The 70,937-nt window shown below is 46.5% G+C and overlaps 4 protein-coding genes, 1 long non-coding RNA gene and 1 pseudogene across 36 annotated transcripts; 3 read left to right on the top strand and 3 right to left on the bottom strand.

Moving 5' to 3' along the window:
* Nucleotides 1–639: 639 nt before the first annotated feature.
* Nucleotides 640–1,310, top strand: LOC147992182 (uncharacterized). The gene is made up of 2 exons (XM_087538957.1): nt 640–953; nt 1,040–1,310. The coding sequence occupies exons 1-2, from the start codon at nt 640–642 to the stop codon at nt 1,308–1,310; spliced, it is 585 nt and encodes a 194-aa protein (XP_087395083.1).
* An 87-nt stretch (nt 1,311–1,397) lies between these two features.
* On the top strand, nt 1,398–3,007 carry LOC147992181 (uncharacterized). The gene is made up of 5 exons (XM_087538956.1): nt 1,398–1,430; nt 1,544–1,759; nt 1,933–2,017; nt 2,149–2,415; nt 2,505–3,007. Exons 1-5 carry the CDS (start codon nt 1,398–1,400, stop codon nt 3,005–3,007), a joined length of 1,104 nt encoding a protein of 367 aa, XP_087395082.1.
* A 1,741-nt stretch (nt 3,008–4,748) lies between these two features.
* On the bottom strand, nt 4,749–7,066 carry LOC147992180 (uncharacterized; annotated as a pseudogene).
* A 27,478-nt stretch (nt 7,067–34,544) lies between these two features.
* LOC147992179 (uncharacterized) lies at nt 34,545–34,946 on the bottom strand. Its single transcript, XM_087538955.1, has one exon. It carries the CDS (start codon nt 34,944–34,946, stop codon nt 34,545–34,547), a length of 402 nt encoding a protein of 133 aa, XP_087395081.1.
* An 11,049-nt stretch (nt 34,947–45,995) lies between these two features.
* On the bottom strand, nt 45,996–50,632 carry LOC147992178 (uncharacterized). 32 transcript variants are annotated; one of them, XR_015608529.1, is made up of 9 exons: nt 50,512–50,632; nt 50,211–50,320; nt 49,844–49,926; nt 49,626–49,645; nt 48,943–49,039; nt 48,208–48,746; nt 47,986–48,122; nt 47,515–47,720; nt 46,618–47,211 (listed from the first exon to the last, which is right to left on the bottom strand). XR_015608529.1 is itself a non-coding variant. In XM_087528337.1 (9 exons), exons 2-7 carry the CDS (start codon nt 50,232–50,234, stop codon nt 48,104–48,106), a joined length of 432 nt encoding a protein of 143 aa, XP_087384463.1. In that variant the 5' UTR covers nt 50,235–50,320; nt 50,512–50,632; the 3' UTR covers nt 46,618–47,211; nt 47,515–47,720; nt 47,986–48,103. The 32 variants fall into 32 exon arrangements, 3 of the variants coding, with proteins under 3 accessions (XP_087384463.1, XP_087384460.1, XP_087384458.1); XM_087528337.1 differs by lacking the exon at nt 48,943–49,039 and having other exon boundaries at nt 48,208–48,371; nt 48,625–48,746; XM_087528334.1 differs by lacking the exon at nt 48,943–49,039 and having other exon boundaries at nt 46,619–47,211; nt 48,208–48,377; nt 48,625–48,746; nt 50,211–50,324.
* A 693-nt stretch (nt 50,633–51,325) lies between these two features.
* On the top strand, nt 51,326–62,704 carry LOC147992177 (uncharacterized). Its single transcript, XR_015608497.1, has 4 exons — nt 51,326–53,805; nt 54,058–54,124; nt 55,667–61,325; nt 61,579–62,704. It is a non-coding gene; the product is annotated as an uncharacterized LOC147992177 (long non-coding RNA).
* The last annotated feature ends 8,233 nt before the right edge of the window (nt 62,705–70,937 follow it).

The raw sequence follows: 70,937 nt of genomic DNA, 5'->3' as shown, positions 1-70,937 counted from the left end.
ACCCATTTCCGCTCATCCTGCTGATCTAGTCGGTGAAGCTCTAGCAGAAGTCCTACTTCTACGTGAAGAATATTGCTCCGCAAGGCGACTTCGTCAACCTGCCGGCTTACATAGCCGGCCCGCCGGCTAGGAGGCAGCCTTCATGGTCCTTCCGGTCCAGGTCGCTGTCTTCGGGCGGGTCCGCCTCCGTTGCCCGGCTCCGGGTGATGATCCAGTCGGAGGGTCTGTCCGGGGCCGACCTGTTGGCCGCCTTCATGGAGCGCCGGGTGCTTCCGCTCCAGGGCCGACCTCATATGATCTGTCAGATGAGCGGCCGCTTTGACCCGTGCCGGCTAAGCACCAACGAGATGCCTCACGCCGAGGTGTCTTACATGGTGAACTACATTTCCAACTGCAAGCTCACCGAGTAGTGGCAGTATGGCAAGGTGCCATACTCTCGCGCCAATCCTCCACCGGTGGTATGTTTCTCTTCCTCTTTGCTCGTTGCCGAGTTCATGGTGGCCGACTCCTGACCAGCCGGCCATTCTTTGGCAGAACCCCATGCTTCTGCCAGCAGCCGGGGCCGCAGGGGTGGAACACCAGTTCCTCCCCGACCGTACGATGGACGATGTAGACGACCCAGACCTGGGGGCGGCCGCCATGGAGGACGACGTCGCGGGGGAAGGCGGCAACACAGGCGGGTCCGGGCTCGGGGCCGGCTTCGAGGATTGGCTAGATGACGACGAGGCCGAAGTCATCGCGCGTCGCCGACCGGCGCCCGAGCACCATGGTGTGGGCCCATCCGCCGGGCCGACTGCCCAGGGCGGCGCGCAGAAGCGTCGGGCCACGTCGACCCACTTCGGCAGTCGGCCGAAGAAGCCCAAGAGTACCGCGGCGGTGACCAAGCGGGACGAGGCGGCCGCGAAGGCAGCCCGCTTCCGCAAGGTGGTGAAGCAGCCGCAGGCGGTCTCAGCGTAAGTGTCGCTGCTCTTATGCCTTTCTTTTTTCTTCTTCTCCGGTTTATGTTTTTCCAAACCCTTTTTCTCAATTTATCAAACAGGGCCCCTCTTTCCCTTAGGCGAGTCCCGGCCGCCTCCATAATCGGAGCCGTAGGAGGGTATTCAACCTCGCGCCGGGTAGATCCCCGCGCCGACCTCCTAGAGGCGACGGAGCGGAACGCGCAGGAAGCGCGAGAAGAGCGGGAGGCAGAGGAGCGGAGGGTTGATCGAGAGGCGGAGCAAAAGTCGGCGGAGGCGCGAGCCGTCGCAGCCGTCAAGGCCCAGGCGGAGGCCGCAGACGCGGAGAGGGAGGCGGAGGCCCTGCAGAACTAGCCTCCGCATTTCATCCTTCCCCTCCGTGCCGCAGCTCCTGACACCCCTGTGCCCCCATTGGAGGAAGCCGGCCGCGGCCAGCCGGAGATGGAGAGGGAGACGGCGCCATCGCCGCCGACTGTAGCGGGCCGAGGAGGCTGTCCTAAGTGCTGCCAGCGCGGCCGGCTGGGGGCGAGCCGACCGTGGGAGGGGATCTTGCGATCTCGTCATCGCTTCACCGGTGCGCGGGGAAGGCGACTTCAGCGCTCGGCGCACAGAAGACCGTGGACGCTGGCTCGACTGCCCAGGACCTAGAAGCGGCCAGCGACAGCTCGTCCGGGTGGACGCCGGGCGGCGGGACAGCCGTGCTGAATGTGGCGGCGCAGGACGTCCGGAGCCGGCTTCAGGCCCAAGCCACCGCACTGAAGCAGTACACCCAGGAGTTTCTCACGACGCGATCGGTTATTCAGGTGAGTCCTCCTGCTCCTTTGATTGCTTTTAATTTCTTCCGTGGGGGCGCGTCAGCGCACCCACTGGGTGTAGTCCCCGAGTTCCGAGCCGGCTGCTGAGCAGGTGGCTTGGAACTTATTGGAAAGCTTGATTACCATCTTCTTCTTACTCATGTCCCTTGTCTTCTCTGCAGGAGTACCACAACCTCCACGCGGCCGCCTTCAACTCCCAGGCCCAGGAGTTGAATCAGAAAGCCACTGATCTGACCGAGAGCCGGAGTAAGTGCTCCGTTTTTCTTTTAAGTGGGGGTGCGTCAGGGCACCCACTGGGTGTAGTCCCCGAGATTCGGGCCGACTACCGAGTAGTCGAGTCGGATCTTTTCCTGACGACTTCTTTCTTTATATTGGAGGGGCCAATGCCGACTTGAGGAGCCAGCTGAGCGGAGCCCAGACCGCCCTTCGTGCCAAGGAGGCCGAGTGCATCGCCCTGACTCAAGAGCGTGACCGCCTGGCCAAGAGGTTCGCCGACCACGAGGAGAGCTACAAGGCGGCCCTGAAGGCGGTGCAGGACAGCGAGGCTGCCCTCAAAGCTGAGTATGAGACCGAGGCAGCAAACTGGGCCGAGATGAGGCAGGCGCTGAGCCAAGGCTACAGCCGGGTGGAAGACTTGATTGACGGTAGGCCGCCTTCTTCTTTGCTTCCATGCCTGCCTTCTACTATCTAATTCATTTTTTGATTCTGTGTCGCTGCTTTCCTCTTTGCGCAGATTACTTCCCCGGCTACTCAGCCCCCGCCACCCAAGCCATCGAGGCCTACCGCGACACGCGATGGCAGGCGGGGGCTGAGATTGCGCCGAATGCCAGCCGGTCACTTGAGGAGCAGCTTCTGGGGCTTCAAGCCCGCCTGCAGCCGGCCCATCGCATGCTCTGCCGTCTTCAGCGTGCCGGAGCGCAAGTGCTGGCCGCCCTCTGGCCTGGCGAGGTGATTCCGCGCACCCCAAGTCAGACCGCCGACTGGCTGGAGGTCGCAGTCGGCCGCTTCGAGGCTTGGAAGGCGTCAGCGGCCCACCCCGGCGCTGGCCGGGCTCTGGAGTTCGTCCGGGCTTGGTATCCTGGGCTGAACTTGGACCAACTGAGCACCTGGCGGCAGGAGGCTGACGAGGAGCTGGAGGCGGTGCAGCCAGCTATCATCCAGCGCGCCTCGGCGATCGCCGAGTATACCGATACCAGCGCCTTTGCTCCTGAGGTGGATGACGCCGGCGTCGCCTAGACGGAGGAGTGGTTCGGGCTGAACCCGGCCGAAGGTGAGGACTCGACGGAGGAGATTGCCTCCAGTGATGAGGGCGAAGAGGAAGAGGGAGAGGATGACGAAGACGCTGCGCCGGATGGTGAAGCGACCAGCCCGCCTCAGCCCGATCGTGCTTCTAGCAACGATGCCAAGACTCGCCAGCCGGTCACTCCTCCAGCTGGCACCGCCGACTCTGCCAACCTGCCCCACTCGCCTGTTGCTCCCCTGGCTTGATCCGCCGTCCTAGCTTTCCTGCTTGTTACTTCTTTGAACAATCTTTAAATTTGCGCAGTTCCACCCACTGGGGGTGTATTCATACAATGTTGAATGCTAGCCTTTCGAAGGTCTTTTGTGTAAATATTATGCATGTGTTTGGCTTCCGTTTATGTTTGCTTTTTATCCTTTGGCTTTTTCCTTTACCGCCGCCTTCCCAACCGGATAGCTGCTCTGCAGTCTGTGGCCGGAGAAGGACTTGGTCATTTTTGGGAAGGCAAGTACTTGAGCTTTCTTAGATTGCAGCAAGGTGAGCGGGAAGCCGGCCAGCCGACTCTCTAGTAGTCGGCTGGCGGGGTGGGAGGCCGGCTCGTGTTATATAAGTTCGTTAGTCCTTAGCCGTTTTTTCGCGTGGGCATCCTTTCCTGCCCTTGGCTCTTGCCAGTCGGACAGTCGTTTCTTCGAGCTGCGACTTTTGGCAAGAGGGGGCTTGGGTGCTGACACACTACTTGTCTGGCTGCAGGTGGAACTTCAGATATAACTTGAGGCGGCGAGTCCCTGGGCCGACTGGTCGAACCCGGTGCCGAACGAAGAAAGCAAGTGTGGCAACATAATTGTATGCGTGATACTCGTCTTTCATAGATAAAAGAGGGTAGTCCCCGAGTACTCCTTGGGGCACCCCTTGTCTCGTACTTAGTACAAAAGGTAGCGTGCTACATACTGCTTTTTAACTGTAAAATCTTCGGAGGAGATTGGTGTTCCATGGTCGGTCCGACTCCTTGCCGGAATCGTCTCTCTTGCGTGCCTTCGGCTTCTGTACGTCGATTAGGTAGTAGGAGTCGTTGCCTAAAGCTTTGCTGATGATGAAGGAGCCCTCCCAAGGGGCCGAGAGCTTGTGCTGGCCGGCTGTTCGCTGGATCAGCCGGAGCACAAGGTCGCCCTCTTGGAAAGATCTTGGCTTGACCTTCCGGTTGTGGTAGCGACGCAGACCCTGCTGATAGATGGCAGACCGACTGAGGGCTAACAGCCGGCCCTCTTCCAGCAGGTCGACGTTGTCCTCTCATTCTTCCTTGGCCTCCGCCTTCGTGTACATGGTGACCTGAGGCGAGTCGAACTCGATGTCAGTTGGGATGACGGCCTCGGCACCATATACAAGGAAAAAAGGGGTGAAGCCGGTCGATCTGTTTGGGGTAGTGCGCAAACTCTAGAGGACGGCCGGCAGCTCGTCGAGCCAGCAGCTGGCCGAACGCTCCAGTGGCACGACCAGTTGGGGCTTTATGCCGGAGAGGATGAGGCCGTTTGCTCGCTCGACCTGGCCGTTTGACTGCGGGTGGGCAACGGACACTAGGTCCAGCTGGATGTCGCGTGTTGCGCAGAAATGTGCCAATGCTCCCTTTGCAAACTTTGTGCCGTTGTCGGTGATGATGCTATGCGGTAGGCCATACCGGGTTATAATATCTGCGATGAATGTGACGGCAGTCGGCCCATTTACTTTTTGATCGGCTTCGCCTCAATCCACTTGGTAAATTTGTCCACGGCGACGAGCAGATGTGTCATGCCGCCGCGTGCCGTCTTGAACGGGCCCACCATGTCCAGCCCCCAGACGGCAAAGGGCCAGGTGAGGGGGATGGTCTTGAGTGCAGAAGCCGGCAGGTGTTGCTTGGAGTTGAAAACTTGGCACCCTTTGCAGTTTTTGACTAGTTCCTTGGCGTCTTCCAAGGCAGTCGGCCAGAAAAATCCGTGGCAAAAAGCCTTGGTGACGAGTGATCTTGAGGCTGCGTGGTGGCCGCATTCGCCTTGGTGGATGTCCCTAAGGATTGATGTGCCCTTCTCTGGTTCGACGCAGCGCTGGAAGACTCCAGTGACGCTGTGCCTAACAAGCTCTCAGTTGACGATTGTGTAGGCCTCGGCTCGGCGTTGAACTTGTCTTGACGAAATCTCGTCGGTTGGCAGCTCTCTATTTACTAAGAAGTTGAGGATGGGCTGGGCCCAGGATGGAGCTGTGACTTCTTCTATTGTCAAGACTGCCACTGTGATAGGGGCGGGTGGACTGGGTAGTGAAAAGTTGGCGTCGGAGTCGGCCATCGCCTGTTGTGTTGATGTAGTCCCCAGACCGGGTGCGACTATGGCAGTCCCCGGGCCACCTGTTGGAGTCCCCGCGCCGCCTGCTTGGTTTCCCAAGTCGGATCCGACTGCGTTGGGGTCAGGCGGCACGAAGATGGAATCAGATTCTGGAGACGGCTTGATAGACGGCTTGAGGAGTCGGTGGAGAGAAACGCCGGTTGGTATGGCTTGTCGGGTGGATCCTACTCGTGCCAGGGCATCCGCTTGCATGTTATCGGCACGTGGTACATGAAGGAACTCACATCCTTAAAAATATCCATTGATTTTCTGGACGAGGAAACGATAGCTCGCCATGTTTGCATCTTTGGCGTCCCAGTCACCGGATGACTGTTGGACCACCAAATCCGAGTCGCCATAGCACAAGATCTGGCGGATGCCGAGTTCTTTGGCTAGCCGGAGCCCGTGTATGAGCGCCTCATACTCGGCCACATTGTTGGAGGCGGCAAAATGAATTTGCAATGTATACTTGAGCTTGTCGCCCTTGGGAGAGGTGAGGACGATGCCGGCTCCCAAGCCGGTGTGCATCTTGGACCCATCGAAGTGCATCCGCCAGTGAGTGGAGTCGGGAGCCGGTGGCAGGTATTGGGTTTCGGCCCAATCGACGAGGAAGTCGACCAGTGCATGGGACTTAATGGCGGTGCGGGGCTGGTAGAAGATCACATAGGGGGCCAGCTCAATGGCCCATTTGGCCACTCGGCTGGATGCGTCCCGGCTGCCTATGATCTCAGCAAGCGGGGCAGTACATACGACCGTAATGGGGTGCTCTTGAAAATAGGGCTTGAGCTTCTTGGCAGCGAAGTACACACCATAGCACATCTTCTGGTAGTGTGGGTAGTTCTGCTTCGAGGTAGATAAGACTTCGCTTAAATAATACACCGGCCTCTGAACTGGCTGAGCCCGGCCTTCTTCTGGGCGTTGGACTACGATGAAAGTGCTGACCACCCGGCTAGTAGTGGCAATGTAAAGGAGCATGGGCTCCTTTTCAGCCGGTGCCGCCAAGACAGGTGGCGTGGTCAGCATCTTCTTTAGCTCGTGGAAGGCTTGGTCCGCCTGGCTATTCCACTCGAAATGAGTGGACTTCTTCATGAGTCAGTAGAGGGGGAGGGCCTTCTCTCCGAGCCGGCTGATGAAGCGGTTCAGGGAAGCCAAGCATCCGGTGAACTTCTGGACATCCCGCAGCTTGGTGGGAATCTCCATTCTCTCTATGGCCTTGATCTTTATTGGGTTGCACTCGATGCCGCGTTCGGAGACCAGGAAGCCTAGGAGCTGGCCGGCTGGTACTCCGAACACGCATTTCTCGGGGTTGAGCTTGATTTGGAATCAGCGCAAGTTTTCAAATGTCTCTCTGAGGTCTTCCAGCAAGGTGCTGCGCTTCTCCGTCTTCACCACAATATCGTCTACATAGACGTGAGCATTTCTGCCGAGCTGCTTGAGGAGGCATTTCTGCATGCAACGCTGAAAAGTGGCACCGGCATTTCTCAAGCCGAATGTCATAGTCAGGTAGCAGAAGGCTCCGAATGGTGTGATGAAGGCGGTTTTCAGGCGGTCAGCTGGATCCAGCTTTATCTGGTGGTAGCCTGAGTAAGCATCCAAGAAGCTCAACAGCTCGCATCCGGCTGTGGAGTCTATTACTTGATCAATCCTTGGCAAGGCAAAGGGATCTTTGGGGCAAGCCTTGTTGAGGCTAGTGTAGTCTATACACATGCGCTACTTGTTGTTTTTCTTCAGCACGAGGACCGGATTGTCGAGCCATTCTGGGAAGAAAACTTCCATAATGAAGCCGGCTGCCAGAAGCCGGGCTATCTGTTCTCCCACAATCCTTCTCTTCTCCTCTGATAGTCGGCGGAGAGGCTGTTTAACTGGTTTCGCACCTTCTCGGACATGTAGCTTGTGCTCGGCGAATTCCTTCGACACACCCGGCATGTCCTTGGGGGACCATGAGAAAATGTCCTGATTCTCACGAAGGAAATCGGCGAGCTCACCTTCCTATTTGCTGTCCAGGTTTACCCCGATGGAGGCAAACCTTTCTGGGTGATCTGGGTCCAGAGTTACCCTCTTTGTTTCTTTGGCCGGCTGAAAGGAACCTTGGGCACCACACTCCTTGGGGTCGGGGGACAAGGTAGGCTGCTTGCCGGTCATGGCCAAGACTCGGTCCAGTATCTTCTTCTCTTCAGCAATTACAAGGGACTCGGCCAGTCGGCTGCTGGCAGCCACACACTCGGAGGATTTCTTGTAATCTTCGGCTATGGTGATGATGCCCTTGGAACTTGGTATCTTCATCTTGAGGTAGGCGTAATGGGGTACAGCCAAGAACTTGGCCAGGGCAGGTCGTCCAAGCAATGCGTGGTAAGGGCTCTCTAGATCCACCACTTCAAACCACACCGCCTCTCGGCGGAAATGATCCTTGTCCCCGAAGAGGACATCTATCTTGATCTTGCCGATTAGGGAGCAGGACAAGCCGGGTACGATGCCATGGAACACAGTCCGACTGGGCATGAGCTGCTTTGTTTTGATGCTCAGCTTCTCCATGGTGTCGCGGTATAGGATATTGATGCTGCTCCCACCATCTATCAGCACACGGGAGAAATGGGCGTCTCGCCTTTCCATAGCGAGGGTGGCGTCCAGAACCAATGCATAAGAGCCGGGAGACGGCATCACCTCTGGGTGATCTGTGCGGCTCCAACTAATAGGCCTTTCTGACCAGTGCATGAATTCTGGGTTGTTGGAGGCGACTGCGTTGACTTCTTGGTGTTGTCGGCACCGGCTACGCCGATCTTCTGGCTGGCTGGTGAAGACGACATAGGCGGCATGCTCGTCGGGGTACTCGTCTTGAACTGCCCCGATCGTTGGTCGAGCGGCCGGCTGCGGAGGAGCCGGAGGCGACTGACCAGCAGGCGGAGGCGGCGCCATCCCCTCACCCTTGGAGATCCGAGTGAGCCAATGGCATTTTCTGGTCGTGTGGTTTGAAGGCTTTGCGCCGCTGTGAAACTTGCAGGGGGCATCAAGTGCTTGCTCGTAGGAGAAAGTCGGCTGCCAAGCCGGCCTGCCGCCCTTTTGCTTCTTGGGTGCGGGCCGTCCTTCGGGTTGTTCGTCCTCGATTGTGGCCACCTGCCAACTGGTGGAAGGTGGCAGGGGAGCCTTGCGCTTGTGGTCGTTCTGGTGCGGGCGTCGGCTGGATTCTCCAGCCGGCGTCTTGGGACTCGGAGCGAGCACCTTCTCGGAGGCGTCTACTCGGAGCTCGTCCTTCATCAAGGAATCGGCCATGGCGTATTTGTCATCTATGACCAGTAGCTCGTCAAGCGTAGTTGGCTCGTCGCAGAGGAGTCGGTGCTTGAGGAGGGTGCCTTCTCGGCACCCGGCGGTGAATTACTCTATAGCTTGGACCTCGTGCACTCCCTTGCAGGAATTGCGAAGCTCGGCCCACCGCGTGAGGTAGTCGCGAGTCGATTCGTTGGGCCCTTGGACGCACAAGGAGAGCTGTCGGGGCTTAGGAGCCCACTTGTAGGTGCTGGTGAAGTTGCGTATGAAGGCTTCAGTGAAGTCTAGCCAGCTGTTGACACTGTAAGGCTTGAGGCTGTTAAGCCAGGTGCGCGCCGTGCCTTGGAGCATGAGGGGCACATATTTTACGGCAACACGCCTATTGCCGTTTGCGATTCTAACCGCGGTGGAGTAGTCGATCAACCAATCTTCCGGCTTCACGGAGCCGTTGTACTTGGGCGTGTCTCTTGGGAGCGAGAACCCTTTGGGGAAGGGCTCGTCGCGGATGCGGGGGCCGAAGCAAGATGGGCCGACAACATCTTCTTCTTCCAGGGCCAAGGATCGTGCAAGGCGGTCGATCCGGTGGCGGGCATCATTCTCGCCGACTCCTTCGCGGCGACCCAGCCGATCGCTGAGAGTCGGGTGCGTGACAGGCGGCGGGGTAGGGTATCTCTCCCCACGAGGCGGAGGAGGAGGAGGGTTGCCCCGCCACTCCATGGCTCGAGGGCGGCCCTCGGCGTCACGCTCGATGGAGATTCGAGTCCGGCTGCGGCTGGCAGCCGGCTCTTTTTCTTTTCTTGCGCGGGTGTTGCCCGCGGTCAGTGTTCGGGACGTCGCGCCGTGCTCTCGGCGCGGGGGAGGACTCTCGGCGCGGATGGCGGCTTCATGCCGCTCTGTGGCCGCGTTGATAAGTTACTGGATGCGTTTGGTCATGTAGGGGAGCTCATCAGGCCCCGGCCCATTCAACTCGTCTACGGCCGCCTAGGCGGCGCGCAAGTTCTCGAGAGGTGTGGCATAGACTGGACGGTCTGCTCCCAGCATGTCGGCGATAGCCGCGCCGTGTTTCTTGACGATACCGACGCGGCTCGGCCCGTCGGGAGGCGGCGTGCCGAAGGCGGCTCAGTCGACCTCGCGCTGGTGAGCCTCGGTGAGGCGTCTCATGGTGGCGAGCCTCTGGCCCTCCGCAACGAGGGCGAGGCGGCGCGCCTCCAATGTCTTTGCGTCCGCGTCGGCCGGGACGGGGACGGACAAGTCCTGCAGCGCCGCCTGCAGAGCGTCGTGGGCGTTTTCGCCTGAGGAGGCGCCGTGGCTGATAACCAGTACCTCGGTAGTGGAATTGCCGCTGCTGTCGGCTTGAGGAAGAGGGTCATTGATGACCACCACGTTGGTGGGGAAGGCGTCAAGGGATGCCGTGTCTGAGTCGACAAGCATCGGGTCGGTGGTGCCAACCGACTCCAAGTCCACGGCAAGCTCGATGGAGACGAGGAGTTGATCGAGGAGGCTGACGAGGTGGCTCTCGGGGCAGTCTGTGCCCGCGTCGGATGCGGGCTCATCAAGGATGCGAGCCTCGCCAAGAAGATCGGCGAGGCAGCTCGCCGCGCAGACGTCGGCGACGTCTTGCAGCGCGTCGGGGCAAGCGCCATCAGGCGAGCCAGGCTGGCTACGCATGTTGGGAAGGAAGAGGGTTCCTGTCCAGAGCAGGTCTCCGGACGACGGTGCACCTGGCCCCATGGTGGGCGCCAAATGTCGGGTGGTTGGTCCAACATATGCCAATGGATGGCTTATCATTGGGGAGCCAATAACACATCGCCGGTGCCTGGAAACAGGATAAGGCGAAGACATGCACGCCGGCGAATCTTACCCAGCTTCAGGGCTCTCCATGGAGATAACACCCCTAATGCTGCTCTGCGGGGTCTCCGCATGATCACTAGCTCGGTGGGTTGCTACAGAATGCTCCTTGAGTTGTTCGGTGAAAAGATGAGGGAGGGCCAGGCTAGCCCGCTCCTCTTCTCCTTGTGGCGTCTAAAATCTACCCAAAGAGTGATCTCCCCTGCATGGGAACCCTGGGGGGTTTATATAGGCCTACCCCCCAAGGGTACAATGGTAATCCGGTTGGGCGTAGGCCCCAGCCGTCTGTGTCTACGCCCGTCGGCTTCTCCGCCAACTGGTGGGGCCCGCCGACTGGTAGGCCCGCCGGATGCCGACCCTTTGGCCGACAGGCCGGCCCCACCGCTCGGGGGTCTTGTCAGGGGCTGGTTACTGTTACCTTGCCCCTGGTGACGATGGGACGATGGCTTTGTCGTGGTAAGCATGGCTACAGTGCCGCCGCGAGGCGGCTCATCACTGTAGCCTTACCTTCTCTTGTCTCCTTAATGAGGCACCTCCTTGGAGGGAGAGAGCTGGCCGGCTGTTGGAAGCCGGCCATACCCTTAGCCGACTGTGGGAAGCCTGGCCGCCTTTGGGATCTCCCTGACCGAGGGGGCCTGCCACCCACGAGTCGTACTGACCCCTCGCCGTGGGTGATGTCACGATCATCATGGCAATAGTGCCGCGCCGGACGGGGATGGCCACCCCGTACGATGCACTGTGGCCATGCGTGCGCCGGGATTCGGGGGTGGCAGGTTTTACTGTAGCCACGCCCCGTCTTGTCGCCGTTATGTGGGTGCAGACTCTGTGGGCAAGATCTTAGCCGCCTGCTGAGGGGCCGGCTCCTGGGAGTCGGCCCTTTTATGGCCGGCTTCTGGAAGTCGGCCTTCTCGTGGTCTTGTTTCTCAAGGATTTCAGGGCTGTGCTGCCTTTGCACAGCCGGCTTGAGAGGTAGCCGGCTGGGGGAAGACGGCCCCATGTCTTGGAAGCTTTGAGGCTTGTTCGGCCTGTAATTTTTTGAAGTGCCAGGGGAAGCCGGCTAGGCTACCCGTGGTCTTTTACTCCGACAAGGACTTCGTTGGCTACTAATGTGTGCGCCTCTTCTCAAACTGGACGATTTTTTACCACGACATATATGTGCCATGTCATGAAACCATGCCAAGTTTCATGTTTTTTGGGTGACTTTTTTGATTTAGTCAGATTTAAAAACCGAGATTCTCATTGTTTAAAGACGACGACAAGTTTGTAATTCATTCTCATTCCTTCAACGAGACCTACACATGCACCCAATGACACATGTACGATTTCCCACCCATTTTGCTTCACTGGAGCATGTGGTTGTAGTTCAAATTTGAATTATGGACTACATTAAATGCATATAAAACTTAGTAATTAGTAATATATATATATACAATGGCCAAACGAACACTGGACAGTTACAAATTTCAGCTCGACACTCCTGTTATTCTATGTTGCCTGTAGAAACCAAAGTTCCAGGCGAGAAGAGGCGTCGATTATCGTTTCGCCCACAAGAGGGGCATGTTTCCCTACCGGAGCCACGAGGGTTGCGACATGCTCTGGTTTGTAAAAGGCTTGTAATATAGCTTCGCCCAAATTGGACAATTATATGTACCATGTAGTGACACCATGCCAAGTTTCATGATTTCCTGGTGAGTTATGGATTTACAGACATTTAAAAACCGAGATTCGCAATTTTTGTGGCCTAGCCAGGACAGCGAGACGGTTTAATTCGTTCCCATTCATTCCATGGTACCTAAACATGCACCCCAAGGAAACATGTATGTTTTTTCTAGCCATTTTGGTGCACTGGAGCATGTGTTTGTAGTTAGGATTTGAATGATGGACATTAAATGCCTAGAAAACTCAATTAATGAATAAAAAAGGTCAAACGAACCCTGAATAATTTCAAAGTTCAGCGCGAATCTCCAGTTGATCTGTGTCGCATGTAGAAGCAAATACGAGGCTAGAAGAGGGAGTGATTATCATTTGGCCCACAAGGGGACACGTTTCCCTATTGAAACCACGAGGGTTCTTGTGACAGACTCCGGTTTGTAAGAGCTTTGTAATAAAGCTTGGACCAAATTTGCAATGTTTTTACCACGGCATATATGTGCCATGACGTGACACCATGCCACCTTTGATGATTTTCTGGTGAGTTCAGGATTTATGGGGACTTAAAAACCGAGATTCGAAATGTTTGAGGACGAGCCAGGACACCGGTATAGTTGTAATTCATTCCCATTCTTGGCATGAGACCTAAACATGCACCCAAGGACACATGTATATTTTTATAGCCATTTTGGTGAACTGGAGCATGTATTGTAGTTCAGATTTCAATTATGGACATTAAATGCCTAGGAAACTCAATTAGTGTATAAAAATGCCAAACGAACCCTGAATAAGTTTAAATTTCAGCATGGATATCCTGTCATTCCATGTTGCCCGTGGAAGAAAATACAAGGTGAAAATAGGCAGTGATTACGTTTCGCCCACAAGGGGGACACATTTCCCTATCGGAACCATGAGGCTTCTTTGAGAGAAGCTCCGGTTTGTAAGAGGCTTGTAATAAAACTTGCGCCACAATGGACGAAAAAAATTCCTCGACATATAAGTGTGATGTCGTGACACCATGGCAGGTTTCACGATTTTCAGCTTAGTTTTGGATTTACGGGGATTTAAAAACCGAGATTCTTCTCACGGAATGTTTTCAAATAGCACACGATTCACTCACCAAAGCCGATATTAAATGAAAACTTTGTGGAAACCATATTTTAAAGTTTCATAAAAATCTGAAAAATGTGGGATGTTAAGAAGGTGATGTTTTATTGCAACACAAAATTTCATAGCTCACATCTCGTAATGTGTTTCAACTTGAAATTTTGTGTGGCAATAAAACATCATCCTCTTAACATCCCGCATTTTTTTAAAACTTCAAAACATCTTTTTCTCGTGGTTTTCACCGGTTTCCAACGAATATTGGTTTTCGTATGATATCCCCCTGCTGCGCGGGCGATCTGAGTCCTGCGTTCTGACTGGCCAGAACCCAAACCCCACGGATCGTATGTGTGCACCGTTGGATGCTCCCAGATCGAACGACAACCCTGAGCCCTTTCGACAGCACATGCAGTACATGGGTAAGCACTATGCGCATGCGTCATGTAGCTCACGCTTCCTTCTCTACTAGGTTTTCATTCAAAACAGGCTACCGTTTCTCACCACTCCTCTCATCGGTTTCCCGCCTCTTCTCCCAGATATGCATGATGTAGATGTTCATTTAATTCTTATAGTTCATCTCATCAAAAATCAATTAGTTTTATAAAAACTATTTTAATATTCATGGAATTGTGCATTGCAAAGGTAAAAACAAAAAGTGACAATTCATTTAGACAAAAAGGTTTGGGCAATTAAGATATGGAAGATTCTAGAGAACAAAGGAGAAGTGCTTTTGTTTTGAGGTTTGTGCATTATGCTTAAGTTAAACCATGGAGTCTTCTAGATTGTACATGTGGCCGAATCTGGTGGAATGTAGATGATATCCAACGGCCAGTAGTGCTCGGATTTGCCATCTATCTACCATCGGATTGGCTTCATCCAACGAGCAACTTTCATAGTTATTCGCACACTATATAGGTGTATAGATGTATAGATATATATATATGTGTGTGTCCCATGATAGACAAAATAAAGCTTGAGTGCATGCATGGGACGACCCCCCCCCCCCCCCCCCCGCTGCCACCTCGAAGTTGGGAAACTAACATCATAGGTATTGAACCAGGCTTGGAGTCGGGTATAGTGTTCGATTTGTAATGTAGTTGGAGTGGCCCATCGAAGTTGTGCATTTGGGATTTAAACACATCATACACCATCGTACCCATACATATTTTCGGGCCGCATGCAGTGTATACGGGGTCTTCTGATCGACCACGTCTCCCTTGTGCGGTTTTTGGTGATGACATGCATATCTGTGGGCTCCCCGAGTGTATATATATCATCCATTTGATCGATAATGAGGGGTATGTGTTGGCCATGAATAGATTCCTCCTAGTTCGTGTTAGGGCCAGTCACCGCCAAATGTCGGTCAACCAAATCTCGAGCTCATGCGTTGTCAGGATTCCCTCCCAGATGCTCGGATTGCTGGGTTCGACCTACATCAAACCCTACGTATGTATCTCGTCCTTAACTACCTTGCCTTCATGGTTGTTGTCTGTATCGAGAGGTAGGCACCACATCTAAATTGTACATTATTCTATATTGAAAACACGCATCACCCCTTCCCAATGTACATCATTTTGGGCCGCATGCAAGAGGTGCTGGTTTTGTGGTCCCTCTCGTGCGATTTTTATGATGGTTCAATCTATTGGCCCAAGTGGTTTATCGACAACAACATTGTCATTTGACCAAACGAAAGATTCATTGGTCTGTCTTATGGTAGGTCATGGCAACATGCATGTATGACCAAAGTATCGATCATTACGTGCATCCGCCCCGCTGACACGAAGTGGAGGTGGTGGGCCAAGCATCCTAGCTAGGTACGACATTATGTCATTATATATATCCTAGCTAGGTGGTTGTTAGGGTGCTTTCAGGTTTGCGAGGCAGGTGCCACCAAAGTTATGCATTGTGTATTTAAAGTTTTAAAAATCCCCAATATTCGTACATATATTTGGCCACTTCCAGGTGGTTCTTGATTTCTGGCCCCTCTCATCGATCTTCAATGACGCGCCCAACCGTGGGCCCGCCGGGTCAAAGTTGTGCATTGGAATTTTGAACATCACAGACCATCCTTTTTACTCATATATATTTGGGCCACATGCTGGTGTGGCTGTCTTTTGACCCTCTCTAACGTTATTTTTTGCTGCAAAGACTCTCATGACACTCAATGGACACGGGGTATAATATCTTAACCGTGTGCGATACAAGTGCGATGTGAATCACCACAACCGCGCAAGCGCGAGCAAATTAAGGTGGAGGTACTGGCTCAACCGTGTGCGATGCAAGTGCGCTGAAATCACCACGACCACGCAAGCGCTAGCAAATTAAGGTGGAGGTACTACTGGCTCAACCGTGTGCGGTGCAAGGGCGCTGAAATCACCACGACCGTGCAAGCGCGAGCAAAGGGTGGAGGTACTGGCTAAACCGTGTGCGATGCAAGTGCGCTGAAATCACCACGACCGCGCAAACACGAGCAAAGAGTGGAGGTACTGGCTTAACCGTGTGCGATGCAAGTGCGTTGTAAAACTACCACCTGTGCAAGCTAAAGGCGGGTAAGTTTATTTGGAAATTAGGACGAACCGTGTGCGATAGACCAGCTAGCTAGAAATGTAAAAAAACAAACTACCCGCCTTGAGCATTGCAAAAATCGGCGGATCCGCGCCACTTTTCCTTATTATCATACACGCATATTGTTATTGGACCCTGCCGATCTTGGGCACTCCCACCCCACAACAATTCCTTTACCCAAATTTTAGTAGCCGACGTACTTCAACCGTCGCCCACACTCCTCCAACACCGACCTTATAGTAAAATTGTAGTAGCCAAGGCATTTGAACTGTCGCCCTCCCTCGTCCACCACCATCTCCACCCACCATTACTAAAATTTTCAGTAGCCGTGGCGTATCCTCAAACACCACCCCCCCTCCACAGTCCCCCACCCGCCCCTCCCCCCTCGAACCCTAGCTCGCGACCGGCGCCGGCGCTGCCACCAACCCCTGCCAGTCTGCTTGTTCCTCCTAGATTAGATAAATAAAGTTTAGCTTACCCAGCGATTCCCATACCGTCGCCCCACTCCCTTGAGTTTTCAGATGAGGCCTGCGGTGTCCCTTCCCACCAGATCCACATCCCCTGCTCCAGAATGTCGCCGCCTAAGCTCGACCACATATCCCGGGGAGCCCGACGAGCGTTCGGCCAAGAAGAGGTTTATCATGGCCTCTCCATCGGACGTTGGCGAGGAGGCCGCCGTTCGCCCCGACCTGTCGATCCCAGAGCAACACGTCACCGCGGAAGCCGGCGAAGACGTTGACTACGTTGCCATGCCGAAGGCTTCATCTCAGCAGGCTAACGTATTACTATATCTCGGGAAAGCTGGCTATGACATCAAGCTCGTCCACACCGACGGCTTCACGCGGGCCATGTCATAGGTTAAGTGGTCCATCCCCAACCCCTCTGGTTCAACTGCCATCGATCTCTTCGACGGCCCTACCGCTAATCTCCTCCACCAAGCGGTCAAGGATTTGCGAGCTTTATACGCCATCGAGCCCATTTTGTCACTTCTGAAGGACACGTTCTACGGCGGCGGGTTGGGATCCTCAATTGCCAAGTCAGATCTCATCGACCACGACCACGACCTCGAGGAGGGCACCCACGAAGGTTCTTCCAAGGTGAAACAACCCATCTATGACATCAGAGAGCGCACCATGGGTCTGTGCTCTTCCAATTGGAAGGATCCCGTCCATGAAATGTGAGGCAACATTCTATCAGCAAATCTTACCTTTTCTAGCTTTCCAACCCGTACCCTTTGTTGTAGTAGCATTTTCTGTGCGGTGCTTTAACTGTGCCATGTTTAATTATTTCAGTTATGCAAAAATGTATTGTTCAATAGTTCTATGTGATGTTTAAGTATGAATTGTCCATTTTAGTTTCACGAATGGCTATATTTGGTTGTTTATGGTGAGTAGATGCCTTCTTTATCTGTATTTGGTTGTTAGGTTGGTTGGAGTGAGCATTTTTTCAGTTATCGAGCAGATACCTTGTTTATCTGTATTTGGTTCTTAGTTTGGTTGCTGTGAGTATTTGTCCAGTTATCAAGCAGATGCCTTGTTTATCTGTATTTGGTTGTTAGGTTGCTTTTTTAGCATTTTTCCAGTTATCAAGCAGATGCCTTGTTTATCTGTATTTGGTTGTTAGGTTTCTTTTTCTAGCATTTGTCCAGTTATCAAGCAGATTCCTTGTTTATCTGTATTTGGTTGTTAGGTTGCTTTTTTAGCATTTTTCCAGTTATCAAGAAGATGCCTTGTTTATCTTTATCTGCTTGTTAGGTTGGTTGCAGTGAGCATTTGTCCAGTTTTCAAGCATATGCCTTGTTTATCTGTATTTGCTTGTTAGGTTGGTTGAAGTGAGACTCTGTCCAGTTTTCAATGGCTATATTTGGTTGTTATACTGGTCATTTATGCCTTGTTTACTTCAGTCATTCACAATGTGGTGTTCATTATGTGCAAGTCGGGATTGTGTTGCTTGACTACATCAATACCAGTTTGAACGGCTATATTTGGTTCCAGTTATTCCTGGTGTAGTTAACACATGCCCTTTATTTCAGTTTTACACATTTATCTAGTGTGATGTTTAAGCATTACCTACGTTCTATTCATTTTCAACAATACCAGTTCGAATTGCAATATTTGATGGTTGTTAAGCCTGCTGTCGGTAACATTGCCTTCCATTTTATATCTGCTTTAACAGCATGCTGAAACCAACACATTCAAGCTATCATTTAGAGATGATGTTGTTTACCTTTTCTACATTTGTTTGATGTTAAGATTGCTATACTTATCATGCCTTTCCACTACTTATGCAGGACAACAACGGGAGTGGCCACCATTTTCCGTCGAGGTTAGCTTCATCCCTCGGCTTGTACTCCCCCCCGGTCGTTCCACAATGTAGTGCATATAGATCTAGGCCTGAACACTAGTTAGCTTCTAATATTGACTTGTTGCTTGTAGGTACATATGCCCTTGGCAAGGATCCATGCATCGACCCTTTTTGCGTATGGGGCAATGAGATATTGATGAACAAGCATCAAGTGAGGAAACTGATGAGGATTATTAGCAAAAAGATACGAATGGTGGAAATAAAGTTATTTGTTTATGCTCTATCCAACACAACAGTGAGCTGTAGGATGGTAACTACAAACTCTGCAGCCTTCTCTTTTTACTGCCCATAATGAATTGTTAGACAACAATGTATGAATCTTTTTCGTTCCAAGTGGTTCCCGAAGCAGATCACTCAAGATTACCTCGCAAAGTACATGATTGGTGGACACACAATGAAGGTTAAAGTATTTCAACCAGACTACAATGAGCATCGAGAAGTCCTAATGAAGACAGTGAAGGATGGACGTGCAGCCATCACAAGGGGATGGCCTAGAGTTGTGCGTGCCTTACGCATGGAGGAGGGCACAATATGGGAATTCCGCTTCACCTTCTCCAGCAACCAGAATGTCTTTTGCCTCTCTCTTTACAGTATTTAGTACAACTGTGGTTCATCATTCTTTACTTGGTGCTTCTGTAGTTCTTCAGTATATGTACCTGTGCATCAAATTATGGATTCGTGGTTGAACCTATATTTGTAATAAACATGGTTGGATATGAAATAAGTGATTGCCTACTTTCAAATTCAAAACACGTGATTTTTAAATTAGGGATTAATTGGATTAATTATGGAATAATTAGGGATTACACTGCACACGGTTTGCGAAAGCGAAACGTGTGTGATATACGTGGAGATTAGAAACGTTTCTAGGATCCACTACGTGTGCGATCAATCTCCACTGCACACACGGCTTTCTCTTGAAAACTGTTTGCATTAGGCCACCTTGCACAAACGTTTACCACATAAAAAGTGTGTGTGATGGACAGCTTTTGCCACACAGTTTCTTCTACGCACCGTGTGTGATACATTCAATAATGCAAACGATTTAATAGGAAAAATTGTGTGTGATGTACCTGTGAATGGAAACGGTTTCCTTGGAGCGACTGTGTGGGATGTACATACGAACGGAAACATTTAGCGGGGACTGACTGTGTGGGATGTACTTGCGACCGGAAATGATTTCGCCGTATAATTGTATTATTTAGCTCTATTATACGCATTTCCATATTTGAGCCCTCACCGGTCGCACACGTTCTCATTTTGCCGAGCATATATGCCAGGAGGGCATATCCTCGACGGTTTCTGGGTCGTGTGGGAAGGACCCCCCCTATCGCCCACACTCACTTGGCGACGGTTCCAGATGTCATCGCGGAAAGGGGTTAAAAACCGTTTGTTTAGGACCAACGTGCACCAGTGATGTGCCCGTTGTTGTTACTAATATTACTATTTTGACTGCCTTTGTTATACTTGAGATGCCCGAGGACGACAACATGTCGATTATCCTTGGTAGACCCTTCTTGAATACTGCAGGGGTTGTTATTGATTGCAATAAAAGCAAGGTCACTTTTCATATCAATGGTAATGAGCATACAGTGCACTTTCCGAAGAAACAATTCCAAGTGAATGGTATTAATGTTATTGAAAAATCTCCGACAATCACTATTGGAAGTTTTCAAATACCTTTACCTACTGAAAAAAGAATTATGAAATGCTTATTGTTGGGGACATTCATATCCCCATTGAGGTAACTTAGTGATTTATGAAAGTTCTTCGGTTTCATGCTAATCGAAAGTGGTTGTTAATAAGACCTGATCAACCTTATTAATGGATCCTATTTGAGCGGTATGAAGTTGACAAATTTAGTAAGCACTACCTTCTGTCCTTACTCTTTGTTTTCTGTTTTTATTAGTTAAATAAAATAAAATGCCATGTTTTGTCTGTTTTCTGATTTTCCCGTGCAATAAAAAATGACCCAAAAATAGAAGTTCTCAGAATGCTCTGAAAATTTAATACGATCTTTTTCTGATTATTTAAGATTTTTTGGTGCAAATAACACCAGAGGGAGGTGCACGAGGTGGGCACAACCCACCTGGGCGCGCCAGGACCCCTAGGCGTGCCTTGGTGGGTTGTGGTCCCCACGTGGGCCCCTCACTTATCTCTTCATACCACATCATCACTTACCTCCAGAAAACAATCTCCATTGCTCTCTCTCCCGTGTTCTTGCTCTCAAACCCGCGGATGTCGATCTCTTTGCTCAAAGCTCCGTTTCCGAAACTGTTTCGGGGGATTGTTGCTTGGTATGTGACTCCACTATTTGTCCAATTAGTTTTTGTTTTAGTGGTTTATATTTTGAATAATTAGCTACTCTTGGTGTTGCTGTAGATGAGCATGCATGTTGAATTCTAGAGTTTTAAGTAGTTTGAATGCTTGCTATGGCCTCTATGTATCCCTATGGGTAGTTGGTTTCATTTTTGTGAAGTTTTGTTGAGAAAATTTTGTGGGCTAATAAATTTCAGAATTTTCTTCATAGGAAAACAATGAATATCTTTAGGAAGTTTGGCTCTAAGAAGAACTCCAAGGGTGTTATTAGGGAGTCATCTGATAGTGATCTTCACCCTCGGAGGTTGGCGGAAGTACGGCCGTGTGAATGGCCGCACACAGCGTTCCTGGAAGAGGCTGGAATCCTTCAGGAGTTCACACAATATGCTGCTAATGCCGGCCTCACCGACTTCATCGCAGGTGAGTGTGAACAACACCAAATCCTCACAAACATCTTTGTTCAAAGTTTTACTTTCCTTCCTAGGAATAATCCTCCTGAAGTGAGTTTTGATTTATATGATGAAAACCATCAGATACCACTTAATGAATTTTCTGACATATGCATGATCCCTTCTGATGGGAGCTTAGCCGAGCCTAGGAGGAGCTTGATACTTTTTATCGCACTTTGACAATGGGAGATGAGAGAGGGGTGTCATCTATCACGGCTGTTGGCTTGCGTTTTCCTGTGGTTCATTACTTTTCTCTTTTCATTGCAAAATGCTTGCTTGCTAGGGAGAAGGTGGGTGCGCTCAACTCACCAGACCTTGCTGTTTTGCGTCGTGCATTAGAGGGCGACAATACTTATAGCTTGGGAGCTATTGTGGCTCGTTGCCTCCACCTTAATAAATGCAACGGTAAAATTCATGGTGGGATTTATGCTACTTGTTTGGCGGCTCACTTTGAGGTTGAGATACACCCTCATGATTACCCTCTGACCAAGGTTTACCTAGACTGTGCTGCATGGATCACCACCATTTTACTGATAATAAATCTCCTGACGTTCCTATTCCTTATAACCTGGTTTTTAGCATTGAAACTCGTGATATTATTCCACTGCCTGCTCCTGCCTTGTTTGACCCTATTGCCAGGGGCCGATATAGGATTATGCCTGCAGATATCATCGCCTACCGGAACGCTCAGGCTGCTGCAGAGGTAGTGGAGGAGCCTCGGCAGTGGGATCAGTGGATGCCTGCTCCTCAGTACCCCTACTACCATCCATGCTACTGATCGACTACCAATTTAGGCCAAAAGCTTAAACTTGGGGGAGTACGTGTTCTCACCGACATTACATTCATGTCCACTTATTCATCTTGTCAGTGTTCACACTTTTTCATTGTATCATCCATGTTTAGAAATTATTTTTCTTGCTTTCTTCTTGTGTGTTTGAAAAACTTTAGAAAAACAAAAAAAAATAGTTGTAGTTAATTTACTTTCTATGCATGCTTAGCTGTAATATTAAAAACAAAACCCAAAAAGATTTCCTTGTTCTTCTTTGCTTGTTGGGAGCTTTCATGTGTAAATAGTTTTTCTCGTTTTTGCTTTTCCCTTTTATTTTGCTTGTTCAAGAAAACCAAAAACTCCAAAAATATTTCAGTATGTTTCTATGAATTTCTTTTCTTCTTATTCGAGTTGTACCGAGGAGAAGACCACAATGAAAATGTTGAGTGGCTCTCATATGAATAATTGTTGATCTAATAAAGAGCCCATTTTACCTTGTCTTCTCCTGTTGAATAAAATGTTTTGCAGATTCTAGCTTAGTCCATGGAACTCTTGCACTATTATTATTTTCACATTATTCGGCCGTGCAACTGAAAGGCAATAATGACGATATTCGATGAACTGGCCATGGTAGAGAGAAACTGGTATGAACTCGACTTGTTTTGTTTGTGTAAATATGTTTAACCTAGTATCCATGATTCAACCCATTATGATTAAACATGTTTGCAATGATAATTAGAGATTATAGTTTCCCATGCCATGCATAAGTAGCTAGGAGTGAATAATTATAGTTTCCCATTGTGATGTAGTATGATGATATGGTATCCTCCTCTGAATGTTCGAGTGGCTTGACTTGTCACATGTTCATGCATGTAGTTGAATCAAAACCAACATAGCCTCTATGATATTTATGTTCATGGTGATCATATCCTATTCATGCTAGTGTCCAATGTTACTTATGCATAATGCATGTTCATGATCATTGTTGCTCTCTAGCTGGCCGCTTCTCAATCCAATTGCTAGCCTTCGCCTGTACTAAGTGAGAATTCTGCTTGTACATCAAAAACCTTGAACCCAAAAGTTATTCCAGATGAATCCACCATACCTACCTATATGCAGTATTACGCTGCCGTCCTAAGTAAATTTGCATGTGCCACCTCTAAAAACTTTTTTTAAAAATATCCTTTTCGTGTGCCTGGATCGTTCATGGAACGACATGAGGTGGTCGGTATGTTCCATGCTAAGCGGGTTATTCTTACGTCGAGTGTTTATTCACTCGCCATCGCACGAGAAAAGGGAGGTAATAGGGATGCCCAGTCCCAAACTGCAAACACAAAAGGAGTTAATCTCTCAAATAATCAAACAAAAACTCCCAATGGAGTCAAAACCTTTACTTTTTATCGCTTGGGAACTGCAACTAGCATGTTTAGCATGGAAGATATTGATAACTGATGGTCGTGAAGTAAATGAGAAGGGTACATGTCTCAAAATATCATTTATCTCTATTTTAAAAAACTTCAGCTCTGGCACCTCTGCAAATCACTGCTTTCCTCTGCGAAGGGACTATCTATTTACTTTTATGTTGTGTCATCACCTTCTAAAACAAGCACTAGAACCTGAGAGCAAAGCTGTCATGACTTATGCATTGTGTGTAGCTAATGTTGGGTGCATCATGACTGGATCTTTTCTACCATGAATTACAATGTTTGGTCACTGCTTGGACTTTGGAGGTGCTCTGCATTTATGTTTTGCAGCCTCAGAAAGGGCTAGCGAGATACCACTATTGTCATATTATATCATGGTTGTTTTGACAACGTGTTGCCGTTTGAGATACCTTATTATTGTTCGCTAGCTGATTATGTCATTGATATGAGTTAATATAATCTCTAATAGTTATCATCGGCATGGCTAGTTATAATGTTGGCTGAAAACCTAGGTGTTGTTTAAGCTTACTTATGCAAACAAGAGCAAAAGTGTTCATAAAAGTTTTTCTTTTTCACTTTCAGTTTATCAACTGAATTGCTTGAGACAAGCAAAGGTTTAAGCTTGGGGGAGTTGATACGTCTCCAATGTATCTATTTTTCCTAATGTTTTTCTTCTTGTTTTGGACTCTAATTCGCATGATTTGAATGAAACTAACCCCGGACTGACGCTGTTTTCATCAGAACTACCATGGTGTTGTTTTTGTGTAGAAATAAAAGTTCTCGGAATGGAACGAAACTTTGCGAGGAATTTTTGTATAATAAACAAGTATTTCTGGAGCCAAGACCTACCGGAGAGGGGCACCTGGGTGGGCACAACCCACCAGGGTGCGCCCCCCTCTCCTGGCGCGCCCAGGTGGGTTGTCCCCACCTGGTGGCCCCACCAACCCTGAAACCGATGCTACAAAATCCTATTTTTCCAGAAAAAATCAGGGAGAAAGAATTATCACGATCCACAAGATGGAGCCGCCGTCACCTCCTGTTCTTCATCGGGAGGCCAGATCTGGAGTGCGTTTGGGGCTCCGGGGAGGGGGATCTTCGTTCTTCGTCATCACCAACCCTTCTCCATCGCCAATTCCATGATGCTCCCCACCGAGAGTGAGTAATTCCTTCGTAGGCTCGCTGGTCGGTGAGGAGTTGGGTGAGATTCATCATGTAATCGAGTTAGTTTTGTTAGGACTTGATCCCTAGTATCCACTATGTTCTAAGATTGATGTTGCTATGACTTTGCCATGCTTAATGCTTGACACTTTGGGCCCGGGTGCCATGATTTCAGATCTGAACTGTTTATGTTATCACCATTATATCCATGTTCTAGATCCGATCTTGCAAGTTATAGTTACCTACTATGTGTTATGATCCGGCAACCCCGGAGTGAAAATAGTCGGGACCACTCCTGGTGATGACTGTAGTTTGAGGAGTTCATGTATTCATCATTTGTTAATGCTTTGTTTCGGTTCTCTATTAAAAGGAGGCCTTAATATCCCTTAGTTTCCAATAGGACCCCGCTGCCACGGGAGGGTAGGACAAAAGATGACATGCAAGTTCTTTCCATAAGCACGCATGACTATTTACGGAATACATGCCTACATTATATTGATGAACTGGAGCTAGTGTCGTGTCGCCCTAGGTTATAACTGTCTCATGATGAATATCATCCAACAAGTCACCGATCCAATGCCTACGAATTTATCATATATTGTTCTTGCTAAGTTACTACTGCTATTATCACTGTTACACTTGCTACAAAATTACCGCTGTCACTATTACCATTACTATTGCTGCTGCTGCTACTATTATCAAAACTATCATACTACTTTGCTACTGATCACTTTGCTGCAGATAATCAATCTCCAGGTGTGGTTGAATTGACAACTCAGCTGCTAATACCTTCAAATATTCTTTGGCTCCCCTTGTGTCAAATCTATAAATTTGGGTTGAATACTCTACCCTTGAAAATTGTTGTGATTCCCTATACTTGTGGGTTATCAGGGATCTACGAGTGAAGCGGAGTACATAGCTGCTTCGGAAGCAGCAAATGAAGGAGTCTTGATGAAGGAGTTCATATCCGATCTAGGTGTAATACCTAGTGCATCGGGTCCAATGAAAATATTTTGTGACAATACTGGAGCAATAGCCTTGGCGAAGGAATCCAAATTTTACAAGAGAACCAAACACATCAAGAGACACTTCAATTCCATCCGCGATCAAATGAAGGAGGGAGACATAGAGATTTGCAAAATACATACATATCTGAATGTTGCAGACCCGTTGACTAAGCCTCTTCCACGAGCAAAACATGATCAGCACCAAGACTCCATGGATGTTAGAATCATTACTATGTAATCTAGATTATTGACTCTAGTGCAAGTGGGAGACTGAAGGAAATATGCCCTAGAGGCAATAATAAAGTTGTTATTTATATGTCCTTATATCATGATAAATGTTTATTATTCATGCTAGAATTGTATTAACTGGAAACTTAGTACATGTGTGAATACATAGACAAACAGAGTGTCCCTAGTATGCCTCTACTTGACTAGCTTGTTAATCAAAGACGGTTAAGTTTCCTGACCATAGACATGTGTTATCATTTGATGAACGGGATCACATCATTAATGATGTGATGGACAAGGCCCATCTGTTAGCTTAGCATTATGATCCTTTAGTTTTATTGCTATTGCTTTCTTCGTGACTTATACATATTCCTCTGACTATGAGATTATGCAACTGCCGAATACCGGAGGAACACCTTCTGTGCTGTCAAACGTCACAATGTAACTGGGTGATTATAAAGATGCTCTACAGGTGTCTCCGAAGGTGTTTGTTGAGTTGGCATAGATCAAGATTAGGATTTGTCACTCCGAGTATCGGAGAGGTATCTTTGGGCGCTCTCGGTAATGCACATCACTATAAGCCTTGCAAGCAATGTAACTAATGAGTTAGTTGCGGGATGATGCATTACGGAACGAGTAAAGAGACTTGTTGGTAACGAGATTGAACTAGGTATGATGATCCCGACGATCGAATCTCGGGCAAGTAACATACCGATGACAAAGGGAATGACGTATGTTGTTATGCGGTTTGGCCGATAAAGAGCATCGTAGAATATGTAGGAACCAATATGAGCATCTAGGTTCTGTTATTGGTTATTGATAGGAGATGTGTCTCGTTCATGTCTACATAGTTCTCGAACTCGTAGGGTCCGCACGCTTAACGTTCAATGACGATTTGTATTATGAGTTTTGTGTTTTGGTGACCAAAGTTTGTTCGGAGTCCCGGATGAGATCACCGACATGACGAGGAGTCTCGAAATGGTCGAGAGGTAAAGATTCATATATTGGAAAGTAGTACACGGACACTGGAATGGTTCCAAAGAGGTTCGTGGATTTTTCGGAGTACTGGGAGGTTACCGGAACCCCCAGGAAAGTTAATGGGCCTAATGGGCCATTGTGGAGGAGAGGAGGCAGGCCACGGGAGGTGGCGCCCCCCCCCTTGCCCAATCTGAATTGGACAAGGGGAGGGGGCGCGGCCCCCTTTCCTTCTCCTTCTCCCTCCTTTCCCCTTTCCCCCTCTCCGTTAGAAGGAAAGGGGGGAGAATCCTACTAGGAACGGAGTCCTAGTATGACTCCCCCTCATGGCGCGCCACCCCTGGCCGGCCACCTCCTTCCCCCTCCTTTATATACGGGGGCGGGGGCATCCAAAGGCACACCAAGATTTCTCTTAGCCGTGTGCGGTGCCCCCTTCACAGTTTACTCCTCCGGTCATAGCATCGTAGTGCTTAGGCGAAGCCCTGCGCAGATCACATCACCATCACCGTCACCACGCCGTCGTGCTGACCGAACTCATGTTTTTTCTCATGTTTTATTTTTTGTTTCGTTTTCCATTTTTCATTTAACAGACATCTTTCAAAGCCGTGAACAATTTTTTTAGATTGTGAACATATCTTGAAATCTTGAATTGTTTTCCAATTCGTGTTTTCTTTTGAAATACACATTTTGTAGGAATTCACAAATATTATTTCAAATCGTAAACATTTTATTTAATCGGCGAACATCTTTTTATATAGACAATCATTTTTCGAAATTGGGAGCAAAGTTTAATATTGATGAACGTTTATGGTTTTGATGACCAGCTTTTGAAACCCTTGAATGTTTTTGGAATTCATGAACATTTTTTGACGCCATGAACTTTGTTAACATTTCGGAACATTTTTTGAATTTCAAGGACAACTTTGTATTTTGTTAATATGTTTTCATGATTCATGAACATTTTCTGAATTAGCAGACATTTATTCAAATTCATGAACATGTGAAGTTTTTTATTATAAATAATGAACATTTTTGGTTTCCCAACATTTTTTTAAAATCACATACATTTTTCAATCCACAAAAAATATATGATTCCCCTTACAATTTTCGAAATGATGAAAAAATTGATTTCAAAAATATTTGTTATGATTTTTTAAACATTATTTTTAAAATCACAATTTTTGAAATCCATACTTATTTTAAAGAAGAGAAAAAACAAAAACATAGAAGAATAAACAAAATTAAAAAATCAAAATTCAAACAGGAGTAGTCCCGGGCCCGCACATGGGTCAGACCAAAAGGGCGCGCAGGTGGAGCCAGGGTGTGTGATCAACGTCATTGCAATGTTGTACCCAATTCCTGAAGCAACTAGTTGACGAGCGCTTCATCGAGAGCCTCACAACCATCAGGGTCATTTGGCGCGCTCTCAGCCGCCGCCACGTGTTGCGTTCGGGTGCTCCTTCCGGATTTTGTTTTTTTTTCTCGCACGCATATTTGGCTTTTGAAACGGTTTTTCCCGGGGTTTTCGACATTTTGGTTTTTCACCTGTCTTCCTTAGCTTTTGGATAAAAAAATCAAATTCTTTTTTTGCGCGAAAAAACACATTTTTTTTCTTTTATGAGAGTCATGATTTTGCTTCCGCGAGAGTCACGGCCGTGCCTCTCAGAAATGAAAAAAAATCGTGTTTTCTATTTTTTCCCCTTCCGTGGGATGCACGGTTTTGCTTCCGCGAGAGGCACAGTCTTGCCTCTCGGATACAAAAAAAATGTGTTTTCTGTTTTTTCTCTTCCGAGAGAGGCACACTTGTGCTTCTACGAGAGGCACGGCTATACCTCTCGAAAACAGAAAAAAAAATGCGTTTTTATTTTTTTTTCTTTCGCGAGAGGCACGGTTTTGCTTTCGCGAGAGACATGGTTGTGCTGTCGCGAGAGGCACGGCCGTGCCTCATCGGAAACGAAAAAACACATTTTCTCTTCTTCTTTTTTCCTTCCGCGGGAAGCACGGTTTTGTTTCCGCGAGAGGCACGATTATGATTTCGAGAGGCACGAGCGTGCCTTTTTCTGAAAGTGAAAAACCCGTTCTTCCGGTTCGTTTTTTGTCCGTTTTTTATGAAAAAGTTCATCAAAACCTATCAACATGGGATTTAATTTGAAAGATCTCGGCGCGAGGAATCCAACGGTGAAAACGGTTACATATTTAGATGCACGGTTTAAAAGATAAAACGTTTTAAATAAACAGATTTCTGAAAAAAGGAAAACTTTTAAGTTGCTACATGTGACGTACATGTAGTACGTCACTTGTCGCAACCTAGAAAAGTGAGAGTAATCTTTACAATGAGTACTTCTCAGTTAATGATTTCGCCCAAATCCTATTTGGCGTTGATGGCGCCTTCTATTTTCCTACACAGCGCGCATCCGCTCCCTTCCTTCGATTCTAAATGGGCTGGGCCGTCGAGCGCACTAGAGGGAAGCTTTCAAAAGGTTCGTGGGCCGTTTTTAGGAGCTTCGACTCCTAAAAAAACTACTCTGGAAAGTTCCGTCCGGTTTTCAAAAATACTACTTTAAGACCCGTGTTTTTTTTAAATCCACGAACTTCTTTAAAGCTCATGATCTTGCTATTTTTTTGAACATTTTCATATTCGTGAACTATTTTTGCAAATCCGTGAACTTTTTTCAAATCCATAATATTTTTTCAATTTTGTATATTTTTACGAATGTTTTTTGATTCCTTTTTTGTAAAATTCAAATGGTTGACTGTCAACGATAGACAAGTCAACCATCGGCCGAGCGAAGTGAATGAGTGGAGATCCGTGACTCGATCTATAGGTCCCATCACTTTTATTTGGGCTAGGTTCGGGTTGCGGTGTAAAGGCGCCAAGCTCACGTGATACATGTTTCGCTCACTCGAATCAATCGCTCGCTCACTCCCTGTACCTGGTTTGGTCCGATTTCCTTCCAGTTTTTTTTGTCTTTCACCAGGTTTCTTTGTTTTTTCATGCATTTCTCTATTTTTCTTTGTTTTTTCACCAGTTTTCTTTGTTTCCTTGCGGGTTTGGCTAGTTCTTTCTTCGTTTCTTTCTAGGTTTCACTGGTTTTGTAACTCTTTTTTCTTCCTTTTCATCGCTTTTCTTTGTTTCCTTGTTTTTATTTATTTTTTTGTTGTTTATTACTTTTCTTCATTTTTATTTCGAACATTTTCCGTATGCATCAGTAAAAAAAATTAATTTACATGTTTTTACATTTTCCAAAAACATGAATAACATTTTTGGAATATATATTTATTATACCTACTTTTTTTCCATACACACTGTACATTTGTTGTGTACATCGGGGATATTTTATATACATGTTTAACATTTTAAAAGTATACCTTTAATAATTTTGAAAACATATTTGTTTTAAACCTACTATTTCCACAAACATTGCACATTTCTTGTACACATCATTAACATTTTATTTATACATATTATAATTTTCTAAAATACATGATTAACATTATCTAAAATTTATATTTTGATGTCTAATTTTTCCGTACATATTGTACATTTTTTGTATGTATCAGGAACATTATATATATACCCATTTAATTTTTTTATAAAAACGCGATTAATATTGTTGAAAACTTATATTTTTATGTCTAGTTTTTCCATACACATTATATATATATATATATATATATATATATATATATATATATATATATATATATACGCTATTCGTCACCCTGGGTGAGGAATAGTTATTCTTCACCCCCATCTATTTTACCATCAATGCACCGTAATTTTACATTCCGTAAGTTTTGTCTTATTTCCGACGCAAAAAGAGACCGTAAGAAAATATATAATCGCCGTAAAAAATATTTTATGCTATGTAAAATTACAAACGTAAAAACATAGTCTAAAATACACATAAATTACAGTTTTTTGTCTTATGACCTATATATTTATTTTCTTATGTCAAATTTTACGTAGTGAATCAATAGGAATGTAACTATTTGAATTCCAAACGTAATTAAATTATGAAATGATCGTAAGATTACCTCGGGTGAAGAATAACTTATTCTGCACCCTGGGTGATGAATAGTAACACTCATATATATATATATATATATATATATATATATATATATGTAAAATGTTTGGGGCACCTAGGTGCCTGGGCACCTAGCTGGTTTTTCATTAATGCCTCGTGGATTCAAACCCATTAAATTTTGCATGCAAGATTTTCCATATGTGATACTAGCGCGCATGCATTTGTTTCCAAACAATACATACATCCATAACTTCGCTTCCATTCACGATCGTTCTTTATTCTTTCCAAAATAAAAATATATACCTTAGTACAGACGACATGCTTGATATACCTAAGGTACGGTAGATAGAAATGATATACCAAAGAAATATGCAAAATCAAAGGACATACATATGGAGTACTGATGGAGATACATGGTACGTTGGGCTCCAAGGATATACATAGGTATTACTTACTCTCCACTATGTATGAAGAACTAGTGGAGATACATGATGTTGGGCTCGATGAAAAAATATATACACACATCGTATGGTCTCATACTGTGGGTATATAATACCTTGTAATTTTCTTAAAGGTCTTAAACATGTGTGGGTATATGATACCTTCAATTCTTAAAATATTTACATTGAGCCGCAAGTTTTTGTATGGACGTTATATTCTATTCCCGCAAAAAAATGGACACTATATCATAATTACTGGATAGCCATTTTTTGTATGATATATTCATCGTACGTATCACATACTCTCTACTGTGTATAAAGAACTGATGGTTATATCATTATTTATTTATTGTGTTGTTTAATAATTTCTAGACATGTCGATAGTTTTGCTAGTTTTGCTAGTTTTCTTGTTATATATTTTAAATATGGCAACTATTTATTTTTTTGTGGTATATTATTGCTAGCTATGTCACATATCATTGGTATATTTTTTTTGGAATATGGTTTATGGGTATGTCACACTTATTTACTTTTATAATGTAAAATGCATTGGATATGACATACCCACAATATTTCAAAATATTTGTGGGTATTCGATTCCGTGGAATGCTTTTCTAAAGTGACAAAGAACGCATTGCATTTTTGTTCGATAGTTTTCTAATAGGTATCTGATACTAAAAGCGAAAAATGTTTCTGCCATGAGACAACTGTGGGTATGTGAAATTTATGGATATGCATGAGATATTTTGTCTAATATGTGAACTATGAATTATTCTCCTTGAACACATTACTACCATTTGTTTAAATTAGATAATATTGAAAAAATACGTCCGACACAACAATACCTTATACCTCCTATTAATACAAGCACGAAAAAATATCTCCATACACCTGAGAACATGAATGTATACAAATCATGAGGCATTTATTTCTGATTTCTCTCTCCTATTTCTATTAATGACTCCAAATATGCAACATCGCCATGCATGTTATTCTCTTTCCTTTTTTCCACTACAGAATTGTTCCAATGCATGGTGTGCATGAGCCTTATTTATGGTATCCAATTAGCGATTAATGTATTAATACACATACCCATTGCAATAGCACACATCTAAAAGCAATTGAACGGTGGAAAGGCAAGGAGCCTGGGCACCTAGGTGTCCCAAACTGCCGATATAGGGTCGTGTTATTCGTCACCCTGGGCGAGGAATAGTTATTCTTCACCCCCCTCTATTTTACCATCAATGCACCGTAATTTTACGTTTCGTAAGTTTTGTCTTATTTCCGACGCAAAAATGGACCGTAAGAAAATATATGATCGCCATAAAAAATATTTTATGTTATGTAAAATTACAAACGTAAAAACATAGTCTAAAATATACAAAAACTTCAAATTTTCTTGTCCTATGACCTATATTTTTTATTTTTTTATGTCAAATTTTACGTAGAATCAATAAAAATGTAACTATTTGAATTCCAAACGTAATTTAATTATGAAATGATCGTAAGATTACCTCGGGTGAAGAATAAATTATTCTGCACCCAGGGTGATGAATAGTAACACCAGGGTCGTGCTATTCGTCAGCCTGGGTGAGGAATAGTTATTCTTCACCCCCCTCTATTTAACATCAATGCACTGTAATTTTACGTTCCGTAAGTTTTGTCTTATTTCGACGCAAAAAGGGACCGTAACAAAATATATAATCGCCGTAAAAAATATTTTATGTTATGTAAAATTACAAACGTAAAAACATAGTCTAAAATACACATAAACTTCAAATTTTCTTATCTTATGGCCTATATTTTTTATTTTCTTATGTCAAATTTTACATAGAATCAATAGAAATGTAACTATTTGAATTCCAAACGTAATTTAATTATGAAATGATCGTAAGATTACCTCGGGTGAAGAATAAATTATTCTGCACCCTGGGTGATGAATAGTAACACTACGTGCTATTCGTCACCCTGGGTGAGGAATAGTTATTCTTCACCCCCTCTATTTTACCATCAATGCACCGTAATTTTACGTTCCTGATCCATGGAGACAGATAAGGTTGGGGACACGAGCCTTGCCACAGACTGCGAGCACAACAATGAATCGTCGGCTACACTGGCATAGAGACGGATGTTGCGTCGCCTGAAGACATATCACAAATAGTCTATGGCAATCGCCATCCCACGAATCCACCAGCAGCATATGTCCTTGCCTGATGGGCTTGTCTGCCCAATCGGAGGTCGATGCACACTGCGAATGCAACTTCGTCGTTCAACATGCATTAGCCGTCGCGGGCAGATGGTGGCAGAACCTGTACCGGTGTCATTACAGGTGGAGGTGGTAGGCTGTTGCCACCGACCTGAACAAAAGCCACATCTACGAAGATTGAGACGAGGAGGATGACACAGGGGGATGCTATGGCTTTGGTGTTGGTGGTGGCCGTTGTCTGATGCTCTTGTGCTGGGTGGGTGAACGGATGGATGTTGGTGCATATGCAAAGAATAAATTTATAGAATAAATACAAAATTGTTTTGGCAAGCGATTAGTACTCATGTACATACAAATTATGACACATTATGGATCACGCGAGTGAGGAAGTATATTTTAGGAACGTTTAATATCATTGATTTAACTCTTTCTAGGCTCCTAATTAGTACAACCATACAAGCAAGAAATAGTGCTTTGATACCCAAGATACATTGCAAGTACATGCCAAGAATTTCGACATTCTCATTAAATTTTAGAATTATTTTTGTGAAGCAGGGTGGAACTCTGACTTTCCATATGAATGAAATAGAACTGATACATACTAGATTAAACTATTTGATATCCTCAAAAACTAACATTGTCGCCTTTAAGTATTTTAGGGAGGTATGTGCAATTAATGATTTGGCGTACGCAAATATTGTTCAAGACATTTTGCAAGTTCATAGTAGTGTTTCGATGCATAGCCACCTTATCTCCTTGGCGATGGGTATAGCATTTTCTGCCATCATTTTGAGACCTCTTGTGCTGGGTTCCCATGTTGTATTTATCTTTCTGTGACAGAGATGCCAATTGGCCATTCCAGATGGACTAACGCCATCTCTTTTAACAGTCATTTTGTGCCAGGAAACAACTGGTCGTCAATTAAATATGGTATTTCTAGTCATTCAGATCCGTGAGACTTCGAATGTCATGTATGTCTTATGTTTGAACACTGGTGCTTGTGATGGAAAAGTTTGACCTACGCTCACATATTTACTAGTCAAACTGCGTTGTGAGTAAAAAGTTCGTTGAAAGAACTTGAGACACAAATTTCTTGGAGCCTCCATCTCCATAAACATGATCATGCAAAAGAATGAGTGAGGAGCGAACATACCACACATACAACAAGTAGATATCTCACCTTCTTATTTAGAAGACCACTGGTAGCAACCATGATCAACATGTGTATATCATTGGTTAACCTAGGTCGGAACTGTTATATGCTAGTATGCATGCTTTTTAGGAAGCACATATATTTGGTAGGTGACGTATTGTGCGCTGATGCATCTCTCATAGTGTGAGCCTGCTTGCCTACACTAATTGAGCATCACCGATGAGGCCTAAGCGATTAGCCTGACCCATGGAAACAGTTAAGGTCGGTGACACGAGCCTTGCCACAGACCGCGAGCACAACATTGATGTCGTCGGCAACACTGGCGTAGACATGGATATCAGCCCGCCTGAAGGCAGAGCACAAACAGTCCATGGCGCTCGGCATCCCATGGATCCACCGGCAGCACGTATCCTTGCTTGATGGGCTCGCCCTGCCCAATCGGAGGTCGACGCACACTGCGAATGCAACTTTGTCGTTCAACATGCATCGGCCGTCGCGGGTAGATGGTGGCGGAACTTGTACTGGTGGAGGTGGTAGGTTGTCACCACACACCTGGACAAAAGCCATACCTATGAGGATTGAGATGAGGAGGATGGCGCGGGGGGATGCTATGGCTTTGGTGTTGGTGGTGGCCATTGTCGTTGATGCTTGCATGTTGGGCGGGGGAGCGGATGGATGTTGGTGCGTATGCAAAGAATAAATTTATAGGATGAATATGAAATTGTTTTGGCGAGATGATTAGTAGTTGTGCACATATAGATTCTGAATAATTAGCGCAAACGAGCGTGGGCTCTCACTAATTTAGCTCTTTTCCATGATCTTAATTAGTACAATCATACCGGCAAGAAATATTGCTTTGGTACCAAAGGTACATTGCAAGTACAAGCCAAGAATTTCCACGTTCTCATTAAATTTTAGGATTATTTTTGGGAACCATGGTGGAACTGTGACTTTTCGTATGAATGAAATACTAGAACCGATACATGCAAAGTGATGTCACGATTTTGGAGAGAACATGCCTAAACCCTTGAATGAAAAGTAAAATGAACTAATAGCTAGACAACACCAACAGGCTTTAACATACCGGATCAAACTATTTGATATCCTCAAAAGCTAACAAGTCAACCTTCAAATATTTCAGGGAGGTACGTGCAATCAAAGATTTGGAGTAAATATTGTTCAAGATGTTTCACAAGTGCATAGTAGTGTTTCACTGCATTGCCGCCTTTTTTTAAAAGACCCAGCACAACGACTGGCTTATCATTGATTTAGCAGAAGAAGGCGGAAAACATGGGTAGATCGTGATCACAAGGAAAAGAAAATAGACAGAAAAACACGATAAGAGGCCCCGGCCTTCATATGTGCCTCGGATACAGTTTCACGTGATGTACCCGAAGGGGCTCTGAATCTGCGTAGCTCCAGCAAGACACCATTGTTCCAAATTTCTTCGAATTGCTCCAACGATGTTGCTGGCCGCGGGAGATTTATTCCTGAATGTGGCCTCGTTTTGTTCCTACCAGATCTCCCAGCAGATCAACTGAATCATTGTTCTGATGCCCCTCTTCCTATTTTGGCGGTTCTGTGGATGATCATTCTGACTATATCTGAGGTGTTCCTCTAGCATGCCGAACCCTCCTGCTTCAGCTTCGCAGACCCGCGCCAACTAGCGACCTGGTTCTAGACCGTGTGTGCCATGCTGCATTCCCATAACAAAGTGCAGAGATGATTTCAGATAACGCATGCAGAGGGTGCAGAAATAGCCGTTCTTCTAGCGCCGTCTCTGTAGCTCGTCGTTGCACCATAATCGTTCCTGGTCAAGAAGCCATGGGTTTGGCTTTGCTGCCATCTCCTGGGTGTTGTGGACTATTAGGAATAAGTTTACTATAGAAAATGTGTTTCCTTCTAAACCCGCTCACTGCCTTTTCAAATTGATCTCCTTCCTTCAACAGTGAAAATTATTGATTAAGGAGCGGGATCGGGGAGTTACTGAAGACCTGATTACCCGGGTGCATGCTACGGCGTCGTCACTTCTTCGAAACAATCATGCCAACGCTAGCTGATGAGTTCTTTTGGCTGCCCTTTGGGCGTAGGTAGTTGGCCTGCGTGCCGCTTTCTGGCTGCTATGCCTTGTAAGTGCTATGACTGTCAACTTGTTCGATGTGATTGTGTGGTTGTGCGGTTGTATACTCTGCTTGATGGTTTTATTTATAAAGTCGGGCGCCTGACTTCTCTCTAAAGAAGCCATGAAAACACCTTGACATTCCCGGGGGCCCAGGTTTCCAGAAGGTGTGCGTGTACCCCGGGTTGCTGCTGCTTGCGAACTGAGGCCGGTAGGCGGAGCCCAGAGTGTTGCCCCGAGCATGAAGCAGTCCACTGGATTTCGTCCGGCTGGGCATGGTCGAGAGCGACACCGGAGCTGTTGATTAGACGCCATAGCTGAATGAAATTGATGGCCACCGCACTCGTATCGCCGTGAGGACAACTTGTGCTGGGTTAGCCTGAATGCCCCCACCCACCTACCAAGGCTTGCACATGCTTGTACACGCGGTAGAAATAGGCGATCCTTGCAAAGATAACTTGCAGTTTTTCGGGAGCCTACAAGCATATCTTGGATCAGGCGGCAATCCCCTCAAAGCGAGCATGTCGACCGAGAAAATTATAAATTGGACGCACGGCCCAACAAATGTATGTGAACGTGACTACTACTGTATAATAAAATCTACAACACCAAATTATTTTTATTACTAGATTCATCATAGAACATATTTAAATACTGTATATATTTCATGTGGTATATATAAGTATATTTTTCTATAGACTTGGTCAAACTTTTTTTTAAAAATTACCCATGGCAAAGCTAGAACTTCAACTAATTGTCCCACACAACCAGTACTTCTTTTGGAATTTGGTGGCAAAAAAACACATTGAAATTAATAAAATCTTGACCTTTCTCCTGTGCAGTTTTTTTTATTCTGATAAACATCTCTTTATTTCGTTTATTTGAGGGAATAAATGTCTCTTTATTGAGGTTGTTTCTGTAAATTTCCATGATAAGATGTGTAACTATGAATTAACATATCCTTAAAGACTCGTGCCGCTTTCTCACATGGGGAGCATGGGGAGACGGAGGTGACTCATGTGGGACCCACACTCCCCTCCATGCAGCCAGGCCCTAGGCCACGCTAACCTATCACGTGGGACCAACAGGGGCGCCTCCAGATGAGTCCAGTGCCCTTCAACTTCATCCTTTCTTGAAGTTTCTTGAACTATTTTTATTATACCCTAAAAATTGATTTTTCGAAAAAGTTTAAAAACGAATTGATGCCAAAATATGTCCTTAATATAAATATAACATGAAACAATAAAAATTATAGATACGTTTATGACGTATCACTCCTTGAAAAAGACACTACATCATGGTCATCATTGTCGTTTGAATCATTGGCGTCGTTCTTCTTCATCGTCCTTCATCGCCAGTTTCTCATTTGAGTTGGCAGCAAATTTAACTAGGGCCTCCTCGTTATCTTTGTTGTTCTTGTCGGCACCGGGATCATACAACACCTGCATATCCACCGCCGCCACATTCTCAGGGAGTGGATGCATGGAGATGAAATGCTTTAGGCCCTGTAGAGAGAGCAGAACTTAAAGGCATGCATCCCATAATGCAAAGAACAAGCACTCACAAACAAGAAGGCGTTTTGGGCACATATGTTCGTGGGCGGATGGTGGCATACGGTCAGACAGTCGACTTAGTCGGGATGTCATTCGCCTTTTCTTTCACTATGATGGTAGTAACCATATGAGGTGGCTTGACATCATAAGTGATGGAAATCGAGCGAGTATCGTCCAATGGTCCGATGTACTCATACACCAAGTGTGACGTAACCAGGGAAGGTTGGATTTCCCTGCCTAGCCAGGTCATGAGAATCTCCAATGTGGTGAGGTCGACGTCGATGAGCCACTACACTTTCTGGTGGAGCCGCTCAACGTCATGCATCTTGACAAGATGGTTTCATGCCCCAAGAACGGCACTAATGAGGGTGACCGACTGAGTATGATAGCAGTCGTTTGACTCTATTGTATGTTGGGATCCGGGCGGTAGAATCAATTCTGCGGCTACTTCTTCATGGAGTTGGGTCATCCCAACTTGAAATACTTGGCATTTTGCTCGGTCTGAATGTTGCCTCAGCCACACTCGTGGAGCTCATTGCGGTTCTTCAACGACCTCACTTGCAAGTATATGTTCCATGGTCTAAAGTGGGGCTTCATCCCCAAGAAGCATTCGCGCATTACTATGAAACAAGCAATGTGAAGCACTCCATTCAGAGTAAGGTGGAGGTGGTGGGAGGGATATCATAGTAGAAGAGAAGGTGTGAAAAAACCCCCGCATCACAAACGATAATAATAACACGCTCTCGTATTCAAGCAATGCGGGGTCCGTGTCCTGAGTTGGCACACCTTCTTAGATCGACGTTCGCCAACTAACCTCCTCACACCTCGGGAGGAGGCAACGGTTGGTGAGCCATTTCAGTTGTCCACCGGGGATGTCGTACGACATCCACCACCTTTCGTTAGGGTTCAATGTTGTGCTGGTATGACTGATGACATCACCATGCCTTGTAGCGCCACCTTGTTCAATGTGATATGTCGTGCGCCATTAACTTTGCTGGTGCCAAAACATCTATAATGGTCAGGAGAGGGGCCGCGATCCGAGATTTGTTTTACAAATAATGGCAGATTAACCACCTAGAACAAGGAGACAAAAAAGCAGAGACAAAATACAATACACTTTAGCTAGCCTGACCTCTTATAACTTAGGCGCAAGACATTGCTACATGGCGCTAGATTGACATCTGCCAGGTTAACATAATTTGAATCAGCATTTGTCAACCAGATATATACTCTCTTAGAGCAACTTTAGAGCATCTCTAGCAGATCCCGTAGAACGGGTCATCCGGAAATAATAATTGTCGATATAGCAGACAAGGATGTTTTTTTAGGGCCCGAATAGATCCCATGAAATCGCTCCTCCCATATTTTTTTTGCTGTATCTTGCAAAGTCCCGACCATTTCCGCCATATCTACAGGAGCCGCCCTTCTTTTTGTCATTTCCCATATCCATGGCGCGAAGGCCTTTTTTGCTCGCTTCCGTTCCCGCCTCACTCGCCGCCACTGCAGCCGAATCTCCCAACGGTTCTTGGTGCCCCCGGTTGCCCCGCGTCGTCCATTTGCTCCGCCGCCCTGCGCCACTTATATTCCACCAAATTTGGAGGCCGGGGTGCCCATTTGTCTCCGCGGGATAGCGGCCACCGCTGACACCATGGATCCGCCCTGTAGCTTGGCATGCGGGCTTGTAGTCGGCAGATCCGGTTGTTTCCGATGCCAGCGAGCCTTGAAATCGCCCGAGGGATAGCCGTGCGCGCCAGAGGAAGGGATTTCGGTCGGTTTTTATTCGGTCGTAGGGGGAGAAGAAAAGGGGTTTTCTGCTTTGCTTCGGCCGGCGCGGGAGAAGAAAGGGGCGGCCAGCTTTGCTTCGGGAAAATGTATGTTCAATGTGTTGGGGAACGTAGCATGCAATTTCAAAAAAATTCCTACGATCACGCAAGATCTATCTAGGAGATGCATAGCAACGAGAGGGGGAGAGCGTGTCCACGTACCCTCGTAGACTGAAAATGGAAGCGTTAGGTTAACGCGGTTGATGTAGTCGAACGTCTTCGCGATCCAACCGATCAAGTACCGAACGTACGTCACCTCCGAGTTCAGCACACGTTCAGCTCGATGACGTCCATCGAACTCTTGATCCAGCAAAGTGTCGAGGGAGAGTTTCGTCAGCACGACGACATGGTGACAGTGATGGTGATGTAGTGATGGTGATGTGATCCACGCAGAGCTTCGCCTAAGCACTATGTGAATATGACCGGAGGAGTAAACCGTGGAGGGAGATGCCGCACACGGCTTGGAACAATTGGTGTGTCTCCAAGGGGTGCCCTGCCCACGTATATAAAGGAGGGAGAGGGAGGAGGCCGGCCCTAGGGGGCGCGCCAAGTGGTGGGAGTCCTACTAGGACTCCCAGTCCTACTAGGATTTAGCCCCCTCTTATTCCTTCTCATGGAGGGGGGAAAGGGGGAAGGAGAGGGAGGACGAGAAGGAAAGGGGGGCACCACCCCCTCCCCTAGTCCAATTCGGACTCCCATGGGGGGGGGGGCGGACACCCCTTGTGGGATGCCTCCTCTCTCCCCTATGGACCATAGTAGCCCATTACTTTCCCCGGGGGGGGGGGGTGTTTCCGGTAACCTCCCGGTACACCAAAAAATACCCGAAACGATCCGGAACCGTTCCGGTGTCCGAATACCATCATTCAATATATCAATCTTTATCTCTCGACCATTTTGAGACTCCTTGTCATGTATGTGATCTCATCCGGGACTCCGAACAATCTTCGGTCACCAAAACACATAACGCATAATACAAATCGTCATCGAACATTAAGCGTGCGGACCCTACGGGTTCAAGAACTATGTAGACATGACCGAAACATATCTCCGGTCAATAACCAATAGCAGAACCTGGATGCTCATATTGGTTCCTACATATTCTACGAAGATCTTTATCGGTCAAACCGCAATGACAACATACGCTATTCCCTTTGTCATCGGTATGTTACTTGCCCGAGATTCGATCGTCAGTATCCTCATACCTAGTTCAATCTCGTTACCGGCAAGTCTCTTTACTCGTTCCGTAATGCATCATCCCGCAACTAAATCATTAGTCACATTGCTTGCAAGGCTTATCGTGATGTGGATTACCGAGAGGGACCAGAGATACCTCTCCGATACTCAGAGTGACAAATCCTAATCTCGATCTATGCCAACCCAACAAACACCTTCGGAGAAACCTGTAGAGCATCTTTACAATCACCCATTTACATTGTGACGTTTGATAGCCCACAAGGTGTTCCTCCGGTATTCAGAAGTTGCATAATCTCATAGTCAAAGGAATATGTATAAGTCATGAAGAAAGTAATAGTAATAAAACTTAATGATCATTATTCTAAGCTAACGGATGGGTCTAGTCCATCACATCATTCTCTAATGATGTGATCCCGTTCATCAAATGACAACACATGTCTATGGTCAGGAAACTTAACCATCTTTGATTAACGAGCTAGTCAAGTAGAGGCATACTAGGGACACTCTGTTTTGTCTATGTATTCACACATGCATCAAGTTTCCGGTTAATACAATTCTAGCATGAATAATAAACATTTATCATGATATAATGAAATATAAATAACAACTTTATTATTTCCTCTAGGGCATATTTCCTTCAGTCTCGCACTTGCACTAGAGTCAATAATCTAGATTACATAGTAATGATTATAACACCCATGGAGTCTTGGTGCTGATCATGTTTTGCTCATGGAAGAGGCTTAGTCAACGGGTCTACAACATTCAGATTTGTATGTATTTTGAAAATCTCTATGTCTCCCTCCTTGACTTGATCCTGGATGGAGTTGAATCGTGTCTTGATGTGTTTGGTTATTTTGTGAAATCTGGATTCCTTATGACTGAGGCATAGGGAATGACTTTCATTTTCTTTCTATCTTCTGCAGTGGTCGGGCATTGAGTCTGACTCAACTTTACACCTTGTAACACAGGAAAGAACCCTTTCTTTGACTGATCCATTTTGAACTTCTTCAAAACTTTATCAAGGTATGTGCTTTGTGAAAGTCCAATTAAGCGTCTTGATCTATCTCTATAGATCTTGATGCCCAATATATAAGCAGCTTCATCGAGGACTTTCATTAAAAAAATTCTTATTCAAGTATCCTTTTATGCTATCTAGAAATTCTATATAATTTCCAATCAACAATATGTCATCCACATATAATATTAGAAATGCTACCGAGCTCCCACACACTTTCTTGTAAATACATGCTTCTTCAAAACTCTGTATAAAACCATATGCTTTGATCACACTATCAAAGCATATATTCCAACTCCGAGAGGCTTGCATCAGCCCATAAATGGATTGCTGGAGCTTGCACACTTTGTTAGCACCTTTAGGATCAACAAAACCTTCTGGTTGCATCATATACAACTCTTCTTCAAGAAATCCATTAAGGAATGCAGTTTTGACATACATTTTCCAAATTTCATAATCACAAAATGCGGCAATTGCTAACATGATTCGGACAGACTTAAGCATCGCTACGGGTGAGAAGGTCTCATCGTAGTCAACTCCTTGAACTTGTCGAAAACCCTTCGTAACCAGTCGAGCTTTGTAGACAGTAATATTACCATCAGCGTCAGTCTTCTTCTTGAAGATCCATTTATTCTCCATGGCTTGCCGATCATCGGGCAAGTCAACCAAAGTCCATACTTTGTTCTCATACATGGATCCCATCTCAGATTTCATGGCCTCAAGCCATTTTGCGGAATCTGGGCTCATCATCACTTCCTCATAGTTCATAGGTTCGTCATGTTCTAGTAACATGACTTCCAAAACAAGATTACTGTACCACTCTGGTGCGGAACGTACTCTGGTTGACCTATGAGGTTCGGTAGTAACTTGATCTAAAGTTTCATGATCATCATCATTAACTTCCTCACAAATTGGTGTAGGCATCACTGGAACTGATTTTTGCGATGAACTACTTTCCAATTCGAGAGAAGGTACAACTACCTTATCAAGTTCTACTTTCCTCCCACTCACTTCTTTTGAGAGAAACTCCTTCTCTAGAAAGGATCCATTTTAGCAACAAATATCTTGCCTTCGGATCAATGATAGAAGGTGTATCCAACAATTTCTTTTGGGTATCCTATGAAGACACATTTCTCCGATTTGGGTTCGAGCTTATCAGGCTGAAGATTTTTCACATAAGCATCGCAACCCCAAACTTTAAGAAACGACGGGCCACAGTTCATATGGTGTCGTCTCAACGGATTTAGATGGTGCCCTATTTAACGTGAATGTAGCCGTCTCTAAAGCATAACCCCAAAACAATAATGGTAAATCGGTAAGAGACATCATAGATCGCACCATATCTAATAAAGTACGGTTACGACGTTCGGACACATCATTACACTGTGGTGTTCTAGGTGACGTGAGTTGCCAAACTATTCCACATTTTTTCGGGGACCCTACAACACTTCTTTGGCACTACGCACGAAGGAATGTGGAAATTATATTTCGGGGAACGAGAGCAATGGCCGGACACCAGCGAAGACGTTGGCCTTGACTGCAATCATCCGGACACTTCGGTAAGTATTCGGTATCCGAGCACCTTCCATTCAAGTATCTCTTAACAAGATATTGAACAATCCGTCCCTATACAGGACTGGATAAAGAAAGCGGTGCTGATCTGGTGTCCGGCGCCTCTTCCTGAAGGCCCTACAACCGACCTGCTGACGAGGATGCTGGTTCCGACACCGTACCAGGTGGCCACGTTCGGGGAAACTGAAGTCCTTTTGCCCAAGGGCAAGAGTGCGGAGGGGGTCCTCCAAGGCAAGAAGAGGGCCGCCTCCAAAGACCAGGAGGGGAAACCTTCCAAGAGAGAAAAAACGCCGTCGTCGAGCGGCTTGGGCCGGGTGAGCGAGGCTGCCGTAGAGCTTGATGACGAGGACGAGCCTCGAGGCAGACCGTAAGCGAGGCTGGGGTACTTTGAACGCACCTCATTCTTTTCCTATTAGTGAAGTAATCATCTGGTATATGTTCATCCACGCAGGTTAACGCCTGGTGCTTCTCAATCGTCCTCTTCTTCGGGAGATCTTCTTCCGGAGATGATGGAGAGTGACACGCCTCCTCCGGCCGCATCGCCCAACAGGGGAGATGATACCAAGGTATCGTCCCGACGGGCTCCTCCTGATCGCCAAGTAGTACAGGAAGCGAAGGAGGTGTTACCCGAAGGCGGTGCCTCTGTCACTTGGGGTTCCGGGATCAAGACTGGCGTCTCCGAACCGTATGGTTTACAGCCAGAGATGATTCTGGAGGTAAGTAAGCGGGTTCCCTCGCAGGAACGTCGTACTCTGGCAGCGGCGTCCAAAGACCTAGGAGCGCTGGACATGTTGATGGGCCTGCTACTACGGGCATCCATTTCAGAAGAGCACCGTACCTTGATGGCTATGGGGTCAAAAAGGTTCTATCCGCGAAGAGTGGATTGGACGAGACCTTCACGGGCCTTCTGAGAGGTTTTGAGGTTTGTGATGTAGTTTTGTCAATTGAATTTTATTGACAGAATGCACTTGTTGTATATGCAGTAGCCCCTGAGACTCGGATTGTCTTCCGAAGGAAGCGATCGGAGGATCAAAGAGATATGCTCAGGTATTAACCTTGGTTTAATTTGAAATACAGGCTGCTGCCCCTCCTGTGGCTGCCCAGAGTACGGAAGTGGACGAACTACAGCAAAAGCTGGATATTGTGGAGGATGACATTGCATTGATCAACGGGCGTCTTAACGACTCGCAAGGTATGTATTTCGAGCATTCTTTACACCAGTGTGCTTGACGCAGGAAAGTGATGTATATTAAACGTGCATACAATGCACATGGTGCTGCCGCCGTGGAGGCTCTTCGGGCGGAGCTAGTCCGTGCCAAGGAGCGGGGCCGGCTTAGTGATGCCGCTGCTAAAGAGGCATCGGTTGAACTGAAGGCCGAACAAGTTGCGCGATGCCAGGGCGAGGAGAAGGTATCCACGATGATACTCGCTTTGGAGAACGCTGTTGACCGCTGCGAATTTCTTGAAAAGGAGAATAAATCCTTAGCAGCCGAACTGGACAAGGCCCGGCAGGAGGCGAAAGAAGCGCGATCAGAGTCCAGAGCACTTCGTGGGGAAGTTCGGCAGGCGAAAGAGATAGTGGCTGGAAAGCCTTTTCTGCTGCAGACTAAGTTCGGCGACCCAGACTATGCTCAGCTGAACCAAGTGTGGAGTTCTCCGGACGAGTATTTGGACTTGCCGAAGAGTTCTTCCGATGCAGCGCGGTATTACCAAGCGCGAGCTGGATATGCAACGGAGAAGCTTTTTTTGTCACAGTTTGGTGCGTCTAAGCGCCCGCTGCTGCTTCATGAGCAGATGTCCCAATGAGCGCTGCCATGAAGGATGTTATAATCCGGCTGTGGCAAACCGAGCCTGCGCCGAGTAGTTATTTTGGTTTGGTGCAGAAGCTTGTTGATGTGGTGTCGCGAATCGATGCTGCGAAGCGATCGGCATGCATTGAAGGTGCACGGATGGCCCTTGCCCGAGTCAAGAAATTTTGGGGAAAGATGAAGGTTGTCGACGTTGCTACGAAGGGTCCGCCCAGGGGCAGGGACCGTTCGGAACCGGAGAGTTACTTTGAAGACGTCCTGGAGGCCGCCTGCTTGATAGAGGGTCAATGTTCGAAAAACATAATGTTCGAGTGAGGTGTATGATGATTGTAAAAGACAACTTTATAGTTAATCTATTTGTGTTTTGCTCGGAAGCTTGAATTCCTCCTGTGCGGTTGTTTGAATATAATCTGAAAGTTTTCCAGTCGTCGGCTTTAGCCCCCTCGTAGGAAGTACGAGGGTGTTCAGCAAAGCATTTAATCACTATTTATCCAACGTCTTGGTCCGTGAAGGAGGTGATAATGCGGCGAACCAGGCAATCGGACTATAAGGCGTTAACACTTTCACTTAACCATAGGAGTTTTATGGTGGGGCTGCGACATAGCCCCTGGTGTGTATGCGGCGTGTGGTGCCTTGCATATCTGATCTGAAAAAGATCCTTCGTGTTACACGGAGAATCGCTAAGGATTCCAATAAGTCGTCAAGTGGTTGACCAGCTCTCACCGCATCATGACAATCAGTTTTCGGCTTTCTCTACTGAGGTGCTCATCCGGTCTAGGCTAGGGCACAATCACAGTATTTCTCCCTTTACTACCCTAGCCGATAGGGCGGAACGTAGGGTAGCAAACAAAGGATCCGGTCAACCCAACTATTTACCCAAGACAATGATTCGGAGCTGATGCATATAAGGCCAAACTTGTGACACCGAGGTACGCTATAGAGCTGTTCGGACTTTTACATGCAACTCATTCGTTCCCATGCCGAGCCCCTGGCAGGGTATGCCGAGGCGTATCTACAGAGTAGCTGTTAAGGCCGTACTTAAAAGAGTACTAGTGGTTGGTGCCCGCCATTGCGGGCCTCCTGAGTGTGTGTTTGTGGCGCACTTGCCTGGCTGAAGCACCTAATTGCGCCTCCCGTGCGTCCATTTCACACAAATTCATAAACATTTGTTCTCCTATAACAATGAACTAATGATTGTTAGCCTCAATTTTTCTTGACAAGGACAAATAACCACCATCAGTTAGCACAACACCACAATATTTCTGCATTAGAGATCCTCAGATATCATAACCAAGCAACACAATCAATTCTACTGTCCCAAAGGTTTGCAAAGCAATGTTGTGGACACTAAAGGATTCAATTTTGCGCCATCTAAGCAGCAAGATGAGCATTAGCTAAACATCAAACTAATATTTAGAAGCCACTGACATGATCTTGAAATATCAACATGTAAATTCTAAAAATCAAATTAATAGTTAAGAATAGCTGCACAAAATGAAAATTATAGATTCTTACATGGATGATATATATTCTAACATCTAGTTAGCATAAGGATGAAAATCCATTTGTCCGACAAGTATTTCCAGACTATAATACGTCTAGATGCATTCATTTCTCCGACAAGTATTTCTGGATGGAGGGGGTATATTCTAACATGCAGCTAGGATAAGTTCTACAGCGAAAATATCCATCACAGGAGGTGGACACCTTTTTAGTTAGCAGCTTCTGTAAGTACTAATAATAGTGCTTCATGCAAATAGCTTAGTGCGGCATGCACATTTCTTGTACCATCTTCCAACATAGGAGAGTGCTGCAATCTGTAAGTTCCAAATGTTTGCATGGAGCTAGTCAGAAGTAGGCTTGATGCATGGGATGGTTAACAGAAAGGAAGAGATGTCACCTATTAGTGTGAAAGGGACTCATATAAAAAGCTCACCAACCAAAACCCTAATTTAGCTTTGCCTACCATGGCAGCAATTTCATAATCTTCTACAACTGGATATTCTTATCTCATCACATATATCGGCATACACAAAGAAAGCTGCAGTCCTAGAATAAGGCTAGTATGGTGCAACCGAGATGCTATTGTTAAATGTGATTAGTTCAACAAGAAGGCATACCTGATGAATTGGAGGATACATGTGAACCAAACACACAGGGCATTCCAATAGTTCACGCACATTGGTAGAAACTATGACATTTGGTTTCCGTGAATGCTCAATAACATCACCGGCGAGTTCTGCGACATCTAACATCTCATTCTTTGGAGGGTCGATAAATTCAGCGTCAATGTCGTCAAGATAGGCAGTTAACGGCATGACCAAACCTATAGATGCAGAATCATGTATGGATGATAAATATTGAGGCTTGGAACTAAATGAGAAAGATTATCATCATTTTAAAAGACAGGAAACAAATGGCACAAGCAATCGGCCATTTCACCAAATATCCAGCCAAAGACGACCCTTCTTTATTATAGGATCCACACCATCTATAGACCACATAGGACCCATATGATAAATTGCTAAAATACATGTACCGTCATCTTGTTCAAAGATCGGAAGAGGAAAAATTTGCCGTGGGGGGCTTACCATGTAGCTGCAGGCTGGCGTTTCTTGGTGTGAAGGAGATGATTGTTGCAGATCTTGAGGGCCTTGGCCTGTTTCATGATGAGGCGGAACTTGGCAGTCTCCATGGGATTGAGCATTTTCACGGTAGTACAACCTCGCTTTCGTATGGACACAAGAAGAAGCCTAGATCAAAGCCAAGAATGATCGGATTGGGTCGGATCGAGTGAAGTAACAATGGCTTACATATCAAGGAGGACGTCCGCATCCTCTTCGCCGGTGGTGATGGCGACCTCCTCTATACCATTCCACAAAGTGATATGATACCATGTTGACAACACATATACAATTACCTCCAAATCTATTTCAGCCATCCACTTAAATACGATGTCAATAATGGTAACGCTGCTCTGCTCCTAATCGCAAAGCAAAGATCAAACTACGGCAACCAAATAATCTCTTCTAACTATCAAACTCATTTCAAATGCCAAAGGATCTGGGTAGTAGGCCTTTTCTTTGTGAAGAACAACACTGAATCAATGAACAGACCACAATAAGGAAAAAAGAGGACCAAAAGAAAAAGGAAAGGAAGGCACAACCCAAACAGAGGCACCCAAACTCCTGAATGGAGGCATGCCGCTATTGCCTGGGTGCAATCCATACCTGGTGACAACACCAGCCGTTGATGCGTCTGACAAAGAGCCACCACATGCCACGACGCTCAAATCCACACAAGAACGGTGCATGTCCACTGACATCAGAGCCGGGAATAAAGTAGGCCCCACCTGCAAACACCCATACCCAACACCCAATCAATATCTCGAAACAAAACGCCGGTGAGCATACAACAAACCGAAAAATAACGTGAGATGAGATGAGCCTGAAAATTATTGAGCTTGTGTATAAATACCAACTGCAAACGCCTTATCCCAGCTTATAAGGAAATCATTTCGTCAACCAAGTAGTACAAAAAACAAATACTCTGTAGAAGCTTCTAAGATTGGAACAGCTTCGCTGTGTTGTATAGCATTTGAACTGGATAATTTGGAACAACTGGTTCAGCTTCTATAATTTGGCCCTGCTAACAAATGATTTAATGGATAATTTGGAAGACTGGTGTATCAAATTTAAGAGTGGAACAAATTAAATTTTGTCAAGACCAGCACCAAAAGATAAATATGACATCGTGTACAGGTGTATCAAATTTAACAGTGGGACAAATTATTTTTTTCATAATGATGATACTATAGAATAATCATGACATGATGTACATATTAGCATATGATGTCCACACAGGATAATCTCTTGAATTAAACATGGCAATGCTATACAACACAACAAAGCAATAGACTGGAAATCTGATCGGTCTACACAAATACAGTCCAAACTGGACCTATATAGGTAGCTTATATGTACATAGCACATCATTTTCAGAAGGCAGGTGGCACAAACTCTGTATTCTCATGACATCTCCAATAGTAAGACACCTTAATCTTTTATTCCCTATTTTAGGGAGCTTTATGTGTTAACCAAACTTTTGTTAGTACTAAATGCAGATATGAGATTGGTCTTCATGGATGATTGTAACTACACTCTTATTTGTACTTTGTACTAAATCTAGATATAAAAAGGTTCCGCTGGATAATGCTCTTGCAATAACTTACATGTACCATTTGTAGAAAATCTGATATTTTGTAAGGTTAGGTGGTCACATGAATATTTGCTCCAGGAGAGTACTGTCAAGAAATTTTTGTTCCAGAAAAAAGGTAGTGATATTTTAACTACGCAATAATAAGATCAAATCTATAGATGGAAATATCAATGAATTATGACAATTTTCCTCTGTGGGTCTGCTATTAATAATGAACTGTGTAGAGGATACATCTGAATTGTACTGACAAGCAGTCCAAATAGTCCAAGTATTGCGATAAGCTCTACCCGATCGTTCTTCTTGATGTAGTATTCCTACATATTCAAGGAACATGCTTATGAGAATTTTGAGAAAATATAGTTGATAGTAGCAAGATGCATACTAGCCATTGTTTAGGCAAATGCCGGGAGGTCCATGAGAATCCAGGTTCTACTTGATAAAATATTCCAACAACAAACAACTCAATGTAGACAAAACTGAAAATCAAATTTAGCGAAACCTATACCAAAACAGATAGATATAAATAATTGAAGAGAAGGTGGTTGCCCATCCTGCTGGACGGAGCTAAAATATATCAAACAAAGGAGATTACCTATACCTTCGGACTGCTTGTTGCTGCCATCAATGAACTATCTAGTAGCGCCGTCACCAAGGCCACATCGAGTCATTCGAAACGAAGATCCGGAAGCTAAATACTGTTTGTTCCTCCTAGCTTGTCCCAATTAAGAACACAAATCAAATAATCAAGAACGCAAAACAAATAATCATAACAAGAAATATTTATGGTGGGTATAAAAGGCTAGGTAAGAACAACCAAAGCTATATATACGCAAAATTGGGAATCAAGCAAAAGAGGTTGTGGTTGTTTTCTTGAGACAAAATCAAAAAAATGGTAGTACCTGCAGCACAACCGGGAGAGAAGAACAGAGAGAAATTTTACTTCCATCCAACAATAATTAATAGCATACCTAGAAGCCTACAAATTTTTCATGCCAAATCGTACCTGAACGGAGCGCAGCTGAATGTGTTTAATGGAAGATCAGTTCAGATGAGACTTACTAAGAATGGAGCGATGTGCCAATGATAAATTTGTATATATATATATATAGTAGCACTATTCTAATCCTGGGATCAGAATAGCTATTTTGATCATGATCAACCATATATAGGCCCGATGAGCTTTTCCTCAGATCCAGAACAGAGAAAAACGAAGCAACCTACTAGCCCATTGTGCACATCCCGGACGACCCATTGCCACCCACACGACCTTCTTCTCCCCGTGGACACTTCCACCATCACGGATCCCCGACGAGCAAGGCACCGCGCCGCCCCTGCCCGCTGCTCCCGCGAGTCCCCCTACCCGGCGTGCATGCCGCGGTCCTCCACCCCAACCACCTCCGCCGCTGCAGTCCGCCCCGACCACGCCCACCGCCGCCGTCGTCCACCCCGACCACCTCCGCCGCTGTAGTCCGCCCCGACCACGCCCGCCGCCGCCGTCGTCCACCCCGACCACCTTCGCCGCTGTAGTCCGCCCCGACCACGCCCGCCGCCGCCGACTTTCCCCAGGCCTCTACCACTTTCACCACCGCCCTCTGCCCCGATCACCTCTTCCTCCGCCCTCCGCCCCAGCCACCTCCATCCCCGCCTCCGGCCGAACCACCTCCGCCCATGTCTGCCCAAAACACCTCCTCCATCGCTGCCCTCCACCCCGACCCCAACCTCCCCTCGGGCGCGACCTTTCCTCCGCTCTCGCGCGGCCTTCCATCACCTCCGCCGCGGCCTGCCTTCTTCTCCGGCGCGCCTGCGCTCTGCTCCGTCGGCCCCGTCCCGACCGACCACCCGCATAGCGGCCGACATCCCGTGCCACCGTCGCTCTGTACCCACCCTCCATGGTGGACTCCCGCTGTCGCCAACAGCAGTTCGCTCCTGCACTGCCTATCCAGGGTCGTGGCTGCCCATCCTTCTGTCCCTTATATCGCTCGCCACCAGCCGTTGTTCTGCCTCCCCTACCCAGCGCGCTACAACCCCCGATTCCTCCCACAAGATAGTGGCGACTGATGGACACTCTGGCAACAAGGAAATTTTGTTGTGCCATGTAGGTTATGGCAGCGACACGATTTCTCCCTTCCGGCTGTCCTAATGTGTGCATTACTGTTGCAGACAGAGAGTGAGAACGGCAGGGGCATTTGTCTTTGAACTTCCATCTAGAGGTGTGACACCCCAAAATTTTAACCTTGTTTTACTAATTAAAATTTTGCCAGGAAAATTAAACTTTTCATTTTTCTGGGTTTTCTTTGATTTCAGTACCATCCTTTCTTGGATTTTTATGGAGTTTTATCCCAAGTGAAAGTTTCCAAATATATTATTGGACTTGTTTTCTCCCTCGAGAAAAACATTTCTCTTAAAAGTGGATTTAATCGCATAACTAATTCTCCCTGAGATTTATTCCTTGAAATGATTTTTTAACAGTTTTAGGGCCCAATTTGCACTGCAACCTCTTGATATATTTATCTAAAATTCCAACCAAAATTTGGAGATGTCATGTGATGTTTTTGAATCACTTTTATGGAAAAATATAATTCATTCACTTAATATTTTGAGCTCTACACCAAGTTTTAAAATCTGGTCCAGTGAGCATTTTTACACTGCAACCTAATTAAATATTTCTTTAAAGCCTCCACCAAAATTTTGGGATGTTAATGGAAGTATATTATTATACTTTATGAAGAAACCCTTTTATGTTCTTTGAAAAATTTGAGTGAATCAACCTCTTTTGCTTTCTGGTCCAGTTCAGCTTTTTCTACCGCAACCCTAGTTAAATTTGCTCTAGTACTCTTGAGCTTTCTCCTGCTTATAGCCCATGCTACAAAACCCTTAAGTCCAGAAGACTGGACCCATTGGAGAATTTTTAGTACATGCAACCATGCCTTTTTCTTTCTGTCCAAAACTGATGTTTTGCAAAACTTGCACTAACAAGTTTCTGACTTTGTCAAACTAACCTCACCACCCTCTTACTCATCCAAGGAGACACTGATCTGGAGAATTTGGCCACCCCAAGAGTTTCCTAGATGCCATTGGCATTTTGTCAAACACCCTGAGTGCATGACTAGTTTTGGCTTATTTTCTGGTTTGTGTTATGAACTTGATCCCCTGACTAGACCAGCATGTCACATGGATTTGCCCAAGCCTATAGACCCACCCTGCTAACTCTCTTGTGGATTGGAGCACTCTAGGATACCCTGGCATTTTATCGAGCACGTAGCGAGCATGCTCTGGGCGCGCCCAGAGCGTGCGTTTTGCACGTGCGTGCGCTCGGGTCATCGTGTCGCGCCCCGGCCCTTGCTCGCCTGCAGAGCCGCACCCCCGACTTCATCCGCTCGCAGGAACCAGCCAAGCCCTCCCCTGGCGCCCTACAGGGCCGCCGTCAGGTCGGCCACGGCGGCAAGCGGCCGGCCACAGTGGCTCCTGCCCCGGTCGGCGCCGCCCGAGCCACCCCGGCTCGCCACCTGCCCCCTGGAGCAGCGCGAGTTCATCCACAAGCGTGTCCCCTAGCGCTTGTCGCCGCCACGACCCCCTGCAGCAACAGAGAGGCGGTTCGCCGGCGACCTTATCCACTGCCGCCGCGGAACCGACCTCGTTGCACTATAAAGAGAGACCCCGAGCTCATCTGAGCACCCATGAGACCTCAGTCCACTCCCCTAGTTCCCCCATAGCCAACAATCGAAGAGAAGAGGTCATCTTCCCCAGCTCCGGCAGGACCAGCCGCCGACGCCCTCCAGTCCATTCGGTCATAACCCGAGCCCCTCCCGTCAAACTAGCGCCACCAGTCGAATCCCCGGGATCCCGTGGAGCTGCCCAACACCTCAATCCAGCTCGGGAACCACCATAGCCCCAGCCCTCAAAAGCTCCCGAGGCCACCTCCGCCGAGGAGCTCGCCGCCGACAGCTCCCTCCGTCCCCTCTGGCCTGGCGACCACCGGGAGGACCTCCCTGGGGTGGCGGATCCATCCCCGCCCTCGGGGCCCAGCGAGGAGACACCAATCGCCAGCGACGATCGCCGGAGTCCCGCCCCCTCTCGGGCAGAGGAAGAAGAGGGAAAGGAGACCGGTCAAACCTGACCAGTGGGCCCCGTGGACCCACTGTCAATGACCCCGGACAGGTCCACGTGTTTAAGTGAAAGCGCATCACCCCAGAGTATGTCTCCTCTGCTCGAAAGCGTATTCTAATCGAAGCGTTTTTCTTTTTTCTGTTTTATTTTAAAAACCGAATTTGACCAAAACTTTGACTGGCTATAACTTTTAAAATATGAATCCAAATGACTTGAATCTTTTTCTGTTGTTCCTCAAATATTGTCTAGTTTATTTTCATATTTATTTCAAAATTTTCCAAGCAACTTTTGTGTACTGTTTTTAAACTATGTGTTAATTTAAATATTTCCAAAAATAGGATTTGTGGGAGAGAGAAGAAAACTTTCAAAGTTTTGGAATGCACCCTGACTCTCCACACCTTGAAGGCAAGCATTTCTGAACTCAGGCATAATATTATCGTGTGTTGTTTAATACAGTTACAACACCACCGTGACACGTAGTATCCGTTATGTGTTTGTGACGATATGATCATATGCTTTGAGTGCAAAGATGAAAATCTTTGCTTTTGGCAATGGACATACTTGTGATAGCAATCACCCTCATATGCCTCTCATGCCTACCGGGAAAGATCCGGGAAAGTCTCTGTCTTGGGTAGACACGAGCTTGTCCCTCGTCGAGACGGTTATGACCGGCGGGGCAGGGGGAGGTATGATGAGTGGTGGTTGTGTCTGATGGATGTGAGATATTATCCTTGAGCTAATCATGCAGGAAATACTTAAGCCTCCTGAGTCGGCCGTAGATCGAGTCTTGTTCCAGTAACCCCCATACTTGTTTCATGCTGCCACTTGTCCCTGCCGTAGGTAGGGTACGGTTCAGTAAGTTTTCAACCCCTGTCTAGCACACACCGTACAGAGAGACCGTGATGAGTGTTCCATGGCCCTGGATTAAAGCCAGTCATCCGGTCCGGGGGCATGGGTGTTTTCGGTTGTAGCCGAAGGGGGTAGCTCCCCCAGTTTGCGCGCGGTATAAATTTTGTGATCCCATGCTAGTCGAGGTTGTAGCCTCCCCACTTAGAGTTTTGCTTAACAGGTGTCAAGGGTGATTCCAGACACCGGTGAGTTTGGCTGGTGTGTGCGGTTAGGTTGTTTTCAATTAAAAGACCGTAGACGGAATTAGTCCCGATGGACTAAAGGAATCCGTTACTCGTGGGTAAAGAGTACACCCTCTGCAGAGATATTAAACCTATTCGAATAGCCGTGTCCATGGTTAAGGACTACAATCTGGGATGGGTCAAGTGTCGGTCTTAGTGTCGGTCTTTGGAGGAGAAACTATTAAACCAGAATATTGATCATGACTTGTGATCTATGATGATTATGATTATTATTATTATGGACTAACCATTTATGTTATTTGAATTATTGAGTATCTCTGGGATGGTACTACCTCCTGGATATTCACCGTGATTATGTGTATATAGAAGCCCTTTATGTGGTGTCGCATAGACGCCCGACTGTGGCATGCTTGTCATTTCATTTACTTATAAGCCCTTTATGTGGTGTCGCACAGACACCCGACTGTGGCATTATTATTATTTTATTATTTATAAGCCCTTTATGCGGTGTCGCACAGACGCCCGACTGTGGCATGTTTGATATTTTATCTACTTATAAGCCCTTTATGTGGTGTCGCTTAGACGCCCGACTGAGGCATACTTTATATTGTTATCCTTTCGAGGCGTCGCTTCAGACACCCGATCGATGCATTCTATTTCTACTCGCTGATTGCATATTTATATATGACATGATTAACCTACTTGCATGCATCATGTGCTTCATTTATGACTGATGAAGTAATCATGGAATATTTCAAAGTATGATTATCAGTGGCTATATTATACCTGTGTTCTTAATGTTTGCGAGTACATTCAAAGTACTCACTGGCTTGTCCCTGGCTATTGTCTTGGCCAGATTTCTTGCGTGGAAAGGAACGTTGCGATGACAGCCCCGGAACCTACGCAATGGAGATAGTAGCCTCGCGAAGATAGGAGTTATCCTGGTCAGCTGTTCCTATGGGAAATGGAGTCCCATAAATGCTAATGATCCGCAAACCGCTTCCGCCATCAACCACTAGAAACCAATTGTTGTACCCATAGGCCAGAATGGTCTTGTACTACATATGTTGTAGTTTGCTTGGAGTTTCTGTAACAAGTTGGTGTCTCATCAGCTAACAGTAATCCTAGGGCTGGTGAGCACAAGGGCCGCTTTTGGGAAATTAATATCCTGAAAAACCGGTCCTGACAATCTTGGTATCAGAGCCAGGCTGACCATTGGCTAATCCTATCTTAGCCAGATCGAAAAACCTAGGTAAACCAACCCACCAGACCTTAACCACACCCCGGCCAAGCTTCTCGCGTAAGATAGCCACACAGTGAGCCCGACACCTTTTTGGCAGTCGATGCCTAACCTACCCGCCTAGCCTGTCGATCACGCGCCAGTGACCGGCCCATAAATAGTCTTTCTCGCAAGCGTGCGAAGGAAGACTCCGTTCCCTTTTTCTATAAAAGGGCACGCTAGCCTCAACCCAGCACAGCACAGCCTCTACCCCACACCAAGCCATAATGCCTGGTCCCATTGTTCACAATGAGACCACAGCAACCAACCTTGGAGGTTTCGTGACCGTGCTAGCAAACCTCACCCACCGTGCCTTCACGTTAGAAGAGCCCCCAGAATATGTTGTGTACCAAGGGTCCATGAGCGGTGAGAGCCGTCAATTTTGGGCCACTGTGCACGTCTATGGTAGGGGTCTATCGCCAGAACGCCCCTACAGGTTCACCGGAAGGACAACTTCCTTTGAGCCACAAGCCATCCAACTAGCTGCTCGAGAAGCTATAGTTCAACTCCAGCACTTGTCGCCCAGAGTTAACTGTCGCTCATTCTACTACTACCCCAGCCGTGACGGGTATGGTAGACCACCCCAAGTTGCCAATGGAGACCACGAGTCGGACCCTGCATTGTTGCATCTGGTGTGCTATGTAAGTGCACTAGAGGGGCTGTTCGATCAAATCACCCTTGATCTGATCGCAGCTCGTGGAGAACTGATTCGCACAGCCCCAACAAGAAGATAAGATGAGCCCGACGCCGACAATCCAGTCGTGCTATTCGGACAACCGATCGGAACCTTGAGGTCAGCCCCAGCCATCAACCAAGGTGCTTTGATGACCCCAGAAGTGCTTCGTCGCCTTTTGGGAACACACTCCAACGGGATTGTGGCCAACAATCCCCGCGATGGTCATCATCGCTACCCCGACCCTGCAGTCCCTCAACCCCTTCCAGCCAATCCCGACGGTGAGGCCAATGGAGAAGCCTCGACATCCGCAAGGCACGCCCGCTTAGATATAAACGAGGTGGACTAAGCCACTCGAGTAGTACCAAGTCTTAGTATACCCCACACCCTGTAAATTGTGTGACCTTGTATCGCCACAATGTTGCCTGCCTGTGCGCCCCTAATTTAAATAGTAGCTGTATTGATATACGGTTACATTTTTAATTTCGGGCGTAGCTACCAAAACCAACCCCGACGGCACCCACAGTAACACGTCACTTTTGTGAGATGTGTGTATCTGTGGCTTTGACCCCGACCCCCATGAGAGTAGAACCAGCAAACTAGTTGCCCTTCACCACGGTAAATAACCCAGCCTGGAGGCTATATAAATAACCACCTTGTGACCTTGTCGAGTACCCCTCATCTTGTGCGCAACCCTCACAACCATTTCTTGCCATGCCGAGCCCTAGCGTTTATCTGAGAACCCCAGATGCAACCCTGGGTAGTTTTGTTAGAATATTGTGGGACTTTACCTGCAGTACCATGGGTTCTACCCAGCCACCCCAGTACGAGCTACTCAAGTGGAGGATCACCTCATCCGCCTCGAAATATTGGGCAGTAGTGCACATCCCTCCCGTAGACTCAAATCAAGACCCAACGGAAGTCTCCTTCCTGGGGAAATCTATGCCAACTCCGCAGATGGCCATAGAAGCGGCTGCACATGAAGCGATTGTTCGCCTTCGATTCGCGGTACCCTATGCCAGCGAATGAGGGTATTATTACTTTCCGAGCCGTGCAGCACCCGGAGAAGTAGCATCCTTCCCCGGTGGAAGAATTGAGAGAGACCCCGTACTAGACAACCTTGTCCGGTATGTCATCGCTCAAGAGCGTTTGACCCAGCGAGTGATGGGTTATCTCCAGAGCCTCGCTGATTTAAATCCTCAGATCGCCATCGGCAGACCACTAAGGCCCGGCCAGGAGAGACGCGTTCATCGACTGATCAACCCACTTCCCTCGATAGAAGAAGAGTGCGCCCCGATACCAGAGACATTTTCTCGGGACCCCGTCCAGTTGCCGTTTTCATTCTAGACGTCACCGCTATGTTCTTTTATCCCTGCATTTAGTTAAGTGTTGTAACTCATGTGTGTTTCACTAAATCTTGTGCGGTGAGATAATTTTTTTTGGTTTCAATTGTTGAGTAACTTTTGCTGCTATAAATTTTGATTAACTAATTTTCTCTCGCGAAAAATCCTGGAGTGAGATTTCTTTTCCCTGAGTTGCTACGGCATATATCTCCTCACGACATGGATCTTTATTCACACAGCACCACGGCAGCAGGCCCACAGCCACAACCACTCGAACGCATACACTACCTGCAACACCACATAACTGTGCTGCATCTGGCTAATCATCTCCCTAGTACACCACAGTCCCTGAAGGGGAGATTAGTGGGTAATCATCCGGGTACAAGTTACCTAGTATACCGACAACAGTTAGCACCCGACACCACACCTACTCCTCGTGATCACCGCCACCGCGGAGAGCCGGCACTCGAGCAGCAGCATCACGACGATCATCAAGGATCATCGCACACAGGAGCACGAAGAGCCCCAGCAGTGCCGCCAGCCCTCCGCACACCAGGATCACGTACCAGTCCGGCATCGCCTCGCCATTAGAGCCTCAACCGAGCTTCTATAAACGGAAATGGAGGAGGAAGAAGGAGAAGGAGAAGCGAGGCCAGATGTGAGGAAGAAGAGAGGAACACCTCGGCCGTTTTATAGCTCGAGCTCGGTGTACGGTGGGCGAAGTCCACCAGCGCCGCTCGTCGCCCGATCGCCGGTGTTCGGAGGCGAATCCGCGAGCAGTGCCGACAGCACGCTGGCCCGCGAGGTGAGTGCACGCTGCACCGACAGCTAGCACGCCGCGCACTACCGCGGGTACGGCCTAGATGCCCTACGCGCTAGACGTCGTCGGTGGAGAAAGCGCGAGAAATCGCGCGGGAGAGAGGAAGAAGAGAGAGCCAGAGGAAGAAGAAGAGGCTGACAGTGGGCCCCGGGTCCACCTGTCAGCCGGAGAGAGCACTGTGCTCTCGGGTATGACCAGCGTATTTTAAATTTAGAATTTTATTCTAAATTTACTGTATCCAACGTAGAAATCTCTCATTTTCCCCCTAACCGTAGATTTTTCCACGCAGCGCCAGTGTTCCACACTGTGGTTTTACACCACTTATTGCCCTCTCACTGTAGCCACATTTTATTGCATATATTTTCTTAAAACAACTTCTAACAAATCTCGAGGACGAGATTTTTCTTAAGGGGGGTAGTATTGTGACACCCCAAAATTTTAACCTTGTTTTACTAATTAAAATTTTGCCAGGAAAATTAAACTTTTCATTTTTCTGGGTTTTCTTTGATTTCAGTACCATCCTTTCTTGGATTTTTATGGAGCTTTATCCCAAGTGAAAGTTTCCAAATATATTACTGGACTTGTTTTCTCCCTCGAGAAAAACATTTCTCTTAAAAGTGGATTTAATCGCATAACTAATTCTCCCTGAGATTTATTCCTTGAAATGATTTTTTTAACAGTTTCAGGGCCCAATTTGCACTGCAACCTCTTGATATATTTATCTAAAATTCCAACCAAAATTTGGAGATGTCATGTGATGTTTTTGAATCACTTTTATGGAAAAATATAATTCATTCACTTAATATTTTGAGCTCTACACCAAGTTTTAAAATCTGGTCCAGTGAGCATTTTTACACTGCAACCTAATTAAATATTTCTTTAAAGCCTCCAGCAAAATTTTGGGATGTTAATGGAAGTATATTATTATACTTTATGAAGAAACCCTTTTATGTTCTTTGAAAAATTTGAGTGAATCAACCTTGCTTTCTGGTCCAGTTTGGCTTTTTCTACTGCAACCCTAGTTAAATTTGCTCTAGTACTCTTGAGCTTTCTCCTGCTTATAGCCCATGCTACAAAACCCTTAAGTCCAGAAGAGTGGACCCATTGGAGAATTTTTAGCACATGCAACCATGCCTTTTTCTTTCTGTCCAAAACTGATGTTTTGCAAAACTTGCACTAACAAGTTTCTGATTTTGTCAAACTAACCTCACCACCCTCTTACTCATCCAAGGAGACACTGATCTGGAGAATTTGGCCACCCCAAGAGTTTCCTAGATGCCATTGGCATTTTGTCAAACACCCTGAGTGCATGACCAGTTTTGGCTTAGTTTCTGGTTTGTGTTATGAACTTGATCCCCTGACTAGACCAGCATGTCACATGGATTTTCCCAAGCCTATAGCCCCACCCTGCTAACTCTCTTGTGGATTGGAGCACTCTAGGATACCCCGGCATTTTGTCGAGCACGTAGCGAGCGTGCTCTGGGCGCGCCCAGGGCGCGCGTTTTGCACGTGCGTGCGCTCGGGTCGCCACGTCACGCCCCGGCCCTTGCTCGCCTGCAGAGCCGCACCCCCGACCTCATCCGCTCACAGGAACCAGCCAAGCCCTCCCCTGGTGCCCTACAGGGCCGCCGTCAGGTCGGCCACGGCGGCAAGCGGCCGACCACAGTGGCTCCTGCCCCGGTCGGCGCCGCCCGAGCCACCCCGGCTCGCCACCTTCCCCCTGGAGCAGCGCGAGCTCATCCACAAGCGTGTCCCCTAGCGCTTGTCGCCGCCACGACCCCCTGCAGCAACAGAGAGGCAGTTCACCGGCGACCTTATCCACTGCCGCCGCGGAACCGACCTCGTTGCACTATAAAGAGAGACCCTGAGCTCATCTGAGCACCCATGCGACCTCAGTCCACTCCCCTAGTTCCCCCGTAGCCAACAATCGAAGAGAAGAGGTCATCTTCCCCAGCTCCGGCAGGATCAGCCGCCGACGCCCTTTAGTCCATTCGGTCACAACCCGAGCCCCTCCCGTCAAACTAGCGCCACCATTCGAATCCCCGTGATCCCGTGGAGCTGCCCAATACCTCAATCCAGCTTGGGAACCACCATAGCCCCGGCCCTCAAAAGCTCCCGAGGCCACCTCCGCCGAGGAGCTCGCCGCCAGCAGCTCCCTTCGTCCCCTTCGGCCTGGCGACCACCGGGAGGACCTCCCTGGGGTGGCGGATCCATCCTGTCCTCGGGGCCCCACGAGGAGACGCCAATCGCCAGCGACGATCGCCGGAGTCCGGCCCCCCTCTCGGGTAGAGGAAGAAGAGGGAAAGGAGAGCAGTCAAACCAGACCAGTGGGCCCCATGGACCCACTGTCAGTGACCCCGCACCGGTCCACGTGTTTAAGTGAAAGCGCATCACCCCAGAGTACGTCTCCTCTGCTCGAAAGCGTATTCTAATCAAAGCATTTTTCTTTTTTTCTGTTTTATTCTAAAAACAGAATTTGACCAAAACTTTAACTAACTATAACTTTTAAAATATGAATCCAAATGACTTGAATCTTTTTCTGTTGTTCCTCAAATATTGTCTAGTTTATTTTCATATTTATTTCAAAATTTTCCAAGCAACTTTTGTGTACTATTTTTAAACTATGTATTAATTTAAATATTTCCAAAAATAGGGTTTGTGGGAGAGAGAAGAAAACTTTCAAAGTTTTGGAATGCACCCTGACTCTCCACACCTTGAAGGCAAGCATTTCTGAACTCAGGCATAATATTATCTTGTGTTGTTTAATACAATTACAACACCACCGTGACACGTAGTATCCGTTATGTGTTTGTGACGATATGATCATACGCTTTGAGTGCAAAGATGAAAATTTTTGCTGTTGGCAATGGACATACTTGTGATAGCAATCACCCTCATATGCCTCTCATGCCTACCGGGAAAGATCCGGGAAAGTCTCTGTCTTGGGTAGACACGAGCTTGTCCCTCGTCGAGACGGTTATGACCGGCGGGGCAGGGGGAGGTATGATGAGTGGTGGTTGTGTCTGATGGATGTGAGATATTATCCTTGGGCTAATCATGCAGGAAATATTTAAGCCTCCTGAGTCGGCCGTAGATCGAGTCTTGTTCCAGTAACCCCCATACTTGTTTCGTGCTGCCACTTGTCCCTGCCGTAGGTAGGGTACGGTTCAGTAAGTTGTCAACCCCTGTCTAGCACACACCGTACAGAGAGACCGCGATGAGAGTTCCATGGCCCTGGATTAAAGCCAGTCATCCGGTCCCGGGGCATGGGTGTTTTCAGTTGTAGCCGAAGGGGGTAGCTCCCCCAGTTTGCGCGCGGTATAAATTTTGTGATCCCATGCTAGTCGAGGTTGTAGCCTCCCCACTTAGAGTTTTGCTTAACAGGTGTCAAGGGTGATTCCAGACACCGGTGAGTTTGGCTAGTGTGTGCGGTTAGGGTGTTTTCAATTAAAAGACCGTAGACCGAATTAGTCCCGATGGACTAAAGGAATCCGTTAGTCATGGGTAAAGAGTACACCCTCTGCAGAGATATTAAACCTATTCGAATAACCGTGTCCATGGTTAAGGACTACAGTCTGGGATGGGTCAAGTGTCGGTCTTAGTGTCGGTCTTCGGAGGAGAAACTATTAAACCAGAATATTGATCATGACTTGTGATGTATGATTATTATTATTATGGACTAACCATTTATGTTATTTGAATTATTGAGTATCTCTGGGACGGTACTACCTCCTGGATATTCACCGTGATTATGTGTATATATAAGCCCTTTATGTGGTGTCGCATAGATGCCCGACTGTGGCATGCTTGTCATTTCATTTACTTATAAGCCCTTTATGTGGTGTCGCACAGACGCCCGACTGTGGCATGCTTGTTATTTTATTTACTTATAAGCCCTTTATGCAGTGTCGCACAGACGCCCGACTGTGGCATGCTTGATATTTTATCTACTTATAAACCCTTTATGTGGTGCCGCTTAGACGCCCGACTGAGGCATACTTTATATTGTTATCCTTTCGAGGCGTCGCTTCAGACACCCGATCGGTGCATTCTATTTCTACTCGCTGATTGCATATTCATATATGACATGATTAACCTACTTGCATGCATCATGAGCTTCATTTATGACTGATGAAGTAATCATGGAATATTTCAAAGCATGATTATCAGTGGCTATATTATACCTGTGTTCTTAATGTTTGCGAGTACATTCAAAGTACTCACTGGCTTGTCCCTGGCTATTGTCTTGGCCAGATTTCTTACGTGGAAAGGAACGTTGCGATGACAGCCCCGGAACCTACGCAATGGAGATAGCAGCCTCGCGAAGATAGGAGTTATCCTGGTCAGCTGTTCCTGTGGGAAATGGAGTCCCATAAACGCTGATGATCCGCAAACCGCTTCCGCCATCAACCACTAGAAACCAATTGTTGTACCCATAGGCCAGAATGGTCTTGTACTACATATTTTGTAGTTTGCTTGGAGTTTCTGTACCAAGTTGGTGTCTCATCAGCTAACAATAATCCTGGGGCTGGTGAGCACAAGGGCCGCTTTTGGGAAATTAATATCCCGAAAAACCGCTCCTGACAAGAGGTGTTGATGCTATCTATAATTGTTTGTTCTAAACTGTATCTCTCTGAATTTTCTTTTCTTATTGGCATTGAAAGCAAGGGGCCAACAGTCTCAGCTTCACACACCTTATATCTCTCTCTGTAAGATTTTACCAAGGATTGCTGGACCGACAAGGATTACTTTGTGGAAGTCCGAATGTGGTGTTTGGATGAGACCTGTTGTTCAAGTTGTTGGCTAGCTAAATATCCATGAGCCATCTTGCTATTTGTAGTGGTGGTGATATACACAGGAGTCCTGCTATTCGACAGCTCGCAACCACGCCTGCCAAACAAAGCCACGAGACATGCCCCTCTTTCCCCTCTGCTCACCCTTCACTACGGATAGAGCGGCAAAACGATGGTACGCCACTCAAGCAGTTCATCACCGGCGGCCGCGTCGTCATCGTTGGCAGCAAAAAGCAGTTTAACTCAAGTTCAATTCGTACGCTGCTAGCAGGTCAACTACAGCAGCAGCAGAGTTCTTGGCGTCTTCTTCCTAATTTCCCCATGTGAAATTCTATAAAAAGGAAGAAACAGTCTCCTTCTGGCTCAGCCATCGGTGATCCCGTTCGTGCTTCTCCTACAGACCAAGTCGAACTTCACCAAAAACTAGAAAAAAGATGAGCACGGATGCCTGTCGATGTCCATTGTGTTATCCTGCTGACCAAGCAATTCAAAAGGAGCAGGTGGTTTTGTTTGCCTAAAGTACAAACATAAAAACATTCAGTTTTGATTCTATGTAGTTATTCCTCCTAACTCGAGGGAGCACTAACCATCCAAAATATGTGCTCTTATACCTTTTTCTGTTCAAAGTGTGGTGAGGAATGAGAGGTACAGTATGTCTTTTTTTAGATGAAAAATGTTCGTATGGCAACAAGCAGGAAACAATTGAAACTATGCCCTTCTTTTGTTTGATTGTTTCTGTATTTGGCTTATGGAAAAAATTACTTGAGTTCCGTCTAGAAAATTTCGAAAAGTTCAAATTGTAAAAAAGTTAAAACTTCAAATAGTTAACAAAAATCATATTTCCATGTTTCTAAAAAAATAAAAGAAGACGTTTTGATAAAAAAGAGTTTGATGTTCACGCGCGAGGCCCGGCCGCGGCGTCGTCCTGCTCCGCCGCCGCGGTCGTGGAAGATGACCATAGTATTGTGTGTAATGCGTGCACATAGTGTACCAGCACATAGTGTTGTGTGTAATACGAATTTGTGTTGTACTGTGCATGTATATTCTTGTGTAATTTTTTTCTTTTCAAACATGAAGTTCATGTTTTAGAAAAAACTAAGTTCAGAGGTATCACATAACAAAAACTTTCATCCAAAAAAACCCAAAGGTCATTAGAAAAAGCATCTCAAACAATTTTGTAAAAAATATTTCTCTATTAAAATAAACCTAGAAGTTCAAATTTAAAAACGGAGTGGTTCGGTGTCTAACAGAAAGTAGGATTTTTTCCATTACTAAAATAAATAAAACTAAGGAGTCCATATTAAAAAGATGGAGAAGTTCAATGATTATAGGAAACTCGGATTTTCCTCATTAGTAAAGAATGGAAACAAGAAGTTCAAAAATAAAATAACAAGAATTTAAACTTTAAAATATAGAGCGCTTCAAAATTTCATAAAAAGATTAAGAAAAAAAACCAGGAAGTCCATATTAAAAAGATGGAGAAGTTTGATGATTATAGAAAAATCTCATATTTCCCTCGTTATTAAAGAATGGAAACAAGAAGTTCAAAAATAAATTAACAAGAAGTCCAACTTTAAAAAAATAGAGCGCTTCAAAATTTCATAAAAAAGGATTAAGAAATAAAACCAGGAAGTCCATATTAAAAAGATGGAGAAGTTCGATGATTATAGAAAACTCAGATTTTCCTCGTTATTAAAGAATGGAAACAAGAAGTTCAAAAATAAAATAACAAGAAGTTCAACTATTAAAAATAGAGTGCTTCAAAATTCATAAAAAAAGATTAAGAAAAATAAGATTAAAAATTTATAAAAAAAACTCAAATATTTTCATGCAACCGAGAGAAGTTCAGGTTGATAACTGCTAGAAGTTCATGTAATACACGGCGTGCATTTTGTATTAAAAAAGGAACAAAAAAGAAAAGGCAAAAAGTTTTGTTGTTATAAGTTCAAGTCCTTCGTCGAAGAAAGTCAAAAAATTTATTTGTGAGAGAGATTTGTACAAAAGGAAATAACATTTGTGTAACACTGACGAATGGATGAGAAAATTACAAACGAAAATACGTCACAGAAGTTCAACTAAAAACAGCAGGAAGTTCACCTACTACACTGAATGAATTTCAGATGAAAAACTTTTAAAATCGTCGCAAGTATGAAAAAACGATCAACACGGGAAAGTTAATTGCTTACAGCAGCTTTCCACCGGTATATCACTTGCTCAATTCCGGTGAGTGGATGGAGAGCTACGAGCAGTGGATGGAGACCTACGAGCAAAAAAATCACGTGAAAAACAGAGTGAAGTTCAGGTACACGCGCCGAGAAGTCCAGGTTCTTCACGCGGTGCATTTTCGAAGAATCTGTTTCGCGATAAAGGCAGAACGCATGATCCCGCCGTTTTCGAAATTACATGAAAACGGCTAGGAATCAGAGAAAACCATCAACATGAAAAAGTTTCGCATTTTCCGTAGCTTTTCAGCGGTATATTATTTGCCCCATTCCGATAAAGTTTGTAGAAATTACGGCAAAAATACGTTTTTAACCATTTTCAAAACTGACATAAAACCATAGTGAATTAGGAGAAACAATATATACAAAAAAGTTTCGCATTTCTTCAAGCTTTCCAACACCATGTCATTTACTGCATTTGGACATACGGTGAAAAAATTAGCTCAAAAATACGAACTCGGTGGAACTTGTACCATTTTCTAAATTACTTTTAAACCATTCAAAATTAGAAAATACTTTTAACATAAAAAAGTAGCGCATTTTCATAATCTTTCCAACGCCATATTATTTGACTCAATTGGATTAGCTGTTTAGAAATGGCGTCAAAAATACGAACTGGGTGTTCGGTTTACGAAATTTTACGATTTTCCAAATTACTCTTTAACCGTAGGGAATTAGAGAAAACTTTCAACATGTGGAAGGAGCGGTTTTGCAGCAGATTTCCAACACCATATTATTTGCCTCATTCCGATAAACGGTTTAAAAATGCGACCGAAAATACGATTCACGTTTTTTGTATGAAGAAAAAATGGTTTTCAAAACTGCTCTTAAACCGCTTACATTTTGCCAAAATTTAACTTGGGTCATGATACTGATGTCCATAGCTATCCAACGGTATATTGCAAGCCCCATTTGGACAGCTTTTAGCTGAAGTTCAACCTAGTACTCGGGGAAGGTCAGGCGCGTTACTCGGGAAGTTCATGTTGTGATCAGAATATTATTCTGATCCCGTGATCAGAATAGTGTTTATGTATATATATATATATAATAAAAAGAAAAGACCGCGGACCCGGCTATTTGATATGCACGGGGTCGGGATCAGAGGAAAGAGGGCATAGTACAGGCTCGGAATAAAGAGTGCGGTCCACAAAAAGTTATTTTTGGACCTCCTGTCACACGTCTCCGTCACCCGTCCTCAGGGAGGGGAATCCTTAAGGGAAGTAGCCCCTTAGGTGAGCGTACGGATCCGGACTCCGATAGAGTCCGTTGTAGATGTTGTCCGGCTGGTCACCTGTTATTTAGGGATGATACATAAAAATAAATTAAGCAGATAGAAAATGTTACGGGGATGCTTGCAGGGTGTCCGTATTATGCTTCCGCCGATGCCCATGGTATCTTGAGTGCGTAGTGATGTGCGCGTGGTACGAATTTTTCCAGTACAGTACGTGGGTGGCGGAAGACGGACTGCTATTCGTGTTCCCGGAGTAGTCGAACGTCGGAGGGAAACTGTTTCTGGCCCCTGGCGTTCTGCTGGCGAGCCGATCCGTCGTCTTTATCGCCTGGTGGCCTCCTCCCCTTGTAATCAGCGTTATGCTTGCCTGCCTGCTTGAAGACCCAACAGTTTCAGTTGGTATGATTAGCTGGCATATCGGGTTGACCGTGAATCTGACAAGGTCGGTCCAATATCCTGTCGAGGGTGGATGGTCCATCCTGGTTTGCCTTTAGTGGCTTCTTCCGTTGACTGGGCTTCGAATTGTGAAATCCGGCGTTCACCGCTGTGTCGCGTATATTACTGCGACTGTTGTGTTTGGTTTGTCGTGGCTTGCCATTGCCATCTCGGATTTCGGAGGTGCCCGGGCTGCTGGTGTCGTTGCTTTTATGAGCCAGCCAGTTGTCTTCTCCCACGCAGAAGCGGGTCATTAGAGCGGTAAGGGCTGCCATGGATTTGGGTCCTTCCTAGCCGAGGTGACGCGCTAGCCATTCGTCCCGGACACTATGTCTAAAGGCCGCAAGGGCTTCTACGTCCGGACAGTCGACAATTTGGTTGTTTTTTTACTAAGAACCTAGTCCAGAGCTCCCTGGCTGACTCGTCGGCTCCTGGACAATGTGACTTAAGTCATCGGCGTATAATGGTTGGACATATGTTCCCTGGAAATTGCCTCAAAAGGCGTCTTCCAATCTTCCCAATTGCCAATAGAATTTTCTGGCAAACTGTTTAGCCAGTACCGAACTGGCCCTTTAAGCTTGAGAGGCAGGTATTTAACGGCGTGGAGGTTGTCTCCATGGGCCATGTGAATATGAAGGAGGTAATCCTCGATCCATACCGTGGGATCTGTTGTTCCATCGTATGATTCGATGTTGATGGGTTTAAACCCGTCTGGGAAGTCGTGCTCCATTACTTCGTTAGTGAAGCGGAGAGGGTGTGCGGCTCCTCTATGTTGGGCCACACTATGAAGCACCTCCGGCGGGTTCCATTTACGGTGTATGGCCCAGGCATGGTCGGCTTTATAGTGTCCGAATAGGCGACCATCATCGTCGGTCGGGATATATCTTTGTGATCTGTACGTCGATCATGTACGTCTTGCTCTGCCCCCAGTGTATTGGTTGATATCGCAGGTATTCCTCCGAGATGTTTTGTTTTGACGGCCAGATGGGTTGGTATGGTGCTCTGCTTGGGCTGCTGCTTTGACTGGACCGAACCATGGTCGGCCTGTCGCATTATTCGATGGTGGTATGGGCTCCATCGTCCTGCCTTCGTATTGAGAGGGCCACCTATTCTTTGGGTGGCTTTTGACTGGGCTGCTAAGGCCGTGTTCTTCGGTGGCCAAGACCTCAGTCCATCTATCATTGAGAAAATCTTGGCTTGCTTGAAGTTGTAGCTGCTTCTTTCTTAGGCTTCTTGTAGTGGCTATAAGCTGGCGTTTAAAGCGCTCCTGCTCGAGAGGTTCCTTGGGCATGATAAAGCCTTCGTCGCCGAGGATCTCCTCTTCCTCGGAGGGTGGGAGATAATTGCTATCCTCCGAGTCCCCATATGTGGTCTGTTCATCAGAGTTGTCCTGCCCGCCTTCCTGTTCATCCTGCTCGGATTCTACCTTAGCAGGGTCTGTGTTGTCCGGGGTGTTGTCTTCTCTGGTGTTGGCAGTGTTTTCTCTTGGGTGATGTGGCCTAGGGTGCCAGTTTTTGGGCTGTGTACCAGGCGGTTTGTTCTCGACCGGATCCTTCTTATCATCCTCGAGAGTGTCGTGAGGTGTGTCTTTCATACACATGTCATACCAGGAAGTGGTCTTCCCGTGTCGAACGGGTAATAAGCTCTGGCCTTGCCCCTCATCGTCGTCCAAACCGTCGATGTCTTCGGGGCAGGGCTCGGGCGTGTTGGTTAGGTCTTCAACAGTGGCTATGAAGTGGGCGACGGGTGGGAAACAAAGTTCTCCATCGTCCGCAAAAAGTTCGAACCGAACATAGTTCGGCGACGGGTCGCTTGCCAGTGATAGGTTTTTTAGTGAGTTTAGTATGTCACCCATGGGCGAGTGTTGGAAGACATCTGCGGCGCTGAACTTGAGGATTGATAATGTTGGAAATATGCCCTAGAGGCAATAATAAATTAGTTATTATTATATTTCCTTGTTCATGATAATCGTTTATTATCCATGCTAGAATTGTATTGATAGGAAACTCAGATACATGTGTGGATACATAGACAACACCATGTCCCTAGTAAGCCTCTAGTTGACTAGCTCGTTGATCAATAGATGGTTACGGTTTCCTGACCATGGACATTGGATGTCGTTGATAACGGGATCACATCATTAGGAGAATGATGTGATGGACAAGACCCAATCCTAAGCCTAGCACAAGATCGTGTAGTTCGTATGCTGAAGCTTTTCTAATGTCAAGTATCATTTCCTTAGACCATGAGATTGTGCAACTCCCAGATACCGTAGGAGTGCTTTGGGTGTGCCAAGCGTCACAACGTAACTGGGTGGCTATAAAGGTACACTACAGGTATCTCCGAAAGTGTCTGTTGTGTTGGCACGAATCGAGACTGGGATTTGTCACTCCGTGTGACGGAGAGGTATCTCTGGGCCCACTCGGTAGGACATCATCATAATGTGCACAATGTGATCAAGGAGTTTATCACGGGATGATGTGTTACAGAACGAGTAAAGAGACTTGCCGGTAACGAGATTGAACAAGGTATCGGGATACCGACGATCGAATCTCGGGCAAGTATCGTACCGATGGACAAAGGGAATTGTATACGGGATTGATTAAGTCCTTGACATCATGGTTCATCCGATGAGATCATCGTGGAACATGTGGGAGCCAACATGGGTATCTAGATCCCGCTGTTGGTTATTGACCGGAGAACGTCTCGGTCATGTCTGCATGTCTCCCGAACCCGTAGGGTCTACACACTTAAGGTTCGATGACGCTAGGGTTATAAAGGAAGTTTGTATGTGGTTACCGAATGTTGTTCGGAGTCCCGGATGAGATCCCAGACGTCACGAGGAGTTCTGGAATGGTCCGGAGGTAAAGATTTATATATGGGAAGTCCTGTTTTGGTCACCGGAAGAGTTTCGGGGTTTATCGGTAACGTACCGGGACCACTGGGAGGGTCCCGGGGGTCCACCAAGTGGGGCCACCAACCCCGGAGGCTTGCGTGGGCTAAGTGTGGGAGGGGACCAGCCCCAGGTGGGCTGGTGCGCCCCCCACAAGGGCCCAAGGCGCCTAAGAGGTGGAAAGGGGGCAAACCCTAACGGGATATGGGCCTTAGGGCCCATATTGGTGCGCCTCCCTCTCCCCTCCCCTCTTGGCCGCCTCCCCTTTCCCATCTAGGGCTGCTGCCCCCCCTAGGGGTGGGAACCCTAGAGGGGGCGCACCCTCCTCCCTCTCCCCTATATATAGTGAGGCATAGGGCTGCCCATAACACGCGATTCGATCTCTGCCTATTGGTGCAGCCCTCCCTCTCTTTCTCCTCATATCCCGTGGTGCTTGGC

The sequence above is a fragment of the Triticum urartu genome, chromosome 1A, assembly GCF_056163025.1.
Source record: "Triticum urartu cultivar PI428250 chromosome 1A, HENAU_Tu73, whole genome shotgun sequence".
NCBI lineage: Eukaryota > Viridiplantae > Streptophyta > Magnoliopsida > Poales > Poaceae > Triticum > Triticum urartu.
Note: the sequence above shows the minus strand (reverse complement) of the source record. Positions and strands in the feature narration are given on the sequence as shown.

Coding starts and splice junctions, on each gene's coding strand:
- LOC147992181 (XM_087538956.1), top strand. CDS start 1,398: ATGGAGAGGGAGACGGCGCCATCGCCGCCGACT. Junction 1,431..1,543: donor CGGCGCCATCGCCGCCGACT/GTAGCGGGCCGA, acceptor TGCGCGGGGAAG/GCGACTTCAGCGCTCGGCGC. Junction 2,416..2,504: donor GGTGGAAGACTTGATTGACG/GTAGGCCGCCTT, acceptor CTCTTTGCGCAG/ATTACTTCCCCGGCTACTCA.
- LOC147992178 (XM_087528334.1), bottom strand. CDS start 50,234: ATGGCAGCAACAAGCAGTCCGAAG. Junction 49,927..50,210: donor CAGCAACAAGCAGTCCGAAG/GTATAGGTAATC, acceptor TTGAATATGTAG/GAATACTACATCAAGAAGAA. Junction 48,747..49,625: donor ATTTTCTACAAATGGTACAT/GTAAGTTATTGC, acceptor GGGTGTTTGCAG/GTGGGGCCTACTTTATTCCC.
- LOC147992179 (XM_087538955.1), bottom strand. CDS start 34,946: ATGGCCACCACCAACACCAAAGCCATAGCATCCCCCCGCGCCATCCTC.
- LOC147992182 (XM_087538957.1), top strand. CDS start 640: ATGGAGGACGACGTCGCGGGGGAAGGCGGCAACACAGGCGGGTCCGGG. Junction 954..1,039: donor CAGCCGCAGGCGGTCTCAGC/GTAAGTGTCGCT, acceptor TTTATCAAACAG/GGCCCCTCTTTCCCTTAGGC.